The sequence below is a fragment of the Periophthalmus magnuspinnatus genome, chromosome 21 (assembly GCF_009829125.3).
Source record: "Periophthalmus magnuspinnatus isolate fPerMag1 chromosome 21, fPerMag1.2.pri, whole genome shotgun sequence".
In the NCBI taxonomy this organism is placed as follows: Eukaryota; Metazoa; Chordata; class Actinopteri; order Gobiiformes; family Gobiidae; genus Periophthalmus; species Periophthalmus magnuspinnatus.
In genome coordinates, this window is record NC_047146.1 from 12,745,566 (window position 1) to 12,806,513 (window position 60,948).

General features: G+C 38.9%; 3 protein-coding genes and 1 pseudogene across 3 annotated transcripts; 1 reads left to right on the plus strand and 3 right to left on the minus strand.

Annotated features, from left to right (window-relative positions):
• Window positions 1–688: 688 nt before the first annotated feature.
• Window positions 689–2,997, minus strand: LOC117388861 (general transcription factor II-I repeat domain-containing protein 2-like; annotated as a pseudogene).
• A 999-nt stretch (window positions 2,998–3,996) lies between these two features.
• LOC117388862 (general transcription factor II-I repeat domain-containing protein 2-like) lies at window positions 3,997–6,563 on the minus strand. The gene is made up of 2 exons (XM_033986417.2): window positions 6,466–6,563; window positions 3,997–5,041 (listed from the first exon to the last, which is right to left on the minus strand). The coding sequence occupies exons 1-2, from the start codon at window positions 6,561–6,563 to the stop codon at window positions 3,997–3,999; spliced, it is 1,143 nt and encodes a 380-aa protein (XP_033842308.1).
• Window positions 6,564–7,563: 1,000 nt separating this feature from the next.
• Window positions 7,564–9,101, minus strand: LOC117388863 (general transcription factor II-I repeat domain-containing protein 2-like). The gene has a single exon (XM_033986418.2). The coding sequence runs from the start codon at window positions 8,995–8,997 to the stop codon at window positions 7,564–7,566; it is 1,434 nt and encodes a 477-aa protein (XP_033842309.1). The 5' UTR covers window positions 8,998–9,101.
• Window positions 9,102–14,104: 5,003 nt separating this feature from the next.
• Window positions 14,105–55,680, plus strand: LOC117389239 (polypeptide N-acetylgalactosaminyltransferase 13). The gene is made up of 10 exons (XM_033986885.2): window positions 14,105–14,268; window positions 17,194–17,360; window positions 18,541–18,748; window positions 20,270–20,440; window positions 22,985–23,102; window positions 23,948–24,128; window positions 28,533–28,672; window positions 34,619–34,717; window positions 36,526–36,660; window positions 55,218–55,680. The coding sequence occupies exons 1-10, from the start codon at window positions 14,135–14,137 to the stop codon at window positions 55,356–55,358; spliced, it is 1,494 nt and encodes a 497-aa protein (XP_033842776.1). The 5' UTR covers window positions 14,105–14,134; the 3' UTR covers window positions 55,359–55,680.
• Window positions 55,681–60,948: the final 5,268 nt, after the last annotated feature.

Genomic DNA, 60,948 nt, shown 5'->3' on the forward strand with positions numbered 1-60,948 from the left:
GTGACTTTCTGATTCTCGTTTTCAATTCTCAACCTCTCGTTTGTCAGCACAAGTCTTTTAAGCCATATATTTCCTCTTTCTGCCTATTGATCTGTGTCAGTCTGCCAGACCCAGACGAGACATTAAATGTGTGAAGCTCTGTCTCCATCCCACAAGAAACTCGCTGTTGTTCTACCTGTCTAAGTGTAAAAGTTCATTATCATATGGGGTGGGCAACTTTTTGACTCGAGGGCCAATGAGTTCTAAAATTTGTCAGAGGGGCCGGGTCAGATGGATGAAATGTTGTTTGATGGATTCCAGGATTTGACCTGTAATGTGTAACAAAGTATGAATATGCAAGGCTCATTTTACAACTTGTTTTCCAAGTTTAATTAAATTAATGATAAATTTAATTAAATTTCTGTTGAATAAACACAGCCGGAAAGCTTCACCTCAGTTTCAGTGGAACAGTGTTGTTGATCTCCCTGTTTTGCCAGTGCATCAAGTCTGGAGTAAGTTTTGTTGTGGCGATTCTCAGATAGATCCGAGGTGTTGGTCAGTTAACCTGGACCTGTGACGATCTTTGTTTATGTTCATGACACTGAATGTTTGCTCACATAAGTAGGTCGAGCCAAACAAGGTCAGCATCTTCTGGGCCGTCCTCCGGAGGTTTGGAAACGTGGCTTCGTTCAGTGAAGCATAAAAGTCGTTAAGTTTTAAGCGTGCTGAATTTCTCCTTCAAGGTGGAGTCAGACTGAAGATCAATCAATTCCAATTGCACCTCTGGTGGTACTGTTTCAGGATTTTGCGAGAACGGACAGGACACCAGCTGAAGCGACTTTTCAATGTTTTCAAAATCAGAGAACCGGCGACTGAATTCTTTGTACAGGTCCTCAAGTGATTTGCTGTATTTCTTTGCGTATTGCGTCGCCTCTTTCTGTGTGGCAAGTGTGGTGAAATGAGTGAAAGATGCGTTTGCAACTTGTCTGGAAAATAAAGCTAGCTTAGATTTGAAGGCTGTAACATGTTTGTACATGTCGTGCACAAACTGATCTTTCCCCTGCAGTTTCACATTCAGCTCATTCAAGTGTGAAATACGTCCACGGCAAACGCAAAAATCACAAAGCCAGTTCTGGTCGCTTAGCTCAGGAAATTCGTCAGATTTCCCACGAACTCCAAAAATGCGCCGATTTCCTCTTTCAGGTCCCACACGCGTTGAAACACTTTGCCCAAACTTAACCAACGAACACGAGAGTGGTAAAGTAAGTCCTGATGATCTGCATCAGTTTCCTCCAGGAAAGCGATGAATTGACGATGCTGGAGTCCCCTTGCGCGTATAAAGTTAACAAGTTTTACGACTGGATTAGTGACATGACTAAACTGCAATACAGATTTACACAGTGATTCCTGATGGATGATACAGTGAAGGAAAATAACATCCTGCTCAGGGTTTTCCTCTTTTACTTTATCCTGGATTCTTTTCAGCAGCCAACGTTTTTTCCTGTTAAATTTGGTGATCCATCCGTCGTGACATTGGCAAGTTTACTCCAAGGTAGTTTACGTGTCTCAATGGCAGCAGACACCTTTTCATACAGATCCTCCCCGCGTTGTTCCCTTTAGGGACTCCATGCTCAAAAACTCTTCCGTTATCTCAAAACTGTCATTAATCCCTCGGATAAAAATTAGGAGCTGCGCCGTGTCTTTTACATCATTGCTTTCATCAAGTGCGAGTGAATATAATTGAAAGCACTCTGCCTTTTGTTTATTTGGCTGGCTATATGTTCATCAATCAGTTCCACACGGCGAGTCATAGTCCGACGTGACAAAGCGATCTTTTCAAACTTGCCTTGGCTTTCCGGACATAGAACACCTGAAGTCTCCACCATGCAATCTTTCAAAAACTCGCCTTCGGAGAGGGCTTGCTAGCTTTTGCTAATTTGAATGCGAGCAAAAAGCTTGCCTTGGTAGTTGACTGTTGAATGATATTTTGTCGGTTAAAAACATTTTGTTGAGTCTGTAAATTATCTGCCAACCTCTCAGCCGTAGCTGCCCGCTCTTGCGCTGACTGCTTGCTAGCATAATTGGCATGCTTCGTAGCGAAGTGACGGCTGATATTGTACTCCTTAAAAACCGCGACAGTTTCTTGGCATATCAAGCATACAGCCTTTGAACGTACCTCTTTGAAAAAATATTTTGTTGTCCATTCCGTGTTAAACACTCGGCACTCACTATCCACTTTTCTTTTCTTTAATAAGTTCATATTGACAGAAGGGCTATTTTGGGAAAAAAGAAGAGGGCGCAAAAAGGCCAAGCGCGCCATCTGGTGGAGAAATGTGGGCATTACAGGGGAAAAGTAAATGAATGAGGTTTGCCGGTACTAGTATTATTCATTTTATATTTCACTGTAACTGGGAAACGTTTGGCGGGCCGGATTAAAAGACCAAAGGGCCGTATGTGGCCCCCGGGCCTTAGTTTGCCCATGTCTGCTTTAGTCCCTCAACAAAGTCTGTCAAAGTCAACAAAGTCATCTTCAGCGTGAGCACACCGCCTCCCATGGTCCTTTCTTACCACAGGCTGCGGTGTAGACACTGGACATTAAGTCTTTAGGTACATACCCACATTTTCAGCACCAGGACCTATGCCCTCCAGTCTACAGAAACTCGAGAACAAGGTCGTCATGGTGCGAGAAAACTGGATATGCTCACCACAACCCCCCTAACGTGAAGCCAGGGGAGGTGTGAAGGCCTTTGTTTGGATTGGTGGAAGAGGACTCAGAGGATTTAATGAATAGATTTTGTTAGATAAGTCAGTTCTAGGTTTGAGTTTGGGTGTGATCTTTGGCTGTTTGAGGATAATATGTTCACTAGAAGCAACATTAGCTTCTGTCTCCCTGAATTGTTGCAGGTGAAAGTTGTGTGACTTCTCTTTAAGGTAGGCCTTCTTAAGATGGTTGATGTCTTCTTTTAACTTCTCATTTTCTTTTTCTAATCTTTCCGTTCGAGGGTTAATCATGGCCATCTCGGCTTGGAGCCTTCTATTTTTGTCTTTCTCTTGTCTAAGGGCGCGGTTTAATTTTACAATCGTTTGGGCTTCTTTACTGTTATCATTTTTATCATTTGTTTCCATTGGCTTTTTACTTTCTGCCAGTTCTTTCTCCAACTTTCTGATTGTTTGTGTAGATCGTTTGTTTAAGGCAAAATACTTTGCATATAATTCGCAATATTCTTCGTACAAATTTTCGTCGGTGACATTCTTGGGCAGTGGATTGTGAACAATTTTGTCCTTTGGTTGTTTTTGTATTTTGCTAATTAGATTCCTGGCATCCTGTAAACTATTTTCTAGATCAGTTGATTTAACCCGCTCCGCTTTTAACTCCATGTCTCTGTCAGAAAGTTTTAGTCTTAATTCTTTAAGCTCATTTTTATAAGTATTACATATTTTTTGCAGAAGCTCATTGTTGTGTTCAAGAGTCCGTATCGCAAACGTCTGGTTCTTCACGTATTGCTCCAGATTTGAAATTTTGTCATCGTACTCTTCCTTCATTTGAGATTTCTCTTGAAGCAGCCTTCTGATGGTGACTTTCTGATTCTCGTTTTCAATTCTCAACCTCTCGTTTGTCAGCACAAGTTCTTTTAAGCCATATATTTCCTCTTTCTGCCTATTTGATCTGTGTCAGTCTGCCAGACCCAGACGAGACATTAACATGTGTGAAGCTCTGTCTCCATCCACAAGAAACTCGCTGTTGTTCTACCTGTCTAAGTGTAAAAGTTCATTATCATATGGGGTGGGCAAACTTTTTGACTCGAGGGCCACAATGAGTTCTAAAATTTGTCAGAGGGGCCGGGTCAGATGGATGAAGTGTTGTTTGATGGATTCCAGGATTTGACCTGTAATGTGTAACAAAGTATGAATATGCAAGGCTCATTTTACAACTTGTTTTCCAAGTTTAATTAAATTAATGATAAATTTAATTAAATTTCTGTTGAATAAACACAGCCGGAAAGCTCACCTTCAGTTTCAGTGGGAACAGTGTTGTTGATCTCCCTGTTTTGCCAGTGCATCAAAGTCTGGAGTAAGTTTTGTTGTGGCGATTCTCAGGATAGATCCGAGGTGTTGGTCAGTTAACCTGGACCTGTGACGATCTTTGTTTATGTTCATGACACTGAATGTTTGCTCACATAAGTAGGTCGAACCAAACAAGGTCAGCATCTTCTGGGCCGTCCTCCGGAGGTTTGGAAACGTGGCTTCGTTCAGTGAAGCATAAAAGTCGTTAAGTTTAAGCGTGCTGAATTTCTCCTTCAAGGTGGAGTCAGACTGAAGATCAATCAATTCCAATTGCACCTCTGGTGGTACTGTTTCAGGATTTTGCGAGAACGGACAGGACACCAGCTGAAGCGACTTTTCAATGTTTTCAAAATCAGAGAACCGGCGACTGAATTCTTTGTACAGGTCCTCAAGTGATTTGCTGTATTTCTTTGCGTATTGCGTCGCCTCTTTCTGTGTGGCAAGTGTGGTGAAATGAGTGAAAGATGCGTTTGCAACTTGTCTGGAAAATAAAGCTAGCTTAGATTTGAAGGCTGTAACATGTTTGTACATGTCGTGCACAAACTGATCTTTCCCCTGCAGTTTCACATTCAGCTCATTCAAGTGTGAAAATACGTCCACGGCAAACGCAAAATCACAAAGCCAGTTCTGGTCGCTTAGCTCAGGAAATTCGTCAGATTTCCCCACGAACTCCAAAAATGCGCCGATTTCCTCTTTCAGGTCCCACACGCGTTGAAACACTTTGCCCAAACTTAACCAACGAACACGAGAGTGGTAAAGTAAGTCCTGATGATCTGCATCAGTTTCCTCCAGGAAAGCGATGAATTGACGATGCTGGAGTCTCCTTGCGCGTATAAAGTTAACAAGTTTTACGACTGGATTAGTGACATGACTAAACTGCAATACAGATTTACACAGTGATTCCTGATGGATGATACAGTGAAGGAAAATAACATCCTGCTCAGGGTTTTCCTCTTTTACTTTATCCTGGATTCTTTTCAGCAGCCCAACGTTTTTCCTGTTAAATTTGGTGATCCATCCGTCGTGACATTGGCAAGTTTACTCCAAGGTAGTTTACGTGTCTCAATGGCAGCAGACACCTTTTCATACAGATCCTCTCCCCGCGTTGTTCCCTTTAGGGACTCCATGCTCAAAAACTCTTCCGTTATCTCAAACTGTCATTAATCCCTCGGATAAAAATTAGGAGCTGCGCCGTGTCTTTTACATCATTGCTTTCATCAAGTGCGAGTGAATATAATTGAAAGCACTCTGCCTTTTTGTTTATTTGGCTGGCTATATGTTCATCAATCAGTTCCACACGGCGAGTCACAGTCCGACGTGACAAAGCGATCTTTTCAAACTTGCCTTGGCTTTCCGGACATAGAACACCTGAAGTCTCCACCATGCAATCTTTCAAAAACTCGCCTTCGGAGAAGGGCTTGCTAGCTTTTGCTAATTTGAATGCGAGCAAAAAGCTTGCCTTGGTAGTTGACTGTTGAATGATATTTTGTCGGTTAAAAACATTTTGTTGAGTCTGTAAATTATCTGCCAACCTCTCAGCCGTAGCTGCCCGCTCTTGCGCTGACTGCTTGCTAGCATAATTGGCATGCTTCGTAGCGAAGTGACGGCTGATATTGTACTCCTTAAAAACCGCGACAGTTTCTTGGCATATCAAGCATACAGCCTTTGAACGTACCTCTTTGAAAAAATATTTTGTTGTCCATTCCGTGTTAAACACTCGGCACTCACTATCCACTTTTCTTTCTTTAATAAGTTCATATTGACAGAAGGGCTATTTTGGGAAAAAAGAAGAGGGCGCCAAAAAGGCCAAGCGCGCCATCTGGTGGAGAAATGTGGGCATTACAGGGGAAAAGTAAATGAATGAGGTTTGCCGGTACTAGTATTATTCATTTTATATTTCACTGTAACTGGGAAACGTTTGGCGGGCCGGATTAAAAAGACCAAAGGGCCGTATGTGGCCCCCGGGCCTTAGTTTGCCCATGTCTGCTTTAGTCCCTCAACAAAGTCTGTCAAAGTCAACAAAGTCATCTTCAGCGTGAGCACACCGCCTCCCATGGTCCTTTCTTACCACAGGCTGCGGTGTAGACACTGGACATTAAGTCTTTAGGTACATACCCACATTTTCAGCACCAGGACCTATGCCCTCCAGTCTACAGAAACTCGAGAACAAGGTCGTCATGGTGCGAGAAAACATGGATATGCTCACCACAACCCCCCTAACGTGAAGCCAGGGGAGGTGTGAAGGCCTTTGTTTGGATTGGTGGAAGAGGACTCAGAGGATTTAATGAATAGATTTTGTTAGATAAGTCAGTTCTAGGTTTGAGTTTGGGTGTGATCTTTGGCTGTTTGAGGATAATATGTTCACTAGAAGCAACATTAGCTTCTGTCTCCCTGAATTGTTGCAGGTGAAAGTTGTGTGACTTCTCTTTAAGGTAGGCCTTCTTAAGATGGTTGATGTCTTCTTTTAACTTCTCATTTTCTTTTTCTAATCTTTCCGTTCGAGGGTTAATCATGGCCATCTCGGCTTGGAGCCTTCTATTTTTGTCTTTCTCTTGTCTAAGGGCGCGGTTTAATTTTACAATCGTTTGGGCTTCTTTACTGTTATCATTTTTATCATTTGTTTCCATTGGCTTTTTACTTTCTGCCAGTTCTTTCTCCAACTTTCTGATTGTTTGTGTAGATCGTTTGTTTAAGGCAAAATACTTTGCATATAATTCGCAATATTCTTCGTACAAATTTTCGTCGGTGACATTCTTGGGCAGTGGATTGTGAACAATTTTGTCCTTTGGTTGTTTTTGTATTTTGCTAATTAGATTCCTGGCATCCTGTAAACTATTTTCTAGATCAGTTGATTTAACCCGCTCCGCTTTTAACTCCATGTCTCTGTCAGAAAGTTTTAGTCTTAATTCTTTAAGCTCATTTTTATAAGTATTACATATTTTTTGCAGAAGCTCATTGTTGTGTTCAAGAGTCCGTATCGCAAACGTCTGGTTCTTCACGTATTGCTCCAGATTTGAAATTTTGTCATCGTACTCTTCCTTCATTTGAGATTTCTCTTGAAGCAGCCTTCTGATGGTGACTTTCTGATTCTCGTTTTCAATTCTCAACCTCTCGTTTGTCAGCACAAGTTCTTTTAAGCCATATATTTCCTCTTTCTGCCTATTTGATCTGTGTCAGTCTGCCAGACCCAGACGAGACATTAACATGTGTGAAGCTCTGTCTCCATCCCACAAGAAACTCGCTGTTGTTCTACCTGTCTAAGTGTAAAAGTTCATTATCATATGGGGTGGGCAAACTTTTTGACTCGAGGGCCACAATGAGTTCTAAAATTTGTCAGAGGGGCCGGGTCAGATGGATGAAATGTTGTTTGATGGATTCCAGGATTTGACCTGTAATGTGTAACAAAGTATGAATATGCAAGGCTCATTTTACAACTTGTTTTCCAAGTTTAATTAAATTAATGATAAATTTAATTAAATTTCTGTTGAATAAACACAGCCGGAAAGCTCACCTTCAGTTTCAGTGGGAACAGTGTTGTTGATCTCCCTGTTTTGCCAGTGCATCAAGGTCTGGAGTAAGTTTTGTTGTGGCGATTCTCAGGATAGATCCGAGGTGTTGGTCAGTTAACCTGGACCTGTGACGATCTTTGTTTATGTTCATGACACTGAATGTTTGCTCACATAAGTAGGTCGAGCCAAACAAGGTCAGCATCTTCTGGGCCGTCCTCCGGAGGTTTGGAAACGTGGCTTCGTTCAGTGAAGCATAAAAGTCGTTAAGTTTAAGCGTGCTGAATTTCTCCTTCAAGGTGGAGTCAGACTGAAGATCAATCAATTCCAATTGCACCTCTGGTGGTACTGTTTCAGGATTTTGCGAGAACGGACAGGACACCAGCTGAAGCGACTTTTCAATGTTTTCAAAATCAGAGAACCGGCGACTGAATTCTTTGTACAGGTCCTCAAGTGATTTGCTGTATTTCTTTGCGTATTGCGTCGCCTCTTTCTGTGTGGCAAGTGTGGTGAAATGAGTGAAAGATGCGTTTGCAACTTGTCTGGAAAATAAAGCTAGCTTAGATTTGAAGGCTGTAACATGTTTGTACATGTCGTGCACAAACTGATCTTTCCCCTGCAGTTTCACATTCAGCTCATTCAAGTGTGAAAATACTTCCACGGCAAACGCAAAATCACAAAGCCAGTTCTGGTCGCTTAGCTCAGGAAATTCGTCAGATTTCCCCACGAACTCCAAAAATGCGCCGATTTCCTCTTTCAGGTCCCACACGCGTTGAAACACTTTGCCCAAACTTAACCAACGAACACGAGAGTGGTAAAGTAAGTCCTGATGATCTGCATCAGTTTCCTCCAGGAAAGCGATGAATTGACGATGCTGGAGTCCCCTTGCGCGTATAAAGTTAACAAGTTTTACGACTGGATTAGTGACATGACTAAACTGCAATACAGATTTACACAGTGATTCCTGATGGATGATACAGTGAAGGAAAATAACATCCTGCTCAGGGTTTTCCTCTTTTACTTTATCCTGGATTCTTTTCAGCAGCCCAACGTTTTTTCCTGTTAAATTTGGTGATCCATCCGTCGTGACATTGGCAAGTTTACTCCAAGGTAGTTTACGTGTCTCAATGGCAGCAGACACCTTTTCATACAGATCCTCTCCCCGCGTTGTTCCCTTTAGGGACTCCATGCTCAAAAACTCTTCCGTTATCTCAAAACTGTCATTAATCCCTCGGATAAAAATTAGGAGCTGCGCCGTGTCTTTTACATCATTGCTTTCATCAAGTGCGAGTGAATATAATTGAAAGCACTCTGCCTTTTTGTTTATTTGGCTGGCTATATGTTCATCAATCAGTTCCACACGGCGAGTCACAGTCCGACGTGACAAAGCGATCTTTTCAAACTTGCCTTGGCTTTCCGGACATAGAACACCTGAAGTCTCCACCATGCAATCTTTCAAAAACTCGCCTTCGGAGAAGGGCTTGCTAGCTTTTGCTAATTTGAATGCGAGCAAAAAGCTTGCCTTGGTAGTTGACTGTTGAATGATATTTTGTCGGTTAAAAACATTTTGTTGAGTCTGTAAATTATCTGCCAACCTCTCAGCCGTAGCTGCCCGCTCTTGCGCTGACTGCTTGCTAGCATAATTGGCATGCTTCGTAGCGAAGTGACGGCTGATATTGTACTCCTTAAAAACCGCGACAGTTTCTTGGCATATCAAGCATACAGCCTTGAACGTACCTCTTTGAAAAAATATTTTGTTGTCCATTCCGTGTTAAACCCTCGGCACTCACTATCCACTTTTCTTTTCTTTAATAAGTTCATATTGACAGAAGGGCTATTTTGGGAAAAAAGAAGAGGGCGTCAAAAAAGGCCAAGCGCGCCATCTGGTGGAGAAATGTGGGCATTACAGGGGAAAAGTAAATGAATGAGGTTTGCCGGTACTAGTATTATTCATTTTTATATTTCCTGTAACTGGGAACGTTTGGCGGGCCGGATTAAAAAGACCAAAGGGCCGTATGTGGCCCCCGGGCCTTAGTTTGCCCATGTCTGAGCTAACACATAAGCAGAGCAAATATGGGAGGAGAGCCCATCGAAAGAACAAGAGAAGATTTTCCAATGAACCTTGTTTCATCTGTTGTCAAGCTGGACATTGGAGACGGGAGTGCCCTCTACGCCATAAGCCCTCTGCATTTTAAAGGTGCACGGGTTTAGTTGTGCTACTTTTTGCTTTGTATAATATCTAGTATTGGGACATACTTGAATTTATTCTCCAGAGTGAGGTTTAGGAGTCATTACAGTTAACTATCAAACAGTCACTAGGTGAAACTCCTATCTAGGGTTACTAACTGGTAAAAGGCAAAAGGGTGAGAATCCCTGTGTAGTTGAGTGTAAAGACAGATAAACTTTTTTCATGAGGGAGAGTAAATTCAGAAGAATGAAGATATTATGTGATAGCAAAATGCAGACAAATATAAATGTACGTAATGTCAACAGTATGCTCTAATTCACTCGCAATGTTAAGTGTGGAAAAAAAAGAAAAAAAAACAGTAAAAAAGAGAAAAAAAAATGAGAAAAAGAAAAACAAAACAAAAACTGAAAAAAAAATCTGGAAAAAAAAGAAAAGAAAGAAAATGGTTAAGAACAGAGTGTGACACAAGAAGTGAACTGTACATTAGTGTGTCCTTAGACCTGATCAGCCAAACTGTGTGGTGTGAATTATGTGACATAAGAAAATGTGTGTGTAACAGCTAAACCATTGTAAACTGTGTCAACAAGAAAATGACAGGATGCAGTTTCAACTGATCCACTCATTTTCTACATTTCTTTGTTTCTTTATATTTCCTTTTTTAAAAATTTTGTATTTATTGTGTGTTTTTCTGCCTCATCATTGCAGTGAGTTTAATGACATGCATGTCCTAAAAAAAGTCCAGCTGATACCAAAAAAACCCTCCTCAATTGTAATTAGAAAGAAGAAACCGAATTCTTCCACGAATTCCCAAAAATGTTAAAGAGCTCTCTTAAAAACAAAATGAAGGCCTAATCAAAGCAGGTAGTGATCACAAATCCAAACTGACTTGACTGACTTGACCATCCTTGATGACTAAGCGCCTGCGATTTCGTTAATGTTTTTTTGTTTTTTTTGTTTGTTTGTTTGTTTTTTTTGTTACTGGAAATGCGGACGCTGCATAATTTCTGTTTTGTTTTGTTTTTTCTTTACATGTTCCTATGAAATAATCACACACTAACAACACTAACAACACTAACAACTAACCAATAACAATTTTGGGCTTCACAAAATGTTTATTTCAGCAACAGTAATTTAAGTGTTCTCTTGCAGCAGAAGACAACAGTATAAATGGACATAGCCAACCGGCTAGCATAGACTGTATATATGCCTTGTCAATTTTGGTCTTAAAATGTTCCTCTTGATCCACTCATGCACGATTCAGATATTTATTTCACAGTTTCGTCCATAAATAAAGATATGAACATTAATAAGTAACAAATCGGCTGCCTCCTTTCCTTGAGGTCGATGAGCTTCATTTGACTGCAGCGGGATGCGCTCTCTTAGTCCACTTCTTTATACAGAGACAGTTTTCCCACCGTACTTTGCATTTAAATATCCAAAGGTACCTTCACAAATGTTGCCATGATCATTTCTGTTAGTGACTCGATGCAAGAAAAATCTGCACATTGATTTCACCCTTATCTCTGTTAAATATTATTGATCTATAGAATGTTGGGATGCCATCTGAAACCCAGCAATGCAGTCAGAGTGCAAAGAATTTGACCAGTTTTATTGTTTTGTCTGTAATTACAGGACATATCTACTTGAAACAAAAATGGACACAAGGTTCAGGGTCTTTTTCTGTCAGCACAAATGAAGTAAGGTGAAATGAAATCACACATCTCTGGTCAGTTGTAAGGATTTTGAGACAAATTATGTTTATGGAGTTAGTGAAGATAATCAAATCAAATAATAAATCAAATAATAATGTGATACAGCATTTGAGTTTTCAGTGTGGTTACTTCTTTCAAAAACTAAAAAAAAAAATCCCCCACAGAGTTATAAAGGCTACAGCCCTCCTTCTAAAATTATATCAGCAAATTACAAACTTTAAATTAAAAGATTTCCTGAAATCATTGTCCATATGCATGTGATATGCAGCCCTCTGACCTGGCACAAGATTGAAGTGGTGAAGTGGAGATTGAAGTTGAAGCTCTTAACAAAAAACAGCGCTGTAGGTTAGCAATCCGGCCACAGAGAATCCTCTTAACCTGAGGCGGAGCTGCTGATGTGAACTGTGTGCCCCCCTCTGCATCACTCTCAGATTATAACAGCAGAGCCATAATCCATGTTGTTTACTCTTAGAAACTGGGTTGGACTATAGAAAGAGTCAATGGGGCATTTTAGTGTGTGCAATACAGAGGTCACAATTAAGAACATTGTGTTAAATGTTCATTCAATTATTACATGTATTTATAATTATTAGCGAAATATAGTTAAACAATAAACAATGCATTAATAATCAACATATGCATTTTTGCATGTTTTTATTTAACCTAGCTGTTATCATTTATTTATTTATTATTTTATTTATGTATTTATTTATTTATTTATTATTTCATTATTTTATTTACTTTTTATATTTGTCGTTACAGACATTCTGTTGCTTTGTCTAGATCACAAACATATTAAATCTATGGGCTGATATTTGCACGTACTACCATATTTATTTATTTGGTTTATTTGCTTTTTACTAGTTAGTTTTATGCATTGCTATTTATTTATTTTTACTTTAGAGGAGCCTAATACTGCTCACACACACACACACACACACACACACACACACACACACAAAAAACTGCCATAATGATCACAAATCAGCAAAACAGCACATTTGAAATATCAAACTACTCACAGTTTGCCTTCTTGTCAAGTGTATGATTTACTCGCCGTATTATAAGACAGATTCTGCTTTTTCAAAGGTTTCTTGTCTCGCCTCAGAATATTTTGTGATGACAGTACACTTTGGATGCATGCGGCTCCTCTCTGGCTGTCACCTTTAATATAGAGTGCTTAAGCTGAGTGCCGCCTGGGCCTGTATTAAATGTCCTCCGCAGATTCCTGCATTTTGTGCTGAGTGAGATGACATACTTTATTCTCTGTAAAGCCCCCTACGCTCCCTCACTTTGATGAAGTGTCTGAGGTTAGTGTAGCGCCTTCTACAGTACAGCAGTTAATATCTCACCTGTGTTAATGTGCAGTCTATAAGCATCTTTTTTGGATATAAAAAAAATAAATAAATAAACTGGTCTGTCTGGGGGGAAGTCACTCTTTTGGGTCACTTAGTTAAAGAGGCTCTACCTGATTTGTTGATGTAAAATATAACTGCCCCAGTGCATACTCAAAGCAGCTCCTAGGGTCAAATTGCACGTAGGCTAATTATAAAGTTGTTTTTTTTATCTCTGCCAACCAGGAAGTACACTGTTAGCATGCTAGCTGTTGTTAGCATTACTAGGACTCAGCTCTGGCCTATAAAAGTTGTGAAAAGCGAATGTGGCGAATGCGTTTAGACCACTGCAAACTGTTTAAAATCCACTATTGATATTTTTCACATTTTTAAGACCGTAAAAATGTGGTCAGATTATTCTTAGTAATAGGATTCATTACTCGGTTTGACCTTAAGCAATACAGTATGTGCAAGGAGACACTTTTGGGGCTGTTTTAATGATGTTGTATAGTCGCCCAAGTCCTGTCTAGGTTTGTAATCCAGGCTTTTATAAGGTTAACAAACTGAACATTTATCATATTGAAATTTATGTTATTGGCTTAAAGGGCCTCTACACCGATTTTTTTGTAAACTGAGCTAAATTTGTCTAGCCCCAGTGCAGATATATTCCAAATAAGTCCGCTGTGTGTTGGCTGCATCTAATTATAAAGAGTTTTATTTTAAAAAAAGCAGAAAGTGTGTTGTTAGCATGCTAAATATTGCTGACTTCACTCAAGAGTCCTCATCACCATCCTGATCCTAATATTATGTAGGCTGACTGGTTAAAGTGCATAGGACATGTTGGACTATTAGCTTCACTAAAAAATAGTTAATGTAATTATGTTCAAGGTTTAACAGAAAAAATACAAGTTTTTCTTGTTTTTAAATCTTGGTGAAGTTTATAAGTTGACTTCCTGGTTGAACATGGGCAGCAGATGTGACATATGTACAGAAACCATAATGTTATCAAGGGCCAAAACTTGTGTAAATTGTACAATAGTTATGATGATTAATAAAACTCAATATTTTTGTTAAAGACTCTATTGAATTTTCTTTGTTGATGACATCGGAAGGTTTTAGAAATCACTGCTATAGTTGTATTTGTGTTGGTTACTTTTTCCACATAACTGACTATGATAAATATGTAAAACGAGTTCTATCCAAACAAACACATTGAAAAATATAAAAGCGTGCACTTTAATTGTTCAACACTGGTCCAAATACACAAAGCAGTTCCCGTGTTCATTTCACGCTTTCTTCTCTTGTGTTGGGACAGCTGTGATTTCCCGAAGCCACGAGGGTCCGGGCGAGATGGGCAAGGCCGTGTACATCCCCAAAGATGAGCAGGAGAAGATGAAGGACCTGTTTAAGATTAACCAGTTCAACCTGATGGCCAGTGACATGATCGCTCTCAACAGGAGTCTGCCGGACGTCAGGCTGGACGGGTGCGTTTGGGAGCTGTTCAGTGTTACCATGACAACAACACAACAAATCAACTGTGACACGTGCTCATCTGTACGTCCTTGGGTTTTCAATGTAATGACACAGTGTGGTTTGCATAATAGGGATACATGATTCTGTAAGATTAAAGAAGATGTTTGTTTTTTTAATTCTAGTACTACTTGTATATTAGAGCTGAAGCCGAACTCAACAGGACCCTAATAATAACTAATATATAGTCTCCACAGCTGGAAAGACAGTTTTTGGTAATAATGTATCTTGAAATAATTTAGTATTAGTCATTCAAGAGTGATAAAAAACTTTTTGTCGCACACATGATATGGCATAATGTAGGCTATGGTTTCTCAAGAAATACATACATGCAATCAATAATCATTTATGAAAGAAACACTTGATCCAGCATGGGTGTTACATATTTTTACATACATATTTAAAAGCCATAGTTTGTACCTTTTTAACCAAACAAAATATTTTAATTGAAATGAAAAACAATTAAAAACGTTCCTTTCTTTGAGCGGGCTTGTACCTTCACAAACCTGACTCTTATTTCACCTGGAGGAGAGCCTCTTCCTGCTTGTTTCAATGGAGAATATTCCAAAGTTTTAAATTTATATTTCCGTGGACTCAAACATGTGACCTACCTTCTCTAGAAAGTTACATGCTCTACCTTTTAAATAAGTATGTTTCAAGTATCAATAAATACAAACTAGACCTTGAATATTCCTCTATTGTGTAATTCATGCACACTTTAGCAGCAGTACGCTTAACAGTCGTGGCCTCTAAAGACATATTCCTAAGCATTTATTTCGCACCAGCACAATCTCTGCCAGTTACAAGTTGAAAAATCTTCCTGCTCTTCCTCAGAAAGGCCCTGGCACAGTGTCCCGGGGGCATCCTGCTGGCCTAGTTGTGTCCGTCATTGCTGTCTTCTTGAATAGACAGGGCTCTGCTAGCGCTGCTGTCTGCACTGATGGCTTCACCCTCCATCACCCCTCCCTCTCTCCCTCCCTACAGGCGACCGAGGCTACTCCGATTCCCCAGGCCATCCACCTACAAGCACTCACAATGCACTCTATATTCACCGCTGTCCCATGTAGCGAGTTCTTCCTGTGCGCCTTTGACAGACAGCCCATCAGGTCCAGGGACATGCTGGCACGCCTGTCAACTTTTTTTTTTTTTTTTTTTATTCTTGTGAGATGTTTGTCAGTAAATCTCAGAAGACAGTGTTGTTTTGCGTTGATGGCTTCACTGGCTGGAGGGGAACTTTTCATACAATATAATGAGATAGATAGAGGATTGGGGAAGAGCTGTCAGCGGAGCATGAAATGTATGCCACGAAATCAGACTAGAGAAGAATTAATAAGGAGTAAACGCAATATATTTGTACTTTATTATTCTTGGTAATGTAATATTCTCATGAGACTGTTTTGTACAATTGCTTATGTAGTTACAAACCCTGAAATTACTACTTTATTTACGTACAGATACCAGGGCCGGCACCAGGAGGGGCTTGAGGGGGCACTACCCTCTCCTAGAATGGTCCCCCAAAGGTTTTTGCCCCACTTTCACCCATCCAATCTCACTAAAAATGTCCAAAATGAGACTCCAATAAAAAATACAGGGGCTAACTATAGCAAAGCAAACATGGTAGGGGGGTGGGGGGGTCCGCTCTATTGTTAAAAGGCTTTGCTTTTTCAATATCACCAATAACATTTCCATCTTCAACACTGGACATTAATGTGACAGACAGCAGCAAGTTTCACACAGAGGGAAACTTGCCCTGATTTATAGAGACGATTTCACCAAACTGTGCCTGTGCTTGAATAGTAAGAGCAAACGAGATGAAATGGTTATTATTACATGGCTCATGGATGAACCCTAATGTTAAAAATAAATGCTAACCTTTTTGATATTGCACTCTCTAAACTTAACTTTAAACAGGGACAGTGCAGGACTGCCAAACAAAATTAGACAGAAAGTGGAAAAATGGGTGACTAGGAAGTGATTCTTTTCTCAGTTATGTAGCAAATATACAAATGACCTTCTAAATTGGTACATAATACACTGAAGTATGTATTCAACCACTTATGTTTGTATTCTGAATATACAGTACAGCCTCTGTCAGGATCCCCATGTCCTCATTAGATCAGATCATGTGATTGTTGTTTTATTTTCTGCTTGGGTCTCATCGGCTGTAATTAGAAGTATAGTATCTCATATCATATACTTCTTTTAGTAATGTTATCGTTAGGGGGATTGAACCGTGTAATTGACTTTTGCGTGCGCAGATTAGGATTGGATCAGGATCATAACTTTTCTTAGATCAGTTGATTTGTTTCAAATTCAGTGTAATAGACAGAACATAACTGTTACCTGGCAACCAAAATATTAACAAGGGCCAAAATGTATCTAGCTATGATTAGACAAATCACAAATAAATAAATAAATGACAACACCTTTTCGAACCTTCTGGAATTTTTATATTTTCTTAACTTTTTTCCCACTAACTGCCACTTGACTGATGAAAAAATACCACAATTACTATCCCACTAAAACCAAGGAACAGGCCAAAATCTGAAAAAAATGAAAAACTGTCCCTTGATCTGAAGGTCGCCGGTTCAAATCCCGCTCTCAACGTAAATATCATTGGTTGAGCAGTCAGATCTGCTGACCTACAGGTTGGCAGTGCAATTCCAGCTCCCACAGATGAATGCTGTCATTGTGTCCTTGGGCAAGACACTTAACCCACCTCTCCCCCCAGTGTCTCCATTCTGCGTGGTGCATGAATGTGCGTGTAAATATGTGAGTGGTTCCTTTATGTAAAGCACTTTGACTGCCTTGAAGGTGGAAAAGTTCTAGGATTAAGTAAAACTATTCTCTCTAAATTGCATCTATCATTTTGTTATTAGGTGCAAGACCAAGCTGTACCCAGACGACCTGCCCACCACCAGTATAGTGATCGTGTTTCATAACGAGGCCTGGAGCACATTACTGCGAACAGTACACAGTGTGATCAGCCGCTCCCCCCGACACCTGCTGCTCGAGATCATTCTGGTGGACGACGCCAGTGAACGAGGTGGGTTTTGCTTTGGCATGCAGGTACATGTGGATTAGGGCTGCAAGATTATCGCACCCAAAGCGCGGTCACAATTTGAAAATGAACGAATCACTAAGCCTGCGATTTTTGAAGTAACATAAATTCCTCCACAAACAACAGAATATCCTGTCTTATTCTGCATAAAAACTGCTAAGCCTGTACGTTATAACTGTATACACATGTTCTGAAATGTGCTTCTTGTGTTGGTTTTCAGTTCAAATTTATCTCCTTTCTCCATGAAGAATGTGTTTGAGAATGCACATTTTCAATATATTTTCCAGTAAATTTAAAAGTTTAATACTGTGGGTTATTCGAGGAAAAGCAATGCAGCGTGGGATGTTACATAAAGAAACAACCAGTACTATGGAAATCAGCCGTGTTTCTGGCAACAGGTCCATAGAGATACAACCGCAAAACAATGTTAAAAAGTAAACAAAAGTTTGGTGGAACAACCCAATAAACTACTGGGTCATTACTGGAAATACATTTATTGCTTGTATCTTAAAATCTTCATTGGTTTAACATTTGGCTAACTGAAAAAATTCTGATGATGTGCAATTTCACAACCCTGACCTCTATAACATCTCTGTGTAAACAAGTGGGTGACGGACACTCCACCAGAAATGTTATACAGTGCATCTTTAAATGAACTGTATGTAGCCTTACAGTTTTAACATGGTACTACAATCATAACTAAACATGGGTTGCCAGTAGGGATGGAACGATAAACAATAATATCGTTTATTGTGATAAAAAGGGTTGACAGTATTTGTTTTTGGCACTTTTTATATAATCGTGACAATCGCCAACAAAGATAATTGCCATTGTGTCACCCGAATGTGCAGAAAAAAACTACTTCTAACTTCTAACTACTTGATGATCTCCTGTAGATCACTGTTGTTTTATGTACAATACTTTAACATTTGTTTAAATATGGAACTGTCATGAAAACACCAAAATATAACGTGATGATGTCCATGATGTCCAATGTTTTTGTAATTTGGAATAAATCAGTGCTAGAAGTGTTATCAATAAAAACTATATATGAGTTGAACATGTCTGCCTCGTATCTCGGGGTACAGATAGGTCATGTTTATACAATTTAAAATCTGAATCTTGCATCCAGCTCCTTTAAGCCCGTCCTGTATGTTTGTGGCAGACTTTCTGAAGCAGAAGCTGGAGGCGTATGTGCGTGGTCTGGAGGTGCCGGTGAAAGTGCTGAGGATGGAGCAAAGGTCAGGCCTGATCCGAGCGCGGCTGAGGGGAGCTGCTGCCACCAAAGGCCAGGTCATCACGTTCCTGGACGCTCATTGTGAATGCACAGTGGGCTGGCTGGAACCCCTGCTGGCCCGTATCAGAGAGGACAGGTACGACACAGCCTGGTATTAAACTTAGGAATGCGTTACTGTTTTTTTTTCATCAGTGTGTCCTTGGGCAAGACACTTCATCCACTTTACCCAGTATGAATGTGGTGAGAGCGTAAATGATGATGGTGATCGGAGGAATCTGTGGCATAGATAAACAGCCTCACTTCTGTTAGTCTACTCGTGAGTTACAGTAGCAGCTTAGCAGTAGTACCATTGTTGAGTATTTTTGGGTTTCAGACAAACAATTCCTTCCTGATTTGAAGTATTTTGTGAGGACCCTGTGAGGACCTTTCCCCATTCAAAAGATATAATATTTAGATTTGAATTGCTTAATTGCGATGACCACGGAGGATGATTGCCACAGCTTGAAACCCATGAATAAAATGAATTAATAATGACAAGCATGTAGTGCTTTGAGAGGCTTTGTGGAGCCTGTAAATTGCAAAATGTTACTATAAATTGTAAACTCAAAATATGTGTGTTGTCAAAAACCCAGACGTGAAACAAGTGCAGGAGGTGGTCAGTGTATGAAACAGACTTAAATACATCCTGGTCCTTTACATTACTTATACTATTTAGGCCATTGTATCTCATTGTCCTCTTTTACCCATTCTGAGCCTGAAGCAGACTTTTGTTAATTTTGTTTTCTCACATTTCACTTGAGTTGCATCATCCAGAGCCTGAGCTCAAATTGAATATTGATGAAGCAGCAAACTATGAGTTATAATACAGTGTTCAGGCCTGACTCCGCTGATAGAAAATGATAGGGGAATACTTTTACATTTGTATTTTTGTGTTGTATGATAAAAAAGCCATTCAGTGTCACCAAGTTCACTGTTGAGGTGATATAAGGTTATGGTCTTATATCTGTGTAATCCCTCAGTCGTCCAGGTAGGTTCTAGTCCAGACATGGGCAAACTACGGCCCAGGGGCCACACAAGGCCCTTTGGGTTTATTAATCCGGCCTGCCGAACTTAACCAAATTATATTAAAATAGGTAAGGGTAAACCCTGGTCAATTTACCTTTTCAACAAGTTGTTGATCTTTTGGCCCTTGATAAATCAATCAATCAATCAACATTTATTTATAGAGCACTTTACAACACTCAAGGTGACCAAAGTGCTTTCCAGTAAAATCAAATTAAAACAAGTTAAAATCATACTAAAACCGAATGTGAGTTTTTCTGCTGTTTATTTAAATTAGATTTAATAAATTAATTATTAATTGAACAGTTTGTGCAATGAGCCTTGCATATTCATCTATCTTAGTGTATATACTGTATCTTAGTGTATCTCACGTGCACATTAATCAAAATCTAGGCTCTAAAAAACATGTCAGGAACTTTTTAATACATCTCCAACCTGATCAGTATTGAGTATCGAGAGACAGGTGCACATGAAAAGCTCTTACAATGTAAAATGTACAGTTAAAATCCAAATGATCATGTTTGTGTTATAGTTTTTGTTCCCCAATAAAAGCTCCATTTATACATTGTGACTGACCTTAGTATGTGTTGTTCAGGAGTGCAGTGGTGTGCCCCATCATCGATGTGATCAGCGATGAGACATTCGAGTACATGGCCGGCTCCGACATGACGTATGGAGGCTTCAACTGGAAGCTGAATTTCCGCTGGTACCCTGTTCCCCAGCGAGAGATGGACCGACGAAAGGGCGACCGAACTCTGCCTGTCAGGTTAAAGAAAATACAACATTTACTTATTGTAGACTTTATATTCAGCATGTTTATGGGTCGGGGTGGGATGAGACACGATTTCTACAAGATGAGATGAAACATGAGATTGGGTCTACGAGAACGAGAAAAATCGAGATTTTAACAAAAATCTGCAGTTTGGTTAGGAATTTTGGCCTCACCATTTTTTCCTGATTTCATTTAATATTTTGTGCCATTGCCCCGATATGGATGTTAATGCACATACATAGGTTTATAATGTTGATCATGATTATCAATCACATTTACATAATTTCATAATTCTATATTTAAAATGAGTGTCTAAATGTAATGTAAGGTAAAGGCTGCATCTCCCACCTCATTGTGTCTTATTGTAAATATTGATTTAGTACTTACTGCATTGTTTTGTTTAGTTAATTTATTAATTCAAATATATCTAACAAATTCTTGAGAACTAAAGCTTCTCCCAATTAAAATGTAAACACTTGGAAAAAATCTCAAATATTTTTCTCAATAATAATTTTGTCTGCCTGATCTTGTGGCATGAGATCTTGTGCTATAATGAAATAGATAGTATTTATTTTTTCATTCATTAGGCACAGTTTGTTTGATCCCATGTTAAATAGGTCACTATTCACTATTTACTCTGTTCGAGTGTTTGAATGATCAGATACAGCACAGTGAGCACTGACAAACAGTAGTATACTGATCTGATCTGTGTTTACCTTCAGTCAGGACCATGGACAGCGACAATCTCTTATTGCCCTTGTAGTTCTACACTATTGTTTCATTCAAAACTGGACAGAGGATTTTTTTTTTTTTTAAACATTGTCATTTACAAGTTGACTGGACATAATCTAAACCCTTTGACTGACTGACACTATCTGTTAATTACAGATAGAAAGAAAAGGTTAAATACAACAAAGTTTCTTCTCATTTTGGAGACAGATTTATTTTTTTCCTGGGAGCTTACAGAGATGACAGCTCTCTCACTTTTCCCCACTTATTTATTGAAGAACCACTTTGATGTGTGGATCATAAAACATTGTCTTGCTGCTAATTTGGTTAGCTTGTATCAAAAGAGAAGAGTGCTAATTCATCTAAATAATTTAAAAATAGCAACATGTCTCATACTTCTCCTTTTGTTCAGTGAAAGACAAAATTGGCATAATTTGTCATCTGTATGCAAATCATTCCTAGCAACAAACACTGGACTATATTTAGCGTGGATAGCGTGGACTAAATTAAAAACATGAAAGTAATTACTCCTCAAAGGCCATGTTTCAAAATGTGAAATTACAGTTTTTCTTTGAATCAGAGTATCCCCGCTGTGTTACAACAAATGTGGTAATAGGCCCAGTTTGTTGCAGATATTCTTTCTAGTGCGTATGGGTCTCATTTTTTGGGAATTATGACTTGGTTTGGTGGGATAGTACCTGTGGTAAATATTGATCATTCATCAATTTTACATCAGTCAAGTCGCAGTTTATGGAAAATCAAAGTTGAAAAGAAAAGTACAAAAATATTAGAAGTAGCGAAATACTTCTAGGTCTATGTCATCAACAACAAAAACTCCATGCAAAATGCAAGAATCGTTGCGTCATTGTATTTTTCAAACAGGTTAAACATTGATTTAACCAAACTAAGCTGTTCTCATCTATTTTTATTTGTCCAATCATAACTATTGTTGTATTTAGAAACATTTTGCACCTTGGTAACAGTATGGTTGCTAGGTAACAGTTATGGAATTACCTCTACATACGTCATATCAGCTGCTCGTGTCCAACCAGGAAGTACAGTGTTGTGGAAAAATTACAGTTTCAGTTGAAAAGTAATCCATTTGCGAAGCTCAGTGAGTTTTGAAATACAGAAAAAAGGTTTGTTGTTTGTTACAGCAGATACAAACAGGACAGGGCCCAGGCCCAGGCCCTGTCCTGAGCATCTGAGCTCTGACTATTTTATACCAGAATGACAAAGCTACATACATTTCAAAGCAGAGTGACTTTTGTTTCACACCCATGAGATAATTAACTTTTACACTTAGACATGTAGCACAACAACAAGTTTCCTGTGGGATGGAGACAGAGCTTCACACATGTTAATGTCTGGTCTGGGTCTGACCGACTGACACAGATCAAATGCATTTAAAGACACAACATGAATATACTTAAATTTCCACCACAACAGTTAGAAACTTAGAAAAAACAGGCTTTTCTTAGAAATGTGAAAAACAAAATTAGTTCATTTTAAACGGCTGAAGTTATTCCTTACCTGCCTTATTCATTCTGAACATCCCATTAATTGTGATGAGAGTGGAGTTTTACTGTGACAGTAAAGCTAACAACAACTAGCATGATAACACGCATGTCCTTATTTTTTGACAGTAAAACACTTTATAATTAGATGCAAACAGTGGACAGCGGACATATTTTGAGCTCAAGTTTTTTTTTCTCAAATATATGGGAAAAAACAGGCCCTTTAAATGTTTTTTGTGAAATGAGCAGCAAACAGTAATATGCACTTGAATGATTTTTATGGTACTTGCAGGACTCCCACCATGGCAGGGGGCTTGTTCTCTATCGACAAGTCGTACTTTGAGGAAATCGGCAGCTATGATCCGGGCATGGACATCTGGGGCGGGGAGAACCTGGAGATGTCTTTCAGGGTAAGTCTCTCATAATAATGATAGAGCGGATGAGACTTCATGGAGCACTAAACAGATAGAAAGTGGCATAGGATCTAAAGACGGACTTTTGACATATTGTTTACAGCCTAAATGTATCGGAAATCTATCCTTGTTTATTTATTATATTATACATGATAATATGAGGTTTTCCATGCCTGAAATGAGCCACACACAATATCCATGGGGTTCAGAATTATGAAAGATTTGGACTGTTGCCATGGCGATTAACAATTTAATTTGAACAAATTATTATATCTTTTGTGTGGCGAAAAAGTCATCAAAATGTAACAGGAAGTAGAACCCATGAATAGACCCTTTAAAATGCTATGTTAGAAGTTTTAAAATTTGCTGGACCTTAACACATTTTTTATAATAAACTCACATCAGATTTAAATGCTATTTTAAACCCAAAAATAAGCAACAATTTGGAATGTCCAGGGTACGAATATTAGTTAGTTTTGACTTTTGTATGACAATGGATGATATACTATTTTTTTTGTTATATTCTGTTTCTAGCTTTGAAATTGTTTTTATAAATCTGAAGAGAAAATGAAAAATATTGAGATGTATTTGTTTACAAAATTTTAAATAGTCCACGGCATAATCTTTCAATCTCATTTTAATTTCATTTATTCAATGACTTTTGTTTTAATGATACAAACGTGCATACTTAATGGAGACAAGCAGGCGGCAACTCAGGAAAAGTTACAAAGTGCACCTTTAACTCCACATCAGTAACTAACAATAAAGAGGAATAAATATGGTCTAAATCTAATATTGCCACATAAACCATAAGTATAACCCAGGCCTGGTGTTGTCCGCAGATCTGGCAGTGCGGGGGCTCTCTGGAGATCGTTACCTGCTCTCATGTCGGCCATGTTTTCCGCAAAGCTACACCGTACAGTTTCCCTGGAGGCACAGGTCAAGTCATCAACAAAAACAACCGACGCCTGGCTGAAGTCTGGATGGATGAGTTCAAAGACTTCTTCTACATCATATCTCCAGGTATTAGGATCCAAGAACGATTATATTTACAGACACATATGCAGGCGTGTAAGATAATGGTTCAGTGCACAGGGAGTAGCAGAGAAGTGGGTCTTTGATTCTCTTACAAATTTGATTCAGTTTATATTTGTTCTCTCTGATCTATCATAGCTGTTATTATTTCCAGACTGTAAGCAGGATCTTGGTCAGGCATACCAAGCTTGAGCATATTTTAAGGTTTTTATTTGATGAGGGACACCAGAATACCCAGACAAATGAGAACATGCACACACACAAAGTGGCAGTGCTCGGCTACTACGTCACCAAATACAGTCGTAAAAGTACAATCTAACAATGAATTGCATAACCCCTAAATCTGTTGTACATAATCGGTAAAACTCCTATGGAAAACTGCCACCTGACAGTTAATATCTTGCATTTATTGATTTACAGATGTTTTCATTGCTCAAAAAAACCTTGAAACTATACATTGCGACTGTGTGCAGGGTCGCCTCTGCACAGATATGGCTTGTACTTTGCCCTGGTGATGTCCTCTGCTAGTAGGGCTGTGTAATTTATTTTATTTTATTTTATTTGAGATTGATACTCAACCATTTCTAATTGTCAATGACCAGCTTTTTAATTTAGAAGTTACCTTTAAGTTCATATTAGCAACTCAGTTAAATCATCTACCATTATATATTTTTTAAGTATTTTTCATTTTTATTTGAACACGTTATTTTTTTCAGGCCAAGGCTTAGTTTGTTTTCATACCTGACAGTTTCGACAGCTGACTAGCCTTCTTCCTCAGAGTGGTCACGTGATGTTGCTGGATGTGTCAGGTCGGTTGATATAAACAGGTTTTGGCGCTGTCTTTCTACCGGTGGAGTCAGATGGGTTAAGTAAATATGGAAACGTGCCCACGGGACGTTAAGCCGGGACCAGGGGGCCTTTTTACTCTCACTCACCTGGGATACTGTCCTGAAGAAGTCAGACTGCAAATGGCGCTATCATCCTGCCTCCACCAGTCGGAAAATCGTGCCAAACCTGTTGAAATTAGCTGATCGGACACATCACAGCAACATGACGTGACGACTCTGAGGAAAACCGCAAGTGAGCAGTCGGAACTGTCAAGTATGAAAACAAACTACACCTTGGTCTGGATAAAGAACCTGCTAAAATAAATTAACGGAAGACTATTAGCATCTACGTGTTACCTTTGCCAAAAGTTGAATTAGGTGCCGTTTTGTTTTGCTTGTAACAATACTGGCACATGTTCAACCAACTTCTGCTGCTACGCTCTGGGTATGTACTCTAGTGACTGTTTTAAAGTTCATGAATGTGTCACCATTGATCATCTTGTGTTGATGGCACATGACAATGCCAAGGCAGAGGCTCTGGCAGACACAGAGATTTGGGCCCTCCATCTGTCCTCTTACTAATGTGATTACCCTTTAGCAAACAGCAGTGTCCAGGAAATCTCCCGTTAAGTGTTTGCAATGCCAGCCAGCCTATACCAGATCATCCTTAATCCACACATCTCCTGGCACCAAGGCACTTTCCCTCCCAAAATCAAATGGATGAAGGGCCACGGTTAAATGAAGCAAATATGATTAACATAGAAATGATATATGTCCACTTTGAGAAATCTGAAAGGCCATGTAATTTAGAGTAATGTGTAATGCATTTAATAGAAGCATAACTGGGTTCACTGGAAATAACCTCAAAAGAGTATGTAATAAATAACATGGAAAATAAATAAAGGATTTCTACCTGGCTCACCTCAGATTGAGTTCTACGCATAAACCTGGAATGACTCTCACTGAATGCGATCAGGAAAAGATGGAACAATGTGACGCTTTGCCTTTGGCTTCCACCCAATGTACACTGCTGCCCTGTGATTGGTCAGAATCGCAGGTTAACCAGGCAATCGCACCAGCGGGAGGTTAGCTACATGGATTCTTGTGAGTGTGCGAACGGAAAAAGTATACTTATGTTAAATGCCAAAGTGCTTTTTATATATCTTTTTTGCAGTGTTTCAATTACAGATCTGCCGCGTTAGATCCGTGTTGGATCAGTGTTAAGTGCAAATCCCATGGAGACAAACTGGTGATGGACCCTATGCTAAAAATGTTACATAGTGCTTTAAGTTTTAAGGGTCTAGGGTTAAGTTTTAGGTTTTTAGCTGCTACATTCGGTGGTGGTTTGAGGGGTAGGAAGCGTTAATTGGCGGCCACACTCTCATCTGTCTACCCCAAGGCGACTGTGGCTGTGTGTCCATGGATTTCACAATGATGTAACACTGTTGCCATAGCGATTTAAAACATAATATCATTTGAATGTGGAAAAAGTCCTCAAAAGTCCTCAAAATGGTGCATATAACAAGAAGCTGAATAAAGAATGAACAAAAAATAACGCACAAAATAATAAAGTGCTATGTTTATTTTTATAATTTCTAAATTCAGGTTGAAAACATAGACTTTAAATGTTATTATAATGCTGTTTTGTATCGTCTGCGTCTGTCTGTACGCTGGTGTGAGATGAAAGGAGCTCCTCACAGCGGACATGTGACAGGGACAGAGGAGGAGAGACCAGAGTGCGTCCTCATGCAGAGCTTTCATCTGCCTCACTGTATATAACTGATTCAAGATTACCCCTGATTAAGATTAAAGAGGAGTCAGGAGGTACAGCCGTGACAGAATTATACATTTAACGGATCAAAAGAAAACTGATATGTGTACTAATAATCAGCTTGAGATGATTTTATAGCATGTAAAGTTATATTGCTGCCAGATTGTCTCCTGAGAGCAAACATCAGTTGTTGGCTAGTAAAAAAATACACTCCGAGTCTAAAATTGTAGTTATAATTACAAATACATTTAAAAGTGTACTGTGTAACTTTTCTGTAGTACGACTATAATCATGTGAGCTGGTTCTGAGTATCTGAATTTGACCTATGCTTCAGTGTCGTTGGAGGGAGTGGGATCTTGAGCTCGGCTTCAGGACTACCTTACCTCTAGGATTTTACATTGCATGTTTTCGATTGGATGTTGGCTGTGAGATTTAATTACAGTTAGGAACAAAGCTGGAAATACATTAAGTCATTAAGTACATTAAGTTTAGCAGCCAAATAAAGAAAAAACAAACACTAAAATAATCATTAGTTGCAGCCCTACTCTTCATACATTGTACTTTTCTTATAGCAGACTGCTGATGTCCATGTGAAGTAGGGCTGGAGAAGCACTCTGGGGGAGGGACCATCTGCCTAGTGTCTCTGTACGTGTGCGTGCTTAATGCCTAATCCTCCTCCTCGTCTTCATCAGCCTGATAAATCATACATACTCTTTTGGCTGTCGCTGCGGCAGCAGCAGATTGCAATACACTGCGTCACTCCATTGTAGCATTTCTGATGAGAGTTACCTTCAACAGTGCCCCAGGTGTGTAAACAAAACACCATGTCCCAGTAAAGCTCAGCTCATTTGCACTGAGAGGAGTTTTATGCAGTGAAAGAATAGCTGCCTACGACATGAAAAGGTTCAGATCGATTTAGGTCAAGATTAATTGACACCCAGCAGCAGAATGTGTAAACAAAGTCATTCAAAGTGTTTTATAACAGAGGAGTGTTAAAAGTAGTTAGGGGTGTCACAGTATCACACTAGTGTTACAGTTATTGTGAGATTTTACAATTATTCACCATTACTTAAAGTGATAATATGCAACTTTTTGGAGGTGGAAAGTCAACTGCATGATTCCACAGAAATAGAAAATTAAAACCATACTCCAGAACATTCTCCATGGTGGTAGATATGCCATACAGTGGAGAATTATAGCCAAAGGAACAACATTTCTATGAAAACAAGCAGGAGGAGGGCCTCCTTGAGGTGAAATAAGAGTAAGGTTTGTGGAGATGCAAGCCTGCAGTAAGGATTCATGTGTTTCAGTGCAATAAAAAAAAACACCTATAAGGAAAAACATGCTTTTATCTTAGTCTGTTTTTGATTTTATCATATTTATCAGTCTGGAAAGGCTCTCCCTGAAGGGAAAAAGACGAAATATCATGATTGGTCGAAGTGTCTTAACAGCACAACAAGCTGAGAAATCAAACTTTTGTTAAATCCACTTGAGAGAAAAGAACAGACAGCTTTCACATCCACCTTCTGCATATTTTTCAAACACAAAATAATCTGCATTTCCGCTAAAATAGATTAGTTTGGGCACTTCACCTTTGGCTTCCAAAATGCTTCCTGTGATTGGTCAGAACCACAGAACCATCACAACAGGGTGACTCGCTTTATGAAATTAAACTTTCTGAATGATGAAGTACATTTAATGTGAAATGTGACAGATAAAAAAAAAAAAAAAACACTTTATAAGTTTACATTTATTTTTTATTTTTTTATATTTTTTTTAAATCCTGTTTTCCAGGCGTGATGCGGGTGGACTACGGTGATGTGTCTTCCCGCAAAGCCCTTCGTGAAGCTCTGAAATGCCGGCCCTTCTCCTGGTACCTGGAAAACATTTACCCCGACTCACAGATACCAAGACGATACTACTCCCTCGGCGAAGTATGGCCTGTTTTATATTCTCTTATTTGCTATTACATATTGATTGCACCACATTTCTCTATATCCCTGCTCCTGGGCAGAGGCAAGATGAATTGGAATTTTGAACCAGGCAAAATCCTTATTCTTATTCATGAATTCTGAAATAAATCCTTTTTTTAAAATCCTCAGTGTATTCGCATCAGGTAAAGCATTGAGAAGTGTAAATAGACAGAAGTACATAACTATTTATTCAGTGTATTGTATTCAATTGCTGGGTTTCAGATCACAACATGATCATTTCATAATCTCAGGGCCTGTATAACTCTGTGGAAGATTTACTTTGAAATATCCTTATGTATCATCCACAAATGCTGAATCCTGGTTATTTGTTATGGTTTGGATTCATGAACTTGCAACAATAATCTCATGACTTTAAGACCTTTCAACTGGCAACAATTACGCCACCACTTTCTGATGCTACTGGGAAAAAAATAACTTCACTTTTGTTTATTTATAGACTTTGTAACAGTTTTTATTTCATGTGGATAGGCCCAGTAATTACAGATATTTGACATTTTAACACAAAATTTCACCATAAAATTCTGTCCCGTCTTCCAGCTCAGTTTTAAACTATAAGGACATCACGTGAACACAACCTACTGGATATTTAACAAGAAAACATCCATTTCACAAAATTGCATCATTGCTCCTATAGATTTGTGGTGTCAAAGTGAATTTGACCATAGCCATTTTCACTTAAGGAAAATCATTTTGGGACTTTAATTTAATCACAAAATGAAATTATATATTGGAGTAATTTACTGCTGTCTTATCTCATCCATGAGCCTCATATTCAAACTGTGAATGTGGTTTTGAATTCAAATGAGTTCAATTTCATTACATTTGTACAAGCTTATAGAGGAGTAAGCTGGACTGTTGTGAAAGCTGCACTGTGTAACTTTTCTGGTGGAGCCATGTACTTGACTTCATCACATTAAAATCATCTATCTTCACGGAGAGACAAGAACGATAGAAACATCCGTAATGAAATGATTGCTAAATAGATAGAAACTTAGTACCGTACTGTGGAACATTCTAAAGATTCCAACAATTAACCAAACTGCGTTGAGTAACCACATATTTCTTACTATTTGTGCTTGAGTTGTCCAGCCATATTTCATAATTAGAGCAATTACATTACTTAAGTTATTATAAATGACCACAACAAGCATTTATATATCAGCAAAACCTTTTTTTTTTTTTTTTTTTTTTTTTCGACCATATTAGAGTTTGCCATAAAAATACACTGCCTTGGATTGTCCAGGTCATAAATCATAATTATAACAGTGTAACATTTTTATTTCAGCAAACTACATTCTAATAATCAGATAATTTGGATTTTTGGTGTGTGGTGACATTAAATTAAGCAGTTAATCGGTGCGTTTTTAATGCCACTGTTGTATTTGGAAGACAAACTTTAGAAGGACTTTTTAAACAACTTTTTTTGTATATTTTTTTCTTGTCAAACCTGCACATGTGTGAACTATAGACTGTATAAAAAAGTGGACTTAGTGAGTGTGACGTGACCCATAGTGTTCGGCTCCAGTCAAATGAAGCTCATTGAGGCTAGAGCAGTTATAGGGCAAATTTGGAGCAGAGTTGCATATTAGGAATTCCAACCGGGAGTATCTTAGCAACCAAAGAGCCAATCCGGAGTGAAGCTGTAGAAGGTAAAGCTATTTCCCATCCGCACCGCTTGTTACAAACCGTTCCTAGGGTAAAAAGGAAGTAACATGACCCTGGATGTAAAAGGTAAAGTGGTAAGTGGCTCTTTTAAAAATGAGATTAATGAGGGTGTCACACTAACCATAAACGTAGAATTACACAACAAAAAATGAGTGAAAGAAAGCTCAGCGAGTTCAAAACTGGTTAAAGGAAAAACACAAAAGATCAAAACTACACAGTCTCAAAAACTAACTCAGAGTTCTGTTGGTTACAAGATTTTACAAGGCTTAAGGTTCACAGTATCACAAGTTACAAGTGGCGTGCGGTTCAGTCTAAAATCCAGCAGCAAGGAGCGGCAGGGGGCGGGTCCTTTTAAGGTGGAAAGCCGGGAATGGCCAGGATTTGGATCGTCACTCCAACCACACGCACGGCCCTGGAGTCGATCAGATGCCAGCAGAAAAGAAAGAAGGCAGCTAAATCGTCTTTTATTAATCTTCATATCTTGAGTTACAGACACAATAGCGAAATAAAAACACCAGGATCATGTATAGCGGGTCAATACGAACATTTTAAAACCAAAATGACGTGTCTGACAGCAGCAGTTACAGCGAAAGAGGCGACAGTTTTTTAATGTAAAGTGAATTGGAGCCAGAGTCGATTGAGCCTGAAGCGTTCCCATTGATCACTTCCTAGTTGGAACGCAGCGGCTAGCAGGTTAGAAATGTCTGTTTATATATACAGTCTATGGTGTGAACAATCAGTAAAGAGAAAGAGAAGAAATCAGATTACTGTTTACGTGACACTTCAGTAGTCTGATCACTCCAGAAATCAGATAGTTGATAGTTTTTGTGTGCATGTAAACATCGCTACTCTCTAAACAGTCACAAATGATTACAAATTAGCACTGGTCTGAAATAGTATCACTTCAACTTTATTACACCACTTGAGCCAAAAGGCGCTTAGCTTGGCAAGGACTTCTCCTCTATCTGTGCCTTTAAGGGCTGTTCAGACAAATTACCCACTCGAAAATGAAGACTTCAAGTGTATCTTAAAAGTAGTTCATGTGCCCCTCATTACTCCTCTTTGCTTACATTGTGGACTCTGTCTCTCTCCCTCTCGCTTTTTTTTTCTCTCTCTCTGTCTGACTCTGTCTTACAAATAAACATATTCTGTCTCTCTCTTTCTCTGCCTCTCTCTCACTGTCTGACTCTATTTTACAAATAAACACACTCTGTCTCTCTTTCTCTCTCTGTCTGACTCTATCTTACATACAAACACACAAACACGCTCTCTGTCTCCCTCTCTCTCTCTCCCCCCTTTCCCATCTCTCTCTCTCTTCCTCTCCCCACTCTTTTTCATCTCTCTCTCTCTCTGTGTGTGTGTCTCGCTCTCTGTGTGTCTATCTTTCTGTCTATCTTGCATATAAACAGAGAACCACTTTGTCTCTCTCTCTTTGTCTCTCTCTCTCTTTGTCTCTCTCGCTCTCTTTCTCTCTCTCTCTCTGTGTCTTTGTGTCTCTTTCTCTCTCTCTCTTCTCTCTCTTTCTGTCTGATTCAGTAATGAGACTTTGTTTTGGATTGAATTATTTAGTAAAATACTGAAAAATGACTGACATGAGTTATTAATATTCTAAATAATCTACATGATCTGATAATTGAAATAATAATAATGAAAATAATGATTCTGACAAGAAAGAAATATTCAAACACATGATATTCTATTTTGCTAAAAAAATACTAGAGGATAAATGTGTCTTGAATTGTTTTTTTTTTTTTTTTCATTGGATGTTGTATATTTCTTGAAGTTTTTGTTGGAATAAACTGGAGATAAACTTATTTCAAGTGAGGAAAACTGTACAGTTACAAAGTACGTGACATTCTCTCTCCCCTCCCTCCCGTGTCTCTCTCTCTCCATGTCTCTCTCTATTGGACTCTATCTTACAAATAACACACAAACGCACTGTCTCTTCCTCTCTCCCTCTCTCTCTCTCTCTCTCTCTCTCTTTCGCTCCCTCTCACACAAACGCACTATCGCTCTCTCTCTTTCTCTGTCTTTCATTGTCTCTCTTTCTCTGTCTCTGTGTCCCTTCTTCTCTCTCTCGCTGTCTCACACACACATACACTCTCTTTCACTGTCCTGTCTCTCTCTCTCTGTGACTGCTCTGGACATGAGGGCTCTTCTTCCTTGCAGTATAGCACTGGTCTCTCACCCCCACCCACCCCGAAATGAGGACCCCCTCCACCCCCTCCACCCCTGCCGGGACTCATCCAGTAGAGCAGCTGGAGCCATTAGCCATTATATAGTATAATTATGATCGTGGTGTGTTGGGGTAATATGTTACAGGAAGCATAGGGTTTGTTTTAGCTTTAGTGTTAAGGGATTTAAAACTTTAGGCAATTTCAGTGTCTGGTTCTTTGGGCTACGATGCATTTTATTATAGGAGAATGGTAAAACCTTTCTGTTCTTTTCTGTTCTTTTAGCAGTGTTTAAAAAGATACTACAAGCACAGCCGAGCTTTACTTTAACCTGCAGATAGAGACACACACAAGTTTTTTCTCATTCTCAGTTTACGGACAGGCCTCATGTGAAAGCTCAGAACCTCCAGAAATCACTCCCTGAGCTGCAGAGGCTGGTTAATGACTGACTGCAGGCGCTGGGGTTTAGGTAGAGACGATTCAGATCAAAGAGAGTCATTTTAGGTTTAAACCAACTGGATTTCATGGATTTCAACATTGAAACTGGCAACTCGAATGAGAGAGTCATGTGAGGCTCATTCTGCTTTCTGATTGGATAATTGTCTAGAGAACCAACCCACCAAATTATAACATAAATAAATGGGACATGAAATCCAATATTTTTGTAATTAGGGATAAATCAGTGTTACAATTGTTATCAGTAAAACCTATAATTGAATTGAACATGTTTAATCTAAATCTTGCATATAGCTCAGTATTATTTTCTATGAGTGTTCTACGAGACCTGATGTAAGCACCGAAAAGCACGTGTTTTCAGCCGTGGCCAAATTGAACAAGTTCCAATCATTTTGCAGGGTTGAGTAAGTTGTCATTCAGACAGCGTCCAGTGTGCGTTGACCTTCCTTAATCTGGGAATTGAACCCAGGAGCCTCTCACTGTGAGGCGTCAATGCAAACCACTCAAAAATACGCCTCTATTTGACCAGAGTGATACAAACTTGCCAGGCTAGTTTTTTTTAGACTAGAGGTAGCATTTATTTAATCCATGAGCACTATTTGGCTAAACCCATGAGTGAGTGCTTACGCCACTCTGAAAATGTGACTGGTGAGTGTGTCTGCAGAGTGACAGTTTGTACTGACACAGCCTCCTCACTACACACACCATATGAATCAGCCTGTCTCAGCTAGCACCAGGAGGCTACATCAGACACACACAACTGGCTTTAGCAAAACACACTCAAGTAATGCCACGTGTACATTTAATAGATGAAAAAATACACAAAAACACATTGTACATTGATTGAACTGGCTGAAATATAATGTATGAGCAGCCTCACTGTTCGCGTCACTACTTCCTGTCCAGTTTTATTGCTATGTTTTGTTTTGTTTTGTTCCCAATTAAAGATGAAGTAGTGGACAGAGAGCTGCGCAGGGATGTCTCTGACGACCTGTTTAAAATACACACAAATAAACTGAATACTTAAACAGAGGATACTTCTGTGTTTAGAAAGAGATGTTTTTGTCTCACTGCTAATGCAAATTTTGAGGTATAATCAATATTAAAACAACACAGCAAACTGAAGTGTTCTACATTAAAAAAGGGTAGTCTTTATTTTAATTAATTCAATTTTTTATAGCTTGTTTATTTTGTTTTGTTTTTTGTACTTTTCCTTCGGGTTCTTCTATCACTAAAAACACGTAAAAGAGAGTCTTAATCTCAGCGGCACTATCCTGGTTAAATAAAAGTCAATACATAAATAAATAATGTGGATGAAGTGTCTTGCTCAAGGTTCCAACCACTGTGCTGCAAGGTTTGAACCACTGACCCTCTAATTTATGGGAAAAAAACTCAACCCGCTGTGCCACTGACTCCCCTTTAATATTAACATGAGTCATTTTTGATGGAGCAACACAAAAACGCCCATTATTTTATCAACAGGTTTATCTAATTCCATATATTCATATTTTAATGATTCACCCGCAGTGTTTTTTTATGTTTTATTTAAATTAACATGTGTTTTAGATCATTCCATATGTCGTGTTTGCAGATCCGAAACGTGGAGACCAACCAGTGCGTGGACAACATGGGCAGGAAGGAGAACGAGAAAGTGGGCTTCTTCAACTGTCACGGCATGGGCGGCAATCAGGTGAGACACAGGAATAGAACTGATGTTTATCTGCACCTACACTTGTATCAGGCTGTCAAGTATAAGACACGTTATAATCCTTGTCTTTTTTCGTCCTTTTCACATCTGTCTGAAACTTTAACTCTTAACTAATCCATTTAAAGACACATTTTAGGACATTTCATAATCATTTTCATACTATCATTGTCGGGATACTCCAAAAAAAGTGGAGATATATATTTTTTCACCCCCTCCTACTGAATTGCTTTATTGTTTTGAAAGCTTTAGTGACTTTATTGCATAACCTGAAGTTGTTTTACTCATTAATATTTCAGTGATACAGCCTTATGAGAACAATGTATACTATAAATGTGGTATGTTATTAACAGGCCACACCGATGCAGAGACGTTGACCATCTGGTACATTCCTTATGGTCAGGTTCAGTGTAATCATGTTAAATATAAAGTGCAGATGTCTAAATTAACAGTTGTCAGTTCAGCTAATTCATAATACACGCTGTTTACTCAATCTAAAATAAATATTGCAAATAATATGCAGGCAGGGTATGGAAAAAACATCACCACGATTGCATTCATTCTAGAGAGGCATGTTATTGAGTTATTCCACCCCGCCCACTTTTTCCTCTAAATACTCCAAATAAATACTCTGCTTTCTTTGTGGTGGCATTTCCGGTTAAGTGGGAATCGCATTAATTTTGTGTATAATTTGTGAAAAGTTTGATCTAAAATAAAACGTAGGTTGATTTATGTCAGGGGTGTACAAACTTTTCTCATTAAGGGCCACATATAAAAACACTGACAAAGCTGAGGGCTGAGAGACTGGTCGCCAAAACAGTGAATACTATTGGATATTGGATATAGTAGATTTACAGAAATATACAGTAAAAATTTCTGTTTAAGGTAACATGGGCCAATTCACCTGGAAGCTTGAGGGCTTAGAAAAATTGGTCTGAGGGCCGCAGTTTGGACATGCCTGATTTTTGTGATCAAAAAGTCACCACTGCACCAATTCTCTGGGAGGCTTTAAAATGGCTCTGAAGTCCGTATAGAAATGATTCACTGTCAAGATTAACAGCCCCATGCAAAATAATACAACCCCAATGACGATGGCAGTGCCCACGGCAACTTCAGGAATAAGGTGAATAGTACACGGAATTCAACCCACAGCCTCCTTGCACCTGACATAACAAAACTGTAAAAAATCTGACCTCAGTAATGCTGTTGCTCTCAGATCATTTAAATGTTCAATTTTTTTTAATCAAGCGCATTTATTAGGCTACATTTTTTTTAAATTTGAGTAATTCCACGGCCATCAGCTTAACATCTTATTTGGCATTTTGAATGTTTGAAAAAATGAAAGAGAAAGCATTGCTAACTATGTGTGATGATTTTACCTTGCAGATATTTCACCCAGGGGTGTTTAAAAAAATGTTTGGGAAAAGATTTAAACCAGAACTAGCTTTAGAATTTGTTTTTTCATAACTCAGAAAATATGAATGATTTGCACTACATAAAACAACTGTATTACATTAAGAAAACAATAAATATTCATCCATTTGTCTGTGTAATAACTCAGACGTCCGGGTCTGATCCCTTGTAAAAAACAAATGTAAAATCTGTCAAATGGACAAAAAGTTGTTGTTGTATTGTTCCCTTTGTTCCCTTTGTTTGCTTTGGGTCTGATGATGATAGAAGGGGATAGATGATGTCTAAAGCCCCCATCTGTATAAAAGCGGCTCACACCCCCCCATCTGTAAAAGAGTCTAGCTGTGAGTTGTTGATGTGCTGTTTCTGTGTCGCGTTGGCAGGTGTTCTCGTACACGGCGGATAAGGAGATCCGCACAGACGACTTGTGCCTGGACGTGTCTCGCCTCAATGGGCCCGTGGTCATGCTCAAGTGCCACCACATGAAGGGCAACCAGATGTTTGAGTACGACGCTGAGGTACTCACAACACGCACTCGCACTGCTTCTACAAATGCTTTTACTTATTTATTGATTGTCTATTTTGCACTGGTAATGATTGACTGCAGGTGCTGGGGTTTACGTAGTGACGATTCAGATCAAGGAGAGTGCTTTTAGTTTAAACCAACTGGATTTCAGCAAATTGGGGACCTCATTCTGCTCTCTGGTTGGATAATCATCTTGAGACCCAAAACATCAAACTGTAACATTAACAACTTGGCCATCATGTTCAGTATAAATCAGTATTATAATTCAGTAAGTGCTATATTTGATTTGAATATCAGAATCAGAAGAATCAGAATCAGAAGACTTTTATTGCTATTGTCAGTGAACACAGCTCACAAACTAGGAACTTACTTTGGTGATACAGAGCAACATAAAAACACTGAATAAATACAAATAAGGGCATGTATAAAGTTAAAAAAAGATATGATTAAAGATAAAATAAAATACTTAGACGTGGAAAATATATACAACAGCAGCATCAGAACAACAGTGCAAACATGGCTTATATATTTACATAGCATCTGGTGACACAGATGTTTAAGAAATATTAAACTGAAATTGTCCTTTTTGGCACTTTAACTGAAATAAATCTTGAAAATGGTTAGTTAACAGTGTTTAAAACTAAAATAATATCAAAATTTTCTTATTTTTTTGTAGTACCTATTATTAATAAGTATGTCTACACATCCCTTGGTCATTGTAGAGTCCATTTAAATGTGCCTGAATTATATTTGTGTTACTATTTATCAATAATACATTTTCTTTTTTATTACATCACACTGTTTATGTAATGATGCTCTTACAATCATACATTGAAAAGTCAGACTAGCTCAAACATGACCACAAGATGGAGCTGTTTGTCAGTATTTCCCTCTACACAAGCTGTATCTCTGTTCTTTCTCACTTAGTATGTTGGCAAATGGGAGTATGACTTTGAGGTAAGCTGTTTGGACATGTGCTTGTGAAACATTGTGATTTCCTCCCAGTATTTTGAACACTGCCCCGGGATAGTATTATTCATGTGTGTAGAAGTGATGTGTCAGTTGCCAGTAGAGAGTGAATAATTCAAATATAGACACAAACCCAAAGACCCTTTTAATCCAGCCATGAGAATATGAACTCCAGTGATTTTTACCTTAATGTGAGCCAATCTCATTTATGCAAGTCATTTTGGCATCGACAAAATGCTAATATCCACTTTTAATGTTTAAATGTCAGCGTGGAATTTATTTGGGTAAAAAATAGTAATGTCCCTAATGTCCTTTAGTCTGAGATCTCTTTTCTCACTCTCTCTTTATTTAATTAGCCTTTTTTTTTTTGCATTATCTTGTATTGTTTACAAGACAGAAAATTTGAAATATACTCCCCTTTTTCTAACAGAGTATAAATAAACATCTACATTTTTACTATCAAATCAAAACTAAAGCCAGGATTATGTAAATTAACGGTAATATGTAATGTCACTAATGGAGCTCCACCACCTGCTCGTCTCCATGGAGCTTCGTCTGAGATGTTCCACAATATGGAAATAAATTATCTGGCAGTTATTCAATTACATGTGTTTTATTGCTTAAAAGATATTAGGCTCTGTGGTGCCACCTGCTTGTCTCCATGGCGATAGATGAGTTAAATGCCATGCTGTGGAATAGGACGGTCAAAAATATCAAAAATCTGATACTAGTGTAATCGATACTAGACGAGTATACGCCCGTGGACCACTATGGAACATACCTGGACGACTGAGGGATTACACAGATATAAGACCACGTGGTAATATAAAAGAAAGTACTATTATTTAATGTTTAAAATCACATTCTAATGCCTAAAGAAAGAGATTTGAATCAGTTTTGAATATGGAGTCTACTCCTTAGTATCAAAATCGAGTCTGAAACTTTACAATCGTGATAATCTACTGTGAAACATTCCAGGCTAAGCAATAACATCTCCATGGAAACAAGAAAATTACATCGTGCTCCTTTAACTATAACATTTAAATTAGCTGCTTATTATTACTAGATTTAAATATTAGCTTGAAAACAGTGAGAATTGAAGATCAAATTGCATATTTTGGCATTAAAGAAATAAGGAGATGCCAAGTTTTCGCGAGCCCCCAGCGGTACAGCACGGCACATAAAGCTGAAAAAAGCCTTTTAACAGCAACAAAGTATTAATATTTCAATGACAAAGTGAGAAGAGGCGAGCGTGATTGAGATGTCCTATCTGTGACATGTCGCCGTGGTGATGAGAGAAAGCCCACAAGCCCCTCCGTCGCGTTTTAAACAACACCTCAGAGAAATCCATTCATTACACTTCTCTGGGTGCATTCTTAATAAGAAAATATGAATTATGCATGCTCAAAGACTAGTCCCGCTTGTAAACAGCGCTGGGGTTTGTGCTGCCAGTGGTCCAAGTTATTTTTAGCCGGCACAGTGACAGACAGGAGCTGAGACTACTGTAGCTATAGCGTTTGATTCAGTCGTTATTCCCAGTTTTTGACCTGACAGGCTCATTCAGACCTTTTCAGTATCATTGTGCGGGGTCAGCTGCTGATTGAAGTGTCCAGAATGTAAACTCACGACAAATAGTTTATAGTGCTATTGCTGGGTTTCAGATTACACCACAGTATTCAACGGACCAATGATATTTAATACAGATAGGGAAGTGACAAATCACACCGACTCTGTAACATACATTTATAGGTGACTTCATCATTTAATAAGACACATTTTGCTCATTTATTACTTTTCTAGACTTTCTCTTGCTGAGAGTTTGTAAGTTTATAAAGTCAATATTCACAATCAAATGTGTTTTCCTCGCCCTGGGCACCCCTTTAGCACCAAACTCACCTGTTCACTGCCACAGCTGGGTGCAACTTGCTTTCATGTTGGCCAAGGACCATTTTTGCGAAATAAACATTTATCTGGAATCTTCTTGTTGCAGTAATATTTAATAATGCCAATTCATCCCAACAAGGCAAACAATTACATTTTGAATCACTTTTTACCTTACAATGTTGTTACTTCCCTGTGAATTCTGCACTATTCGTAGGCTTCAACTTCCTGTTATATGTGACAATAATACAACAATGATATTAAAAATAAACCTTTCAACATTCAAAATATGTAATGTTTTGTTTTAGATTGCTAATTACTGCAATAGTCTTAAGTTTTCATTATTTAAAAACACTTGGATGGATAGCAAGAGCATGTATAAATCATCTATAACACATACAGGTAAAAGTATAGGACCCTCTTGGACTCTAATCTTTTTAATTAACCTCAAATTTAAAATAAAAAAGCATAGTGAATAAAGCTGCATTCTCTGGCCTGTCTCGCTTTTCCCATCAAATATCTTTAGACTCCAGTTGAGTGACAGAATCGCCTTGTGCTTGACGCGCTGTGATGTTTTCCGATAACAAACGACCTGTCAGCGCTGATGAATCTATTTTACATCTAGCGACAACGCAAAGGTCCCACGGTTAATTGCAGCCTTCATCACCTTTAATCTATCTAAAACTAGCCTTACATGAACCCTTAAACATCTATAAATACGATATAGAGAACAGGTGGGTTCATTTTAGCAAACAACAGATGCCTCTCTGACTTACCTTCACCACCATCTGTCCCCTGCACTCCCGGGCCGGTCCACAGAAGCGCACCTTTCTGCACATCATCACCCAGTCGTGTCTGACCATCAGCCGCTTGGAGGACGGTACGTACGGCCCCACTGTGGAGTACTGTAACGATAGTCCTCTCCAAGCCTGGACCCTAAGGAACCTGAGCCAGTTGGAGGTGGCTCGGCGGCTTTACTTCAGTCCCACCGATTACATTCTGTAGAAGAGAGGTGCAGTCTGGGAGGAGGGACTAACAGGTCAGTAAGTTAGAAGTAGTGAAGTAGTGTTCTCGTAGTGCGTTTTAGTTGTAGTTGTAGCAGTAGTAGAGGAAGGTAGTAGTTGTTAGACTGCCTTGCAGAAATTGTGTAGGCGTTGCTTGTCAATATATACTCATTAGCATATTTTCTGTGATCTTAAATAGAATTGTTTTGCTACTGTTTGGATCTTAAGTGATATATCATAATTTGAGTTCTCACAAAAGCCACAGTTATTTAGTCAAAGCCGCTGTACCTATTTTTTTACAGTGTTAAAAGTTTGACAAACAGAACTAGTTCATTTTAAACATTTTAGAGAGGTCCACATTTATTCCTCACTTGCCTTATGCTTTCCGAACATCCTAATTATTCACTGCAATGAGTTTGTAAGAGCTTTTCACAACACTCACAGAACAGAGTGGAGTTTTGTGACTGTAGAGCAGGAGTCTCAAACTCGCGGTCCGGTGGCCAATTGCGGCCCGCGAGATGATATTTTGGGGCCCACGGGACAATATGAAAGTTTAATGTTAGTGTGGCATTACCATGTTGTGTGTAGAAGGTTCCACCAAATCGATAAACCTCAAACACACTTCACTCGTGTTTTGTACTCCCGTCACAAAAGATTCAACAAATAATATATATCCATAAAATCCACAAATATTTGCATATTTCCATATGTATGTTGAAAACAGCAATGACTTGAGATTTTAACAAAGCTTTTTCTGTGGATTACCTGATGTGGCCCAGCTTCACCCAGATTTGAGTTTGAGACCCCTGCTGTAGAGCTAACAACAACTAGCATGGTAATGTAATATAATGATTTTTAATTAGATGCTGCTTATACAATTAATCTGTACTAGGGCAGCACAAAATTTGCTCCAATACATGGGAAAAAATCGGGTGTTTCTTGGACCTTTGCTAGAATGTCGTCTGCAAACAACAAAATATCCTAAAATGATATTATTGAAAAGTCTTGTTCCTGTAGTTTAGACTTCTACAAACACAGGATTCTTTAATAATTCATCAGTTCATATTTCTGTCTTCCAAATGTTCCTGGAATCGTACTTTTTAAACATAAATTGCAACTGGATTTTTTCTCCCAAATGTTCCCGCTCTACTGGGTAACTTGATGTATTAAAATGCTTCATTATCCACCAATATCCCAAATGTGAAACCAGGCCAAATGCTCACTGGGGAATGGGTCTCATTAGTAAGCTCTTTTGAAGATGATGGACGTCCAGAATTGGCACCTGACTTTATCAAACCCAACTTTTCAAAGCCAGTCAGAGCTTAGGCTTAAAAATGATGAAAGACACTAATAAATACACCACAAAACTGAGCGAATCTGCCAAACTTCTTTCATCATAGGCTTAAAAATGTTTCAGACCAAATCAAATTCAGTAATAGTAAATGCTAAACATATGTTAGTGTAAATATGTCGAATGCCTCGTCTTTGCCCTTGTCTTGTTATCAACCAGTAGTGATGGGAATTGAGGAAATATAAACCAGTCAGTGCTGCTGGTCAGTTTTCCCAATACGATGGAATCAATGCAAACTATTGACACCCAAGTCTGAGTTTGGGATCTCAGATTTCAGCCATAAATGCTACTCAGTGTCTGAAGAATAATAATATGTAAGTGAGAAATTCAAACCGTCAACACCTGGTCTTTATGAATCGCAATCGCAATTATTTTTCTCATATTGACCCATTACAATTTTTTATTTGATTTTATTTGGCCTCTTTTAAAACAAACAAAATGACTTTAGAAGAATATTATGAGAAGATAAATAACACAGGCTTTTAATCTGTGCCAAAAGTGCAAAAAAATTCTACTTCCAAAGTCTGAACTCTGCTCCAAACCACACACTTTCACTGACAGGATGTTGTCGACTCAGGGTGACTAGATTTTCAAAATTAAAAACTGGGGCACACCCGGGTTGTGCTGGTTGGTTTAATAAAACTGTGAAAGCGTGTATAATTAAGAGCATCATGAAGCACTCCAGTCCATTTGCTGATTCACTTGTGAATCAGCAATAATCTGGGAGACTTCTGTCGTTGCAGTGTTTGGTCTTCTGTCAATTTTCAAGCACAGTGTTCTGGATTTAATGGAAAAAACATGACAATTTATACCCCTTTTTAAAGTTGGTGGGTATCAAACTGGTTAAAAATAGGAACACCTAGGGCATTTCTTGTAGGAAACTGGGACAAATCAATGGTTTTGGATAAATCTGGGGCAGGGGCACAAAACTGGGACTGTCCCGGGTAAATGGAGATGTCTGGTCACCCTGTATAGACCAAGTGATTAAAAAGACCAAAGATCAAAATTTGACTAATTGCAATTCCACAACCTTAAAAGAAAGTGGTAAAAGTAATGGGCCAATGAGAAAAAAAAGTTGTAAAACCCCATACTCATTCCCTCCAGTCCATTTAAAACAAATAAGCACATACTAAATGCCAGAATACCATTTCTTCTCATAGACTGTATAAAGAAGTGGACTAAGTGAGTGTGACGTCATCCATAGCATTCAGCTTCGGTCAAATGAAGCTCATCGAGTCTAGTAGTTATAGGGGCTGAGTTCCACATTTGGAATTCCGGCTGCGAGTATCATAGCAACCAAAGAGCCAATCCGGAGCGAGGCTGTTAAATGTAATGCCCCTTCTTGCCTCCACCGCTGGTTTAGCAGGGAGCGGGCACTTAGCAACACTGTCAATCAAACCTGTTGTTTAACCTCAGGGAAAGCAGGCGCCAATTTGTCTGTTATTAATGTTCATACCTTGAATCACGAACGAAATAGTGTAATAAAAACCCCAGGATGATGTAGCGCGGGTTAATACAAACATTGTAAGACCAAAATAACAAGACTCACAGCAGCAATTACAGAGAGAGGGGTGACAATATTTCAATGTAAAGTGAATTGGAGCCAGAGTCGTTGGAGCCGGAAGTTCGCCCATTAGCACTTCCTATTTGGAACGCGGCAGCTAGCATGTTAGCTATGTCCATTTATGTATGCAGTGTATGGTCGTCACCCATAGTGGTTGCAACCAAATGAAGCAGGGTGTGGGTTCTGGACAACGAGGCATGATAGCTGTCGATCAAACGTGTTGCGAACGCTAACGGGAGCAATCTCTGGGAAAGACACCCAATTGGTCTATTAATAATGTCCATATCTTGATTGATAAACAAAATAATGAAACAAAACGGCCATCCTTCCTTCCTATTTGGAGCGAGGCGGGTAGCGGGGTAACTTTGTCCATTTACAGTCTATGCTTTCTCTATTGTCGTAACACATTACGTCAGTAGCAGCCATATCACCTCCACAGATCTGAATACATCTGCATGGTATGTGTTTTCAAATCCGACCTCCCCAGACGCTTCCCTCTCTGCATTATTACAGCTCCTCTTTACAAATGAAATCACAGTAGAATTGGATTTCCTAATGAGTTCCTAATGGGAGCCTACATTACATTTATCAACTATGAATATTGAAACTTAAATAGATTTATTAAGCGTACTAAAAAATTCTGTCTTGAGCCCTCATTAAATACAATGCATTTCGGGAATATAAATAATCAGAGGATTTTATCTCAATATGTTGGAGTCTAATTTTAGGCATATTGGCCCGAGCGAGGGAACAGGGCTATGTATACTCACTGTTCATTTCTAAGTAGCACCACTACATAAAGAAATGGAAAATGGAACTATTGACTGCATAATATATTTTTAGATGATACTATAAAAGATTTTAGTCTCATACTTGGCCTACAGATGTGTGTTACCCAGAATACACCACAGACATTGCTCTAATTATAACAACAAGGCTATACCTGAATCGCCATTACAATCTGTAGCACTTTATATCGATCAAGGCTTTCTGTTGTGGTATTGACTGTGCTGGCAGGATGCTCGGGTCTAGTTTGGAGCTCTCCTTTACTTAAGCTGTGTAAAGTGATCCAGTATATTTATATCTAGCAGTGGAAGACATGGTACTACATGATAGGGCTGTGCAATTAATAGAATTGTATTGATTCAGTAAATGATCAGCGTGGGTCTTTTTAACAGAGAGATTTTTTCAATTTAAAGCCAGACGGGCACAAGACGTATTAATGACAAGACATAGTGATTCAAGTAACAAGACAGAAGACATAACGGGAAAGTTTGTAGACAAGACAAGAAATAATCAATAAAAATAAACCATGAGTGAGTGTTTATGTGTGGCGTGTGTGTGTGTGCGTGTGTGCGGGGGTGGGTGGGGGTGTGTGTTTGTGTGTGTGCGTGTGTGCGGGGGTGGGTGGGGGTGTGTGTGTGTGTGTGTGTGTAGCCAACACATGTTGAAGTTGAAGGGAAGAGAGAGAGCGATTAAGAGGGGTGATCTCAAGTAAAAAAATGAACAAGACGGGAGATATGAAGATGAAATTTAAAATGATAGTGATTTAAAAAATTTTTAAAAGAAGGTAGAGTGCGGTGTTTCTTGGTGTTGATTTGGTAGAGTGCGGTGTTTCTTGGTGTTGATTTGGTAGAGTGCGGTGTTTCTTGGTGTTGATTTGGTAGAGTGCGTCATTTCTTGGTGTTGATTTGATACAGTGTGTTGTTTCTTAGTGTTGATTTAGTAGAGTGAAGAGTAGAGCGATGTTTCTTGGTGTTGATTTGGTAAACTCCGGTATTTCTTGGTGTTGATTTGGTAAACTCCGGTATTTCTTGGTGTTGATTTGATACAGTGTGGTGTTTCTTGGTGTTGATTTGATAGAGTACGGTGTTTCTTGGTGTTGATTTAGTAGACTGCGGTGTTTCTTGGTGTTGATTTGGTAGAGTGTGTTGTTTTTTGGTGTTGATTTAGTAGAGTGCGATGTTTCTTGGTGTTGATTTGGTAGAGTGCGGAATTTTTTGGAGTTGATTTCATAGAGTGCGATGTTTCTTGGTGTTGATTTCATAGACTGTCTGATTTGTTGGTGTTGATTTGGTAAACTCCGGTGTTTCTTGGTGTTGATTTAGTAGAGTGCGGTGTTTCTTGATGTTGATTTAGTAGAGTGCGGTGTTTCTTGGTGTTGATTTATTAGAGCACGGTGTTTCTTGGTGTTGATTTGATACAGTGCAGTGTTTCTTGGTGTTGATTCCATAGAGTGCGGTGTTTCTTGGTGTTGATTTAGTAGAGTGCGGTGTTTCTTGGTGTTGATTTAGTAGAGTGTGGTGTTTCTTGGTGTTGATTTATTAGAGCACGGTGTTTCTTGGTGTTGATTTGATACAGTGCAGTGTTTCTTGGTGTTGATTCCATAGAGTGCGGTGTTTCTTGGTGTTGATTTAGTAGAGTGCGGTGTTTCTTGGTGTTGATTTATTAGAGCACGGTGTTTCTTGGTGTTGATTTGATACAGTGCGGTGTTTCTTGATGTTGATTTAGTAGAGTGCCGTGTTTTTTGGTGTTGATTTCGTAAAGTGCGGTGTTTCTTGGTTATGTTTTTTTAGCATGGCAAGTAGTCAAACCGGCTAAGTTAGGTGACACTGCAAATAGCTAATTTTAAACTTTTCCATGAGGTAATTGTCAAAATGCACAAAACAAACAACATAACGGCTCCACTGCAATTTTTTCATCCACCACTGACCTTTCCCAGCACGTTTCCTTCGCTGAGAGCAGATCCACATCAAGCAACTGTCCCATTAAGACTGTGCCGCCTGGGAGATCCCAACTTCAAAACCTTTGGCAGTTTTCATGCCAAATTACATCTCATTTGACATTTATTTCTCTTGCATAAATATTTTACTCTGAAGCAAAAACTCTCTCAGCAGCACCAGCAGTGACGGCGATAGGTGGATGATACGAGGACGTGTTTGTTTTGGCTTATTATGGGATGCGCGCTGTGGATTGAAATGGGCGCACTATTGTGTACAAGTCCTTTTGAAGTGATGCTCTGCACTGAACCTGTCTTTCATAGAGCCAGCCTCTCCAGAGGCTCTCCTGTTTCCCCCCAAAGCAGCTGTGTACACTCAGTTCCATGGGCCCATTGTAAAAATAATTTTAATGCCTCTCAACATGAAGACATTTTCATATTTTTCTAATTGAAGTGAGAGAGGAAGTATTTCTGGGGTAGAGCGCAGGGTCTGATATATTTTTTTATTAAATCTAGAATTTAACTGTACTGTAGTTCTGTTAGTACTTATAACCAGTGGTAGAACGTAACAAAGTAAAAGTAGTAAAGTACTGCACTTAAGTATAAATTTGAGGTATCTGTACATTTTAAGTTGATACTTTTTACTTTTACTTTTCAGAGTAGATATCTACTTTCTACTCCACTACATTTTGAACTGGACTGAAAAGTAAAAGACCTCATGACCTGATGAAAAGGCTGAGGGTTTATTTTTAACACATTCATAATTTGAGCAAACAAAAATATACAAATAAAAACAGTTACAAAAATGATGCTTTAGTTATTTCTGTTGAACAGAATTCTGCATTCTTCTTTTTCTTTATCAAAATCACTACATTTGAAGTTTTATTAGACCTCAAAATCTGCACTAAATACTTTTAGTTTTTATTGTTTAATAACATTTTTAAACAAGTATTTTAATACCTTTACTTAAGTAGACTTTTTCATGTGATACTTTTGCTTTTATATGATTTTTTTTTTTTGCTCTGGTGTCTGTACTTTTACTTAAGTAACACAATTGAGTACTTCTTCCACCACTGCTTATAACTCAACATACTTTTACTTCTACTTGAATAGTTTTTGAACTACCTTTGTACTTAATTTACAAAGTTACACTACAGGTCAAAAGTTTGGACACATTCTCATTCTAAGCCAATTGACCTGATTAGAATGTAGAAACCAACTTTAAACGGTATATTGGGTGTTTACCTGTTGTGACTCTAGTCATTCTCATACTATGGTGAGTACTTCTGAAGAAAAAGTCCAAATAAGTCATCCAAATATTATAGTAAATAAATAAATAAATAAAAAAGTAACGAGTAACATTACTCAAGTAACTCTTACCTCGTACCTCATTAATGATTTAGGAAAGAAAATCATGAAAACGATGTAAAAAGGTTTGTTCCAAAAAAGTGTCCTAATTAACGTGCCCTGGTCTAAATATCAGGCTGTCCAGTGGGTCAGGCCAGTGCTAGAGTCCAAGCAGATGGAAAACGTCATGGTTCTTTGGCAGAGGCTGAAGATGACTAATAATAATCCTCGGAGAAGAGTTGTTTTACGAAGAAGTGTGTCCAGAAGTAACCAACATAGAAATGTCAATTTGCATCTGAAAACCAAAAACACTTATGTGTTGTTTTTCTATTATTCCAGAAAAGTTTGTTTGCAAAGGAGGATAAGGATGTTCTGTTTTGCACTTTTGCAGTTTATTCATAAGGTTAGCCTTGGCGTAATAGTTGCCTGGTGCTGCAACACAGAGGAAGCTTGTAAATGCTATTTTTCTATTTTTTGTTGCACAAACAAATGAGAGACTTATGCAAACGTACCTTCACTTTTAATGTACAGAACAGCACTGGCCATAATGTTTATGTATAGTTATGGTCAACTGTATGATTTATTTATTTTTTATCTAAATTGTACGTTATGCATATATACACAAAAGACTAGATAAAACATTGCAGATTTCTGCAGATTCAATGAGCGAAGCATTAAACTCTGCTCACCCATCATTTGCAAACAAAATCTCATTTCTCTCACCTCAGATTAACAATGAGGTTCTTCATTTCATATGTGTCACTGAAAAAAACTAATCTGATTGCACAAACATGCTGAACATGTTGTTCTGCTTCGACATGTGACAGAGGACATGCTGATACAGAGAGAGAGCATGCTGGATTTACCAGGCAAGGATGCCACAATTGACTATTTTAGAGTTAAGATGATGAAGGAACATCACTATTTAAGTTATGATCTGAAGTATTCAATAATTCAAGAAAAGAGAAACTTAGGTCCAAAACATGTGTGGTTCATATTTTAACCTTATGATTATTTAACCGTATTATTAACCTTATAAAATATTTATACAAACCTCATTTATTCTTGTTCATATGGACCCAGTGACGTGCACAGACGTTTTCCGGAGCAGGTGCTCTAAGAAAAAAGGTGGTTTTCTATATTCCCGATACAAAATGCAATTGCTGATTAGACTATAGCAACTGGCTTACTTTTATAGCATACTTGTCATGAACTCCCATTTTAGAAATACTGATCACTTCTGTGTCAGTGTTTCCCTGTGGTTCCCAGCCCTCTGCTCCCTCCCTGGCGCTGCTCCTGCTCTCGTGCACACTGAGCACCTCCTGTCTGTGAGCTGCAGCCACAGTGTTTTTGATTTGGAGCTAGGTGCTGTTAAAGCACATAGGTGGACTCTGCGACAGGTGAACTGTACGACAGGTGGACTGTACGACAGATGCACATGAGCGAGAGAGAAGGAGTGAAATTGTTTTATAGTATAGTTGAGTGTTTAAAATAACACATCTGCTGTCTTCATGAGGCAAATATTAAACCTAAAAATATATGTTGTCCACGAGTGCACTTAAGGCAAAGATGCTTGAACACTACCTGGACTGTGTCTGTGCACAGCCCTGGAGTCTTTCATCCACACCACTAATTTTCCATCCAGAAAAGTAGTGCAAAAGTGTAGCTCTAATATTCCCCTTTTAATCTCAGGCTAAATAATGGCATGTCCCCCAGTCCCAGAGCAGTGCTGATGTATGTCACCGCTCTGGCAGCAGCAGTAGGAGCAGTGGGGATGGAGGAGGAGTGACCTGCAGTCTGATGGCCTGCTTTTTCTGCCTCCTCTGAGCCCTCCATGTCACTCCACACCCACTCAAACACAGAAACACACCAGTACAGCAAATGAGACTGGGCCTGACTGTGCCGTGTTACCAAAAGAATGTCAGGGTGTTTTGTTTTTTTCAATTATTTCTTACCAGATGTGGCCACATTTGCTAGACTAAACTTGGTACATGGTGTCTAATAGAGACGACAGATGGAGATTAAAGAAGATCTATTGTGCTTGTTTCTGCTGTACAGCTTTATTCTATGACACCTATGGATCATTATGTTATAATTTGGACATTTTAAGTCACAATATTCATCTGAAACAACTTGATAAAAGAAACAAGTCAGCTGAAAAGAAAAACAAAACTGCGGTGCCCAATGGGAGCTGATGTTTCCATAAACATCATCACAACAAAGAGTTGACTTCCCCGATGGATAGCTGCAGATCAAGTTAGCGAGTAGCAGATTTGTACCAAAATGACTACAAAATGCTGCTGAATCGTACATGTGTGCTATATTAAGAAAATAAAATTGAAGAACGAAGGATAGAGAAGTGGGCGTATGCGGCAATGGAGGTGAAAACAGTGATTGATCGGCAATATGGCATCTTGGAAATAAGTGATTAAAGATTGCTCAAACATGCACAAATCACAATTTTTATTTTATTTTATGCGCTGAAAAATTTTGAAAAACATGCATCTTTAATGTGAATGGGCTTGCATCTCCACAAACCTCACTCTTATTTTGCCTGGCATCTGCCTCTTCCTGCTTGTCTCCATAAAAATGTTGTTTCTTTTGCATCTTCTACAGATTGGCATAAAAATGATCTATATCTTTGGTTTTAACTTTCTATTTCTATAGAGTCATGCAGGTGACGTGCCGCCTCCAGAAAGTTACATGCATGTATGACAAATTGTTCAACATATGCCAGATTAACAATATTAGACTCAATGTTACATGTTATACTTTTTCTTATTTTTGGTAGTATTTCCTATGAACATAGTAACAAACGGGTCTAATCCAGCTCAGCTCACGTTTAGAAAGGCTCTTGGTTTAATTAGAAGCCCTCAGCTGTGCACACAGTCGCCCGGTCCTCTCTCGCCGCTGCAGCATGAGGAGGGAGCATGAGGAGGGAGCTTTCTCCAGCCCAAAGGAAGTGAAATCATTATGAGGCAAAGGACAGCCTCTTCTATCTAGTATTTTTTCATTTTTTCATTAAATGTGGAGCAGCTTTATGCCTGGTCGCTCTGTACATCTTCTCTCACAAGTCCTCAGATAATAATGAGTGATTCTGTTTGTTGGTTTTATGATTTAAATGCCAAATGGAACGTTATATTATATTCTCTATGATATTTTAGTGGAGCAGAGCACTATGGGACGGGACAGTTCTGTGCATGTTAGCAATTGTATAAAAGGTTAAAATATAGGCTACGAAATGGGCGTGTTCTCTTATGCTGATTCTGTTATGTCTTCAGTGTTCAATTCTTCAAAACAACACTAATATATGTGCTTCATAAATTCATAGCGTACATCAAGAATAATCTGGAGTAGCCTGGAGAGCCAGTCCCTATAACGCACAGCACATCAGACAACCGTCACAGCTTTGGACCATCCAGTCAAAGCCGCTTATTATTAGTGTATGTCTCTTAAATTCAGAAGTTATTCTACTTCTGAATGTTTCAAAGATCTTCGTGAGGAGATCTCTCGAATATTCTCGCCGCATTCAGTACTAGTCAAAGCCTGGACACACCTTCTCTTTCAATGTTATTTTTTTCTTTTTGTTTGCTCCTTTCTTCATTTTAGTCTAGGTATGCACCAGCTTTTTCAGATCCGATACCGATATTGATACCTTTACTTTAAGTGTCTGCCGATATCCGATATTAACCAATACCAGTGCATGGACAGAAACTTTCACATATTTTCTTAAAACATTATTAACTTATTACAGAAGAGATGCAAATGAATAAACGTTCAAACAAAATTATGAGATGTTCTAGACCAAAATCAGCGTGAAAACCAGACCAACCAGGATATCGGCTTAACCAATATCACAGAGCCGATACCCGATCCAGCAGATTTTCCAGTATCAGCGCCGATATTCTAGTAGTTGCACTTTTGCTTTGTTGGCAGCACTGCAAACCCTTGTCCTTCTCTCAGTGACCTTCATGATAAAGTCTCCTGAAATGGTTTCCACTTCACAGGTCTGCCCTGTCAGCATCACGAAATGCCAAAAGTGCAAAGCAGTGACCGGAGCAGAGGTGGCTGTTTAAAGAAATCTAAAACAACTTTTGAGTTATTTTGATTACTGTATTTCATGTGTTCATTCATAACTTTGAGGCCTTCACTGAGAATCTGAAATAGTGTTGAAAATACAGACCATTAAATGAAAAGTATGTCCTCAGATTTACAGGGTTTATTTGACAACTGGTACGACTTTAATTTAGGATTTTACTCGTAGCGGACATCTTTGTTTTGGCACAAGCGGACAATGCATTTCTCTGATTGGTTAATTTACCTGCCACTCTCAGAACTCACAAAAAGTGCATAGTCTTGGCTGGTCAGGCAAACACACAGGGAGATTATCACATCATGCGCACTTTGGCTGTACATTGCTGCATTACTCTATCTGCCAAAGTGCTGTGAGTACCTTGAAGGTGGAACAGTGCTATATAAAAATGTGACCGCTGACCACCACTAATGATACTTCAACTTCTGTATGAAGCATGTGACTTGTTAGCCTATCATAAAAGCAGTACTGTACACATCTAAAGTTCCAGTCCACTTTGTAGTAGTACTTTTACCGCAGGTGTACGGAGGCCCCTGACATTGTCCTTTGTTCTCTCTCCGTTTGAACAGTGTAGTGGAAATCTGCACTCTCTCCTGTATCATGTGCAGTGCCGTACAGACCATGGAGGAGGCAGTGGCTATTGTAAACAATGATTATTTTCCATTATGATCTTAAATTGTGACTCTGGGTCCAAAAATCGCCAAAAGGTGGTCACTGTTGTTGTTGTTGTGGAGTGGGGGGAAAGTTACACTATCATATTTTGTTTTTTTGAATGAGAAATGAGGGCCTGTACCAGTTTTACCCATGTATCTGAGCAAAATGTGTCTTGCCTCATTACCGCAATATTGTATAGGCAGTTCTGGGTGTCAAAATACATCAGCTGTGTACTATCTGCACTGAATTATAGTGTATTCACAAGTGTTTTATTGTCTGTCAATCAGGATGCGTGCAGTGAGCATGCTAGTTGTTGTTAGAGTGCAAAATTCTGCTTTAGACTATGAACGTTGTGAAAAGCTATTCTAAACTCAATAATTAGGATGCGTTTTTCACTGTGTTTGAACTGGATTTTGGTAGATTTGCCAATGGCTATTTTGTAAGAATTAGGGGTAGTAGTGTTTTTTGTTGTTTTTTGGGGGGGGAGGGGATTCTTCGCTCATCTGCAGTTTCTAACAGAAGCAGGAATAGGCTACAATGTGAACAGGTTGCTAATGTTTGCTAACCAATCCCTGACAATGAAAAGTCAAATTGAGATTCAAAATATTTACCTAACACCATTATTCACGTGTTTAGAGCCAAGGGGACCAGGAGCACGCAGGAGAAACCTACATAGGTACAAGGAGAACATGCAAACACAATACTCACAGTAAGCTCAACCCAGTCTGTGAATAAAACTCTTGACCTTCTGGCTGTGAGGTGTACAGCAATAACCACTTCACGACCATGATAACAAAATCCCCTCATTTACTACACACAAAATATCGGCATTTTTGATTTCCCTCTATCCGTGACTACATGTTGGCTCCACAGTTGACCTAACTCAGCGGTACATTGATTTGTTATGTATTCCTAACATTACTAAATGATTAATACCAGCATAGTGCAATCCACATGCGAGTCATTTCTGTCCTGTCCTGGAGAGCTGGATCGACTGGGGCTGTTCACATGTGGGCTAGCTCACAGCTGGGAGTCATATGTAACCTATATGTACCCACTCGTCCACATAGGTAAACCACAGGGATACTTGACATAAGCTTTCTCTCCACCCTCACTCTCATGCAATAGAGAGAAAAAACATGATTATGTCCTGCTTTACTTCAGCTCTTCAGACAGTCAAGGACACGGCCAATGACAACTGTCTGTAATGGAAGAGAATGGGGAAATGTGCTGGAACTGGGAAGCATCATTGTATTTGGCTGGAAGGATTTTTGAATATCTTTACAGTAATATATGCAATGGAGCGCTGGTCTATAAGGTAAAATACACTCCTTATTAGCAGATAGGCTGTATGGGTTGTAGGGCTGCAAGACTGATGGCTACTGAATGAAAAATGTAATTAATGAATCGCAAAGACAGCGACTTAATTTCCCTAATTTCTTCTGCAGACGACAAAAATCCAGGTATATAACTAGCTAAATTTCCATAGCGTGGACCTCTACAGACATGATCGGATTTTTTCATTAGATTTGCAGTCTTCTGTCAGATATTAGACACATAAACATCATAAACATGGACACAGACATGTACATACTTTAGAATCATTAATCAGAGACACAAAAACTGAAGCATCAAAGTGAATGAGGAAAAACTGCATGGAAAATTTGTCTTGATTTCGAAAATGAGTGTTGATTTCATATGAGAAAAGTGTTAGCCAGAGATGAAGCCCAAGCATGAACTAGCAAGCAAATGGTTTAATCGTCCAACTTGACAACTGAACAAGTCATACTGATTTGGTAAATTTTATGCCTGATTCCCTTCCTCTCACAGTCAGTCCTGTGGCGTTTCTAGGGAGTGGCCAGGACGATCACAAACCACCCCTGAAATCTAATTAGCCACACAGAGTCTGAGACAGCATATCGGTGACAAATAACTTACAGCACTACAAACTACAATATAATAATCATTTCAACAGTTACAAATCTGCATATTGAGTGGACATTTGGTGTATTTAAAGTCTCTATCCACAGTGGGCATGATGGGTTTTGGTTGTACTCATTTGTTGTGGCTACAGCAGAAGGCTGAGTCCATTTATCTGCTGCAGAGACATTGAATAAACTGTGTGAAATCAGTGTGTGGAGTGTGGCTCTGTGGTTCTCCTCACTCTCTCGTGTGCGGATCGACCGGAGCTGCATCAGGTGGAACTAAGCTGGCCTGGCTCTTGATACACCCACTGTTTTTCTATTATTTTGTAATATAGACATCTAATCCGAAGCAGGTTGAAGGATCAAAAATAAACTTTGTGTGATTTTTTTCCCATAAACATTGAGGAAAAAAGTATATATAGAGAGTGAAAGCTTGATGGGGCTCATGTGCTTTGTGTTAGCTAAAAGATTCATAAAAAAAATATATATCGACATTAAAACATTTAGCAAAATTTTAGGTTTTAAATGATTGTTACCACAGTTACCACAGAGCTGCTAGCCTCCATCGTGCCTTTAAACTCATATATATTTGAATTACTATTTGACTATTGCATTTAGTTATAGATATATGTAAATCTGTCTGACCATTCTAACCCATTGCCCAATATTTGTGGCAGTATCTTCATTGTTGTACTAACCATAACACTATAAAATACTTTCACATTTTGATGTTGAAACTGTGTATGACAAAAATAGTGTAATTGTATGAAAGTATTCCACTCTTAAGTTTGATGATTGAAGCAGCAGAACGCATTCAAGACACCTTAAATTTAAATATTGAAAAGTAGTTCTTGTGTTTTGTAATTTTCCTCATATCATGCCGCCCTAATATTGACCTCTGAAGTGAACAGGTGGACTACAGCAAAACCATGTTGCACTGAATGATAATTAGCTATTAGCATTACACCTCATCACGTACACGTACCTAATAATTTGTCGCTTGTTTACAATGACCCTTTGCCTGTCTTCTGTGCCTCCTCAGCGCCTGACCCTGCTCCACGTCAACAGCAACCAGTGCTTGGACATGCCGTCGGAGGAGGACAAGATGGTTCCCACGCTGAGAGACTGTAACGGCAGCCGCTCCCAACAGTGGCTACTGCGCAACATGACCCTCAGCGCGTGACCTTTTGACCTTTGACCTCACCCTGACAGAAACAAAAACAAACAGAAACGCCGTCATCTCCTTAGCAGGTGGCTCTTACCTCATTCGCAGCAGAGCATGAAACGGCGGCGGAGCAAGCTGCGCCTGCCTGATCCGCGTCGTTAGCTTAGCGCGAGGTGTTGACGCGGCTAGGACCATGTGCGAGGTGGGTATGCACAGGGCTGATATGAAACACTCGCGCTGGGAGCTGCTATCATCACTGCTGCTTTTGTTGCCACTGGACAAACAATTAGCAGGAGAGCTATTCAGACAATGTGCACTGTAATTTGTCCATATCTGGTGAGGCCATACAATGTAAAGACTGTTTTCGAAGCTGCTCCTTGGTACCATCAGCATCACATTATAGCATTTTATTATTTTTATCAAAGAGAAGCGAAAGGGATATGTGAAATGACAGATGCCACTTTTTGTAATATCGCAATGAATTTTAAAATACCTTGAAACCCTCATGTAATTAACAAGTGATTATATTATTAGATACATCTGTTAAAATGCTTCTAAATGCAAATAGTACTACAGTTAATTAAAGAGGTGGTATTATGCAAAATCAACTTTTCTGAGCTTTTTGCCATGATATAAGTGGTTTTATCTGTGTTTGGGTAATTTTGCGATCTCTCCCGGGTCCTGTTCGAACCTTCCTAACGGTTAGCAGTACGATCCTATCCATTGCTCCACCCACAAGCCTACGTCACCCGTGCTCCCCAATTTTCCATAAATATACAAAAGCATAACACAAAATGACAAACTATGACTTCACAAACCTGATGTGATGCGCAGTAGTTTCATCAGTGATATTTTCACAACCCGATTGTGTTGAAACAGCGCTCTGAAGGGGGAGTGACTTAGTGCGGAGAGTGTCAAAAACAAAAAGTAAACTTATTAAACATGTTAATACAGTGTTTTCAGTGAATATAGTATTTTCAAAACAATAAAAGGCAACATGGTGATCTAAATATGCAAAGTGTTAGCAAGTAATACCCCATAGACGTGTAATACCCCCTCTTTAACAATTACCATGGCAGCAAACCTAAGTACAAATATTTGGAATTACATTATTTCAACATAAATGTTTTTTATGCCCAAAATACACAGCCTTTATTATTGTCAGTGGGGCTACTCTTGGCTTCACTGCTCAACGGCACATGAGTTGTCTTTATAGTAAACACTGAGGCAAAGGAATAGCTCTGGGACTTAAAGGTGCACTGTGTAACGTTTTCTGATGGATGACTCTAGACCTGCTTGCCTCCATGGTGATGTTATCCCTCCACAGATCTGACCTGTAACATGGTCCGGTGGTGCTACATGCTTGTCGCTAAACATGATATCCACAAAATCCATTGAAACCACCCAAAAGGTTACACAGTACAGCTTTAATATTAATTGGATGATAAAACATGGCAGTAAATATAATCAACTCTGAATTTTAAACGTCATATGGTGAAAAGTTTAGCACTACTTTTGTTTGTAAGAAGTGCAATTTGCCACCAATTCACCTTAATTGACTTAAGATTTCGATAAATCTTAAGTCAATTACGCTAAATGATCAGGGGCTGTTAGTTATAATAATGTTTTTTCAGGTGCCTCACATTATAAAGTTTGCATTTTATAGCATTAAAACAGGTGTATCTACATGTACATGCCATAGACTGTATAAAGAAGTGGACTTAAGTGAGTGTGACGTCACCCATAATGCTCCAGTCAAATGAAGCTCATGGGGCTAGCGGTCATAGCTGCGAATTTCGAGCCAAATTCCATATTTAGAAGTCCGACCGTGTGTATCATAGCAACCAAAGAGCCAATCTGGAGCAAGATCTGTTGAAAGTAACACCAGGGAACAATGCTGTGGTTCAGACCTGTTACCAACGCTAGCGGGAGCAACCTGGGGGAAAGATGGCGCCTCATGTGTCTGTTTTTAGGCTCATATCTTGATTTACGGACACAATAGCGAATTTAAAAATACCAGGATCATGTAGCGTGGATTAATACATACATTTCAAGAGCAAAATGACGAGCCTGACAGCAGCAGTTACAGTGAGAGGGGTGACGTTTTTTCAATAGAGAGTCGATTGTTTGATGTCCATTTATATATACAGTCTATGGTAAATACGAACACAAGGAACACAATTAAACATGTATTCGCGTGTGAAATGTAAGTGGTCAATGACGATGAATCTGTTGTGTACTACTGCACTGAAAGAGAGTAAATATAATTACATAGATTGAATGTAAAACACAAGGCAGCTCTGACCTACTTATTTTGTTTGGCTAACCTAAATAAAACAAGATTGATTCAAATGAATGTAAGCAATGTACCGGCGCTGAAGGTTATAAGGAGACGCTTAACTACCACACAGTACATCTTTAACATCAGGACATTAAGTCATCGTGCCAGGGACGATCAGGTGCTTGTGCCTTTAGAAAACTGTACATGTTTTTGTTGTGTTAGGATAATCAAGTTAATATGCTGTTTGGAAAATGTGTTTTGCAAGGTAATTTTGTGGATGAGCATATCTGGCATTAATGGAGAAGAAAGTAATGTTTTTGTTTTTTTGTTTTTTTTATTCCAATATGGTTAAATTCTAGGGAAAAGAAAAAACTCAGTGTAGTTTTGTTTTGTCCAATCAGCGAGCTCTAACAGCCATATATTTGTTAGACAGTAGTTTTAATTCTATGCATTTTCTGAGTAAAATTAACTATTGCTCTTCTTGCTACTACCTCTGAACAATACCTGACCAGAAACAGAGCAGTGACTTATGATTTCAACAGCAGAAATAAGTTCACTTTATAAATTGACAGTTGCTTTTTAAACATACAGATTGTCGAGTTATAAAAATGGGTCGCCTGAGTGTAACTTGCTTCTCCTTTAATGCCTGGGCCTACGTGACCATGAGCTGGTGACTACTTCAGTTTGAATCATGACCATCATGTATTGTATGTACGTACTGTATGTAGAAGTTGCATTGCTTTCTCAAGTGTCTAGAGATGTCACAATCCTTTATCACACAATACAGAATACAAGTGAATGAAGTAGAAAGTATAATTTGGCTACTACTATTACTATCTATGTATACTTATCATACAAAATTGCAGATTGCAGATGGGAGTTTCATATTCTTGTATTATTTGTTGTTCAGTTTCATGAGAAAAATTATCTGTTTCATCATTTGTGTAGTTTCTTTTTGTTTGTGTTACTATAAACCGCCTAAAAAATCAATAGTAATTATACTTGCACCCCATCTCTATAGGATTACATATTAGCTTTCATTTAGCGCCGATTTGCTAAAGCTTGGTAGCACATGTATAAATTTTAAATGTACTTTTCAATTTTAATCGCGCATTTTTTTATATACTGACTGATTTCGATTTGTGTTGTCACTGTTTTGTGTGGTAAATGGACACATTTCTCATACATTTCAGGAAGTAACGCACCCATTTCTACTGTTAACCTGTATGTCTCTGCTTTCTACAATGGATATTTTTATAAGACGCTTTCAAACTTGAACTGGAAGAAAAAAAAAATCTGAAAAGATGATACAGTATTATATTTTGGTTTATCATTACGAAAAACAAAAAACAAAGCTTGCCATGGGTTTTGAAAATCACCATGGCTCCCTTGGATCCTCTCAACTACAATACCCCACAGGCCAATAAGGGAGGAAGCCACTAAGGTTGGAATATTACCAGTGCTGCTTGTAAACTGATTTTTAGCCGAGTATCTACTACTTGGCATTCAGTGTACGAATTCAATCACCTCTTTTCATAGTTCACTCACGTTTATTGTTTTTTATTCCCCTAAAGTGCATGGTGTTATAATAGGATTGTAACGTTTCAATGTATTGGTTGCTAAGTGATGTTATCTGTTTGCACATTTTGCCTTTTTTGTATGAAAGAGAATAAAACTTAGACTAAATGTCCAAATTGTTCTTTATGCCAAACCCAAAAATGCAAATGCCACATCACACTAGCGTACCCCTGCAGCTTTTAACGACATCTACATGTCATTAGTATGCTTCACAAGGCAGGCTTTTAACAGTAGAAAAGCAGACGCACATATGACTGGTTTCCTGGGCCCTTTTCTACCACATAATGGACTAGCCTCACCTCTTTTGTCCTGTTGTGTTAGCGCACCTAGCATTGTGTGCTCATAAAGGCTCTGCTGACAGCTGCTTGTTATTCCGGTGAGAGAGCACGACCTCTGTGGCGACCCCGCAGTTCCAAATGTTGCAGAGAAAAAATTATATTACCATTTTCACCTGGAATTCAAATGTATTAATTTAAAAGGGACATGCACTGCACAGCATTTGTAGGAATAAGTAGAGTGATGTCAGAGGTGACTGGTTAGTCCTAATGTTTCCATGAATTAAACTCAAAGGTGGTGTAATTTTCCATAGGAGGATGGACTTAGTAGAGCAGCATTTTTCACCTCACCTAAGGGTGCTTATTGCCTATGGGTGCATGTGCATGTGGGCAGCTGTTGCCCTGGGTGAGCTCTGATCAGAGTGAGGTCACGCCTGCTGGGACTACATTTATCTCCATAGTCCCTACAAACTGTATGTTTGAGCCAAGAGTGAAGCCTGTAGAGACACACATGACAGACATTTCAGTTCTCACCCTGGACATGAAGGCAAAGGTAATGACATCGTCTAGTTACCTGCTGTAAATATACTTCTGTTCTGCCTTACATACCCAGCAGGCCTGTCCTCTTTCTCCTGCATCTTGATTCTAAAGTAAAAGAACCAGTGTCCAAGGGGTCTTATCTAGGCCCAGTGGGGTTACTACACCCGTACATGATTGGAGCGGTACATTATTTCATCTTTTATGAGTGAGGCTATGCCTCAAGTGGTAGCCAAGAGCAGAAAGACTGTAGATGAATACACAGAACTAGAGTTACACTGGGTAACTGACATGTATATCCGCTCTCTCCCTGATAACCTGGAAGAATTATCAGGGAGAGTGTGAATGAATCTGAGCTGCGTGTTTTGACAAGGCAAAATTAATTGTATGACTTTATTTTGTGGTCCTCTTTACTGGTGGGATTTGAACTATCAGGACTAGTCAGGAACATGTTTTAGTTTGAATGTTAGCCTCTTCTACTCTCATGTAGTTGTTTTCCCATGATTCATATGGCACTGTGAGTCTGAGTGAATGAAAACTGTTGTCCCTGCCAGTAGTTTCTCTATTGGTTATTATCCACAAAATGCTTTGCAAACAGCACAACTTATATCTGCAGTCAGCTGCACACTTGTAGTACACTTGTACTCTGTGCTGATCTCCAGACTCCTCCTCTATGTGTGTGTGTTTGTGTACGTGTGCGTTTGTGTGTGGGGGTGTGTGTGTGTGTGTGCCTGTGTGTGTGCAGAGGCACATGTCGTTGTGCTCCCCACAGGTCCTGACAGCTGCTCATTATTCCCGTATATACAGGCTGAAGAGAGTGACCTCTGAAATGACCCTGGTTTGTCCAGTCAAGCCAAACCAAATTATTTTTAAGAAAGGGAAATGGGAAACCAGGAAAGCATACCATGACGATCAATACAAGACAGGCACATCAGAG

Coding starts and splice junctions, on each gene's coding strand:
- LOC117388862 (XM_033986417.2), bottom strand. CDS start 6,563: ATGGCCATGATTAACCCTCGAACGGAAAGATTAGAAAAAGAAAATGAG. Junction 5,042..6,465: donor AAGGCCTACCTTAAAGAGAA/GTCACACAACTT, acceptor CAAATTTAACAG/GAAAAACGTTGGGCTGCTGA.
- LOC117388863 (XM_033986418.2), bottom strand. CDS start 8,997: ATGGTGGAGACTTCAGGTGTTCTATGTCCGGAAAGCCAAGGCAAGTTT.
- LOC117389239 (XM_033986885.2), top strand. CDS start 14,135: ATGGGCAAGGCCGTGTACATCCCCAAAGATGAGCAGGAGAAGATGAAG. Junction 17,361..18,540: donor GGACGACGCCAGTGAACGAG/GTGGGTTTTGCT, acceptor TGTTTGTGGCAG/ACTTTCTGAAGCAGAAGCTG. Junction 24,129..28,532: donor CTTCTACATCATATCTCCAG/GTATTAGGATCC, acceptor CCTGTTTTCCAG/GCGTGATGCGGGTGGACTAC.